General features: G+C 33.0%; 7 protein-coding genes across 22 annotated transcripts in view; 4 read left to right on the plus strand and 3 right to left on the minus strand.

Moving 5' to 3' along the window:
• Positions 1–10,192: 10,192 nt before the first annotated feature.
• LOC108212453 (uncharacterized) lies at positions 10,193–12,640 on the plus strand. The gene has a single exon (XM_017384180.1). It carries the CDS (start codon positions 10,193–10,195, stop codon positions 12,638–12,640), a length of 2,448 nt encoding a protein of 815 aa, XP_017239669.1.
• Positions 12,641–16,277: 3,637 nt separating this feature from the next.
• LOC108211020 (biotin carboxylase 1, chloroplastic-like) lies at positions 16,278–19,897 on the minus strand. 5 transcript variants are annotated; one of them, XM_064088785.1, is made up of 5 exons: positions 19,312–19,895; positions 18,593–18,723; positions 18,236–18,400; positions 17,096–17,167; positions 16,278–16,711 (listed from the first exon to the last, which is right to left on the minus strand). In XM_064088785.1, the coding sequence occupies exons 3-5, from the start codon at positions 18,284–18,286 to the stop codon at positions 16,589–16,591; spliced, it is 246 nt and encodes an 81-aa protein (XP_063944855.1). In that variant the 5' UTR covers positions 18,287–18,400; positions 18,593–18,723; positions 19,312–19,895; the 3' UTR covers positions 16,278–16,588. The 5 variants fall into 5 exon arrangements, 4 of the variants coding, with proteins under 4 accessions (XP_063944855.1, XP_063944853.1, XP_063944854.1 ...); XM_064088783.1 differs by having other exon boundaries at positions 18,534–18,723; positions 19,312–19,890; XM_064088784.1 differs by having other exon boundaries at positions 18,236–18,723; positions 19,312–19,897.
• Positions 19,898–20,743: 846 nt separating this feature from the next.
• On the minus strand, positions 20,744–26,851 carry LOC135151209 (ABC transporter G family member 41-like). 10 transcript variants are annotated; one of them, XR_010289815.1, is made up of 9 exons: positions 26,463–26,851; positions 25,282–25,395; positions 24,446–25,196; positions 24,213–24,249; positions 23,866–23,926; positions 23,521–23,653; positions 21,913–22,021; positions 21,668–21,824; positions 20,744–21,358 (listed from the first exon to the last, which is right to left on the minus strand). XR_010289815.1 is itself a non-coding variant. In XM_064088997.1 (9 exons), exons 3-5 carry the CDS (start codon positions 24,471–24,473, stop codon positions 23,871–23,873), a joined length of 264 nt encoding a protein of 87 aa, XP_063945067.1. In that variant the 5' UTR covers positions 24,474–25,196; positions 25,282–25,395; positions 26,463–26,851; the 3' UTR covers positions 20,744–21,358; positions 21,668–21,824; positions 21,913–22,021; positions 23,521–23,653; positions 23,866–23,870. The 10 variants fall into 10 exon arrangements, 2 of the variants coding, with proteins under 2 accessions (XP_063945067.1, XP_063945068.1); XR_010289812.1 differs by having other exon boundaries at positions 23,866–24,024; XR_010289813.1 differs by having other exon boundaries at positions 24,213–24,286.
• Positions 26,852–31,596: 4,745 nt separating this feature from the next.
• Positions 31,597–36,614, plus strand: LOC108214743 (uncharacterized). The gene is made up of 7 exons (XM_017386908.2): positions 31,597–32,683; positions 32,754–33,062; positions 33,208–33,491; positions 34,052–35,083; positions 35,255–35,423; positions 35,627–35,784; positions 36,136–36,614. The coding sequence occupies exons 1-7, from the start codon at positions 31,999–32,001 to the stop codon at positions 36,376–36,378; spliced, it is 2,880 nt and encodes a 959-aa protein (XP_017242397.1). The 5' UTR covers positions 31,597–31,998; the 3' UTR covers positions 36,379–36,614.
• A 5,166-nt stretch (positions 36,615–41,780) lies between these two features.
• On the minus strand, positions 41,781–43,150 carry LOC135151535 (uncharacterized). Its single transcript, XM_064090048.1, has 2 exons — positions 43,068–43,150; positions 41,781–42,111 (listed from the first exon to the last, which is right to left on the minus strand). Exons 1-2 carry the CDS (start codon positions 43,148–43,150, stop codon positions 41,781–41,783), a joined length of 414 nt encoding a protein of 137 aa, XP_063946118.1.
• Positions 43,151–51,061: 7,911 nt separating this feature from the next.
• Positions 51,062–57,956, plus strand: LOC108214782 (uncharacterized). Its single transcript, XM_017386977.2, has 2 exons — positions 51,062–51,603; positions 57,070–57,956. Exons 1-2 carry the CDS (start codon positions 51,122–51,124, stop codon positions 57,692–57,694), a joined length of 1,107 nt encoding a protein of 368 aa, XP_017242466.1. The 5' UTR covers positions 51,062–51,121; the 3' UTR covers positions 57,695–57,956.
• A 13,186-nt stretch (positions 57,957–71,142) lies between these two features.
• LOC108215441 (ASI1-immunoprecipitated protein 2) overlaps positions 71,143–72,089 on the plus strand; it is a 9,726-nt gene continuing 8,779 nt past the window's right edge. For 2 of the 3 annotated variants that reach the window (XM_064088788.1, XM_017387946.2), the window contains exons 1-3: positions 71,143–71,296; positions 71,369–71,436; positions 71,838–72,089. The exon at positions 71,838–72,089 is cut by the window's right edge and continues 732 nt beyond it. The gene's annotated coding sequence lies outside the window, so the exon portion shown is untranslated. Of the gene's footprint in view, positions 71,297–71,368; positions 71,437–71,689 lie in introns of all 3 variants that reach the window. The other variant, XM_064088789.1, reaches the window with a different exon arrangement.

Consider the following 72,089-nt stretch of genomic DNA (forward strand, 5'->3'; position numbering starts at 1 on the left):
TGAGTGTTTCGTATCGACTATAATTTATATCATTTTAGTTTAATATAGAAATATAATGATCCAAAATATTAATAAAAGTCTAGTCAATAAAATATTATCCCTTCATTTTAAAATATTAGTCCTATTTATAAAAATGAAATTTTCCATAATATGTGTTTTACTCTTTATAAAGAATATTACATAATATGTGTTTTACTCTTCATATATATTTTTGAATTTTATCTTTACACCTACAATTTCGATGTTGATCCAAATAATTATTTTGCTACGAAATGAAACATTATGATGAAAGTAAATTTTACAAGAAATAAACAAAAAATGAATATTTGTAAAATATCTAGAAAAAAAAAATTTGTATTGTTTTTAAGGTTATAAAATCATAATGATAAAAAGAAAATAAAATAACATATTTAATACTGCTTAATATGTGTCAAATATTTAAAGAGAACTAAAATTATGAAACATATTGCGTGTATTTCTTTTTTTGAATAAAGGAAATTCTATTGAAATCAAATATCCGACATGAGTGTCTCTAACACACATAATGGAGGACACGATAAATCAATGAAACTATTTAGTGTATATCGAAGTTTAGCTAACAAATGAGCGGCCCTGTTTGCCTGCTTTCAAAACACAATACTTATTCCGAGAATGTGTGACGTGGAATACCAATTATGAGAATGAGTATCGAACTTTATAAAACTAATAAACAAAGTATTCATACGCAGTACTTATAAAAAATGGTAATTAAAATAATCTATATACTTCTTAAAGCATGAGTGATTTTTTAAGGCTATTCTGATAATTTCACATGCTCTTGGATCAACCCATTAGCCATCTGGATCAACCCGGTCTCTTCCCTATTCAAATTAACACTATGATTTCAAATTTCGGATCTTCATGTAACCCGACCCAGATAATGTTGGATCTCATAGCATCTTCCAACCATATGAGAGTTTGAAAAAGGCATTGAATTCGTTCCTCCAATCATGTCACTCATTACTATGTCTGATTGATTTCAAATTCAAACATGATAATTAATCATAACAAATCCGTGCTTATTTATCTAAATCAATCTCTTCCTCCTCCATTATGCTCTCTGCTATTTTTTATTTGAAATTTGAAATTCTTATTATCCGCAATCATTTAATCATTTTTTCTCTCTCGATTTGTAGAGTGTATGGTAGTAACATTTACTTTATATTGCAGTGATAACGGTGGTCGTGTTTTTTTAGCATGAAGATGGATTCAACGTCGTCAACAGGTTTTGCAATCCTTTCTATGATAGGTCATGTTGCAGTATCGAAATCCTCAATTATAATCGTAAAATTTTGTTTCTGCAGGTGCGAAAAGAAAGGGACGTGGACCGTGGTCAAAGTGTTGAGATAATTTCCAAGAATCAAAAGAAAGCACATGCACCAGGTATTTGATGGTTTTTTCGACGACATCCACGACTTGGTATAGAATTTGGGACTATTTTTTGAACATCGTTTTTAACTCTTCGTGTTGAGATTTGTGTTGTGCAAAAAATAATCTTAGTGTGTTGTCTTTTAATTCTTTTGGATTCAATTTATTTTGATTTTGTTATAGTTTGTCATGTATAATATCTGATTTATGGTTAGTATAATTCATAGGTCACAAAGTCGTTGTTAGAATGTCTAAACAAAACTGTTTGTTCTTTGTGTTGTTTGATTCATGTAATATATTTTTTTATTCCTAACATGTTAATCTCTTTAAACTCTATTTGTGTTTCAGATTAATGTTAAAATAGATGAATGAAGATCTTAGAGTAAAATCGGTTCAAGTATCACATAATGAGTTCATAATTGATTTCCACGCTAGAGTAAAGTTTTCATAAATATTTATTTTCAAGATACAGTACTCTTGGTCTTGATTTCTAAAAAGCCTTGGAAATGATCGTATTGTTGTTAACGTCTTCATGCAGAATCATTTGTGTGATATACGACAATTTGTAATAAGTTTGTGTATGTTATTTAATAGGTGTTCTCATGTGGGGCGCTCAGCGCTCATTTGATTCACCTGATATTGGAATAAGGCAGCCACTGGATGAAAGTTTGGAAAGCTGGAGAGGCTTTTATGAAAGTATACGACCTACACATATGGGATTGTCACTTAGCATTGGTGTATGTTCTCTTTTTTGTATTTTTGTTCCAGTTTTTGAGTTTTTTTATATTGTATAGATGACATAATAATTTGTAATTAATTTTTTTACATTATTTTTGCATAATTTCCTTTCGTATTGATAATGATTATGATGATGCATATATGTCCACCACTGTATTTATTGAGCCTCTTTTTGTTATTGGATTTTCCTTACAGCTGCTGAATAGAGATGATTCGTCCAGGCCACCATCGGATGTTCATCGTGTGAAGATTTGTATTCACTTTTTCTCAACATCTGCTTTATTGATCTAGACTTTTTGTTTACTTCTTATCGTGTGCCATTGTTTTTTGACAAGAGACACCGAGAATGAATATAACGCAATTTCCGTCCAGATACATAGATCTAGCCTGCTACAACTCATATGTAAATAGGGAAAGGTAGTCAAAATATATTTGATTTTCAATGATTTTGGCATTTATTATTACAATACTTTTTTGTATAATATGTAGTGGTTTCCAAATTCACTATATTCAATAATTTTCAAATCTAGACTTTTTGTTATAATTTCAGATTAATGGAGTTTTTTTTCACTCCACAATTTTAGCTCTTAATAACGGAATTTTTATATATTAGATTTTTAATTATTCGGATATATGGATCTAGACTATTATAGCTCATATGCAAATAGGGAAGTCAAGCTTTATTTGATTTTCAATGATTTTGACATTAATTATTAAAAAGATTTTTCATTTAATTTTTGCGGTTTCCATGTTCATTATATTTAATTTTCAAATCAAGACTTTTTGTCATAATTTCAAATTAAAAGAATATTTTTTCATTCCATAATATTAGCTCTTGATAAGGAAGTTTTTATATATTCGACTTTTTAATGTTTGAATACATGGGTCTAGCCTGCTATAACCCATATATAAATAAGGAAAAATAGTCAAAGTTTATTTGATTTAACTGATTTTGGCCGTTATTATTACACTCCTTTTTTGTATAATATATAATGGTTTCCATATTCAATACATTCAATTTTCAAATCAATACTTTTTATTATAATTCCTAATCAATGGAACACTTTTTAATACCACAATTTTAGCTCTTGATAATAAAGTTTTTATATATTAATTTTTTTATATTTTCCGATACATGGGTATAGAATGCTATAACTCGCAAGTAAGGACACATAGTCAAATATAATTTGATATCCACTTATTTTAGCATTTATTACTACAATTTGTTTTTCGTATAATTTGTGCGGAATCTATTTTCACTATATTCAATTTTCAAATTGACTTTTTGTTATAATTTCCGATTAACGGAGTATTTTTTTCACTCCACAATTTTAACTCTTGACAAGAAAGTTTCTATTTATTAGACTTTTTAAATTTTCAGATACATGAATCTGCCCTGCTATAACTTATATGGAAAAATAAGGAAACATAGTTAAAGTTTATTTGATTTTCAATGATTTTGACATCATTTGTTACAATCCATTTTGTATAAAATATAGTGGCTTCCATATACACTATATTCAATTAGCAAATAAAGACTTTTTGTTATAATTTCAAATTAATGGAATCTTTTCTCACTCCATAATCCCAGCTCTTGATACGGAATTTTCCATATACAAGATTTTTCGAACTTTCGATACATGGATCTAGACTGCTATAGCTTATATGCGAATAGGGAAGTCAAACTTCATTTGATTTCCACTGATTATGACTAATAATACTTTTTCGTTTAATTTATGCGGTTTCCATGTTCATTATATTCAATTTTAAAATCAAGACTTTTTGTTATAATTGCATTATTAATAGAGTATCTTTTCACTCCACAATTTTAGGTCTTGAAAAGTAAGTTTATATATATTTGACTTTTTAAATTTTCGGATAAATAGGTCTAGCCTGCTATAACTCATATGTAAATATAGAAAGGTAGTCGATGTTTATTTAATTTTTGCTGATTTTGACATTTATTATTGCAATTCTTTTTTCTAATATGTGTATTGGTTTCCATATTCACCACATTCAATTTTCATATCTAGACTTTATTTATATGATTTCATATCAATGGAACACTTTTTAACTCCACAATTTTAGTTCTTGATGATGAAGTTGAAAGGCATATGTTCAGCCTATTTGTATTTAAAGAGGTTCAACTCAATTCAGATAAGAAAGCTTAGTAAATAGCAAGTCATCGGAATCCGTACGAAGAACGTCAAATGATTTATGGGAATTATATGTCAGATAAATTCCAGGATGCTGCTGCACACCACTGAAAGAAGTTCATTAATATGTTCAAGCCTCAGTACACAAATAATCTTTTGTGGCACGTCCAGGAGTTCAGAAGATATAAAGTTTCTATACTTTATTTTATCAGAAGATTCCATTTAATGAAGAAGTACTTACAAGACGAAGACTCGACGAACAAACCAAATTCTTAATGTTTATTTGACAAAGAATATTTGATTTAACTAGATACAGATGAACCAGACAGTACATCTGTGTATCAGTTATTCAAATTAAATATTTGAAGTCAAGCAGAAGTGGTAGTTCGTTCGTTCGACAGATCAAGAAGAAGTTATTAAAGTTTAAAGAAGACAGGAAGCAATTCTACTGAAGAATGGGTGTTTAAATTATTAATGGACTATTATTTCACTTCTTGAATAATTATATTAATTATGTAATTTATTTATTAAATTAATTCCCTCTTGAATTAATTTAATTTATGAATATATATAATTAGCTTAATTAAGTGGATAATTCTCTATTTAATTTAAACTACAAATTACATTTATTTCACCTATACAAACGCAGCAAGACAATTTTAAATTGTCTTGCCGATTTGTTTATTGGAAAAGATGTGAACGCAGCAAGACAATCGAGGATTGTCTGGCCGAATTATTGCTTAAGGAAAATTGATGCTATGCAAGACAATTCGACTTTGTCTTACCGAAGGAAAAAGGAAGTCTGCAAGACAAAGAAATTGTCTGACCGTGTGTCCACTGCCAAGACAAATTCTTTGTCTTACCGAATGTTAATGGTTGTCTGCAAGACAATTCTGATTGTCTTAACCGTTTCTTCAAGCCACTGCCAAGACAATCTAATTGTCCTACCGATTCTTAAAGCCACTGTCAAGACAATTCTTCTTTGTCTTTCTGCCGTGTATTGTCTTGCCCTTCCTTGTAATTGTCTTACTGCCATGTTTTTAGCTTGGAAGGCAATCTGGAATTGTCTTCCCTTGCCATACAATTGTCTTGCCCAAGCTATATTGTCTTATCTACTTGTATTTGTCTTGTCTTTCAAATGTCTTACAAGTTCATATGGTTGCCTATATATATGGCTTTCCATTCTTCATTTCAAGTGTTCATCACTTTGTAATTCAAAGCATTTGTAAAGCTTTCAAGTTGTTCGTAACTTGCTTGATCGTTATATCCACAGTTTTCTGTGCTTTGATAACCCGGTTGTTTTAATCACTAAATCTAGAATATACCCTGTCGAATTTATTCTACGAACTTTAGTGGACATTAAAACTGAACCATATTAATTATATAACGACTTCAAACATTGTTATATTAATTAATTATAATCTGATTAACAAGTTATATTCCACTCAGATTCACTTCCGCGATTATTTGGTATCGATTGTATTCAACCCCCCCCCCCCTCCCCTACAATCGTATCTGGACCTAACAGAAGTTTTTATAAATTAGATTTTTTAAATTTCCAAATACATGGATCTAGCAAGCTATAATTCATATGCAAATTATAACAAAAACGTAATCAAACTTAATTTAATTTTCACTAATTTTAGCATATAATACTACAATGTTATTTCGTATAATTTGTGCAGTTTCCATTTCACCACATTCAATTTTCAAATTAAGACTTTCTGTTATGTTTTTTGATTAATAGAGTATTTTTTCACTCCACAATTTTAACTTCTAATTAGGAAGTTTTTGTATATCTGATAAAAAAACAAAAAATCATGCCCGTGTGCGTAGCACGGGCCAAAATGCTATGAGTATATATTTATTTAAATAAAAATTTGATAAATGAGCATATCAGAAGTTTAAATAACTTAACAATAAAAAATTTTACATACAGTTAATTATAATTTTTTGTTATTTTATTTAAGATACGAGCAAATTTCAATTATATAGTCATTACTATTTTTATGTCTTTTATAAATATTTTAGTAAAAATTACCTAATATTTTTAATTATTTAACTATACAAATAATGATTTAATAATAGATCTATAAACTTATAAATTTTTATTGCAAACATAAAATATTATTATTATTAAATTAAGTATTTGGTTATATTAATGATACTAATGAAAAATCTATTCCGTTATAAAAACAACACAGAATCTATTCCATTAAATATTTATCACGTATATCTTCTTATTATCAATTTTCAATATAGACAATAATTTTAGGATATAATTTTAGTAATGTAACTGAATTATGACCACATATGTATTCCTTTATTGATGTATTCCTTCAAAGTTAGTTATTCCTTAACTATTTTATCAATTTTTATTAAGGATAGAAGGAAACTGTATCATCATCATATTCACCTTAATTTTATAATTTAAGGAATAGATGGAAGCTTTATAATCTGCATAATCAGGTTAAATTTAAAATTATTTCTGTTTCTAAATACAAAGATTTATATAGTGTACGTTGTTATAATTTCTATTGCGTGATTTTATTTTTTTTCAATCGAATTCGTATATATTATCTTTAACATTTACAACGTATTTATCGCCAATAACATAACACGATTGTTTTGACTCTTACGTACGTTGTATTTCATAACTTATATCTCATATCATACTGTTTGTTAATATAAAATGTATAGCTTAAGTAGATAAAATAAAACAAAAAATCATACCTGTGTGCGTAGCACGGGCCAAAATGCTATGAGCATATTTTTATTTAAATAGCTTAACAATAAAAACTTTACATACAATTAATTATAATTTTTTGTTATTTTATTTAAGATACGAGAGGTCGCCGTTAGGCGACACCCGAGAAATTTTAATTATATAGTCATTACTATTTTCATGTCTTTTATAAATATTTTAGAAAACATTACCTAATATCTTATTATTTTAATTATACAAATAATGATTTAATAATAGATCTATAAACTTATAAATTTTCATTCAAAACATTAAAAATTATCATTATATTAAATATTTGGTTATATTAATGATACTAATGAAAATCTATTCCGTTATTCAAACAATACGGAATCTGTACCATTAAAAATATTTGTCGCGTATATATGCTTATTATTAATTTTCAATATAGGCAATAATTGTAGCATATAATTTTAGTAATGTAACTGATTATGACTACATATGTATTCCTTTATTGATGTATTCGTTTAAGTTTAATTATTCCTTAACCTATTTATCAATTTTTATTAACGACGAAGGAGTCTCTATCGTCATCATATTCACCTTAATTTTATAATTAAGGAATGAATGAAAACTTTATAATCTATATAATCAGGTTAAATTAAGAATTATTTATGTTTCTAATATATTCCACGTCGTTATAATTTTTGTTGCATGATTTTATTTTTTTAATCGACATTCGTATATATTATCTTTAACATCTACAACGTACTGATCGTCAATAACATAACTCGAGTATTTTGACTATTACATATGTTACCTTTCATAGCTTATATCTCATATCATACTATTTGTTAATAAAAAATGTATAGGTTAACTAGATAAAAAAAAACAAAAAAAATCATACCAGTGTGCGTAGCACGGGCCGAAATGTTATGAGCATATTTTTATATCAATAAAAATTTGATAAATAAGCATATTTTCATTTAAATAACTTAACAATAAAATTTCGTGCATACAATTTGTTACTACCTCCGTTCCATATTAAGTGACCTTATTTGACTTTCACGGAGATTACTTATTCAACAGTAATAAGCCACAAACAAATGAGCCCTAAGAAAAGGTAGTGAAAAATAGTAAGTTTAGTTGAAAAGTGGTTAAAGTGGTGTGACCTATCAATATTTTAATAGATAGTAGAGAAAAGTAGTGGGTGTTATGTGTTTGTTTAACAAAAAAGAGTATAAAATAGAAAGGTAGTGGGCGTAATATTGAAAAATAGTGTTCAAAAATAGTAAATATGATAGGTTCATTCTTTTTGGGACGTCCCAAAAAGAAAATGAGGTCACATAAAATGGGATGGAGGGAGTATAATTTTTTGTTATTTTATTTAAGATACGAAGGGTCGCCGTTAGGCGACTCGGCGGCCCCTGGAAATTTTAATTATATAGTCATTACTATTTTCATGTTCTTATAAAAAAATATTTAAACAATTACCTAATATTTTTTTATTATTTTTACTATATAAATATGATTTGATAATAGAACCATAAACTTATAAATATTTATTCTAAATTTGAAATATTATTATTATATTAAATATTTGGTTATATTAATCATACTAATGAAAAATCTATTACGTTATAAAATCAATACAAAATCTATTCCATTAGAGATATCTATCACGTATATCTTCTTATTACCAATTTTCAATATAGGCAATAATTGTAGCATATATATAATTTTAATAATGTAGCTGAATCATAACTACATATGTATTCCCTTAAGGTCAATTATTTCTTAACCTATGTATAAATTTTTATTACGGACGGGAGGAAACTTTATCATCAGCATATTCACCTTAATTTTATAATCAAGAAAGGGATGGAAGTTTCATAATCTGCATAATCAGGTTAAGTTCATAATCAATATACTTATATAAAGGAGAAGCGAGGGGCGTGTAGGTCGCGCCTCTCATATCGCTCCATTCTATTTTTCTAATTTTCTTGAATTTTTGGATGGAAAATATCAAAATTAGAACTACCTTTTCTAGTTTCGGATATATTAGAAGCAAGTTTCAGAATCTGATTTTGTTTCAGATTATTTATGGAATATAGCAGCTTGAAAGTTTTAATCTGATTTTGTTTTAGATTATTTTTTTATGGGAAATAGTAGCACACAAGTCTCTCTGCACCTATAAATACCCCAATGAGTTGTAGGATTTTGGATCATCTAAACATAACCTCCGCTCTTTCAAGCAAAGGTGTGGGAGTCGACAAATCCAAACACGGGAGAAAAATATAGTCTTAACATTATATTGATGGATAATATCAATAAATTAACTATTAGTGATGTATGTTTGTTAGTTATTCTTTTTATAATATTTGTTTTCTTCATCGGACATGTTTGTTGTTGTTAATTTTTATATGATTTACTTGAATACCGGAAAAAATCATTTATGCATAATCTGTTTGCTCCGTTCAAGCAACTTTGAAGTGAAGGTTGTTTATACAGTATTAGAAAATAAAGTTTGTGACAAGCAAGGTTAGTTATAGACCGCTATATATCGTTCTCCCGCAACAAACTCTTACTCTTATCAGCTAATCATCTCTATCGTCATTCAAACATCTAGCATAGTGTAACTCATTATTGTATTAAATGAGAAGGCAAATAAGCCCAAGAAAAATTGTGTGTATTAAATTTTATTAAATTTGACCTCAATTTATAGGGGTTGATTTGAGAAAAGACCGGCTTATAATAAATAATTTTTGTTTCTAATATACATCTTTTCCAAAAATATGATGATAGTTTCAGATTTTGATTTGATCTTGATATTTTGAAAAAGGTAATTCAGAAACTTTCTTCTAATATATCAGAAACTAAAAAAGATAATTTTTATTTTTGATATTTTTTCATCCAAAAAATTTAAAAATAGAACAAAGCTCTCTGAGAGGCGGTGACAATGTATGAACATGATTACTTTTAAAAAAAACACAAAATAAATTAAGATTCGTCGTGCTTTAAATTGTTAATACTTGTATAAATTTATTCTCATTTTTTCACAATGAATTATATTCCAATTTTGCAATTATATATATTAGTATTTGTTCTACATCAAGTTTTTTATATTATAAAATTTATTTTATCCTACAAATATTAACTCCTCCTGGTCAGTGAAATTATTGGTAGTATGAAAAGCAGAAAATGTGCAGGGGTTATTCTTAAATTAGACTTCGAGAAGGCTTTTGATTCGGTTAATTGGGAATTTCTCCTCCATCTTCTTCAAAAATTAAATTTTCATAGCCTATGGATTAGGTGGCTGGAAGGGATTCTTAACTCGGCAAGAATATCTGTTTTGATCAATGGTTCCCCCTCGAGAGAGTTCATTCCTGAGCGTGGCCTTAGACAGGGAGACCCTCTCTCTCCTCTGCTCTTCAATTTGGTTGGCGAAGTGCTCCATTGCATGTTGAGTAAAGCTGAGAGAGTTGGTCTCTTCCAGGGAGTTAATTTAGGTAATAATGGCGACACTGTATCACATCTCCAGTATGCGGATGATACGGTGCTGTTCATTAGAGATGACACGGAGTCTATTAAGGGTATCAAGAGAGTTTTGATTGCCTTTGAGCTATTATCTGGGCTGAAGATTAATTTTGCTAAGAGCAAATTATATGGACATAATAGCAGTAGGGAGGACCTTCAGTCTTGGGCTGAAGAGATTGGCTGCCAAATAGGATTTGATTCCTTCAACTATCTAGGACTAGACCTGGCAAGATCACCATACAATATTCAATTCTGGGATCCGCTGGTTTCAAGAGTTAGAAATAAGTTATCAGAGTGGAAAAGTAAGGCAATATCGCTGGCTGGAAAAGTGGTTTTGTTACAGGCAGTTTTGGATAGTTTGCCAATTTATTGGTTTAACATGTTCTTAATTCCGAGAGCAGTTGAGAATAATCTAGAAAAAATTAGGAGGAGCTTCTTCTGGGGGTCTAAAGAAGTTGATGGAATAGAAAGGAGAGGTATGCATCTTTTAGCTTGGGACAAAGTCTGTAGTCCAAAGAGTGCGGGAGGTGTAGGCATCACAAAAATCAAGGAAAGAAATATCGCGATGTTGGGGAAATGGTGGTGGAGATTTATTAATGAAAGAGACAAATTCTGGAATATCACCCTGCAAAAAAAGTATGGAAGCGTGATAGGACAAGGGCCCAGCAGTGTAAAGATAGATAGGTCCTCAAGCTATACTATAAAGAGTTTGCTAAAGATTCATCAGAGCGGTTGGGCTCGAGATCTTTTAAGTGATGGTTTCATATGGAAGATTAAGAATGGGCGTACAGTTAGATTCTGGGAAGATCTTTGGTATGGCAATAAACCTTTCCAGAAGGAATTCTCCAGGCTATTCTACTTGTCCAATTTGAAAACAGCGTCCGTAAGACTGATTTGGGAAATTTGGAATGCATGGGGAGGTCTTCCGGTTATAATATGGTCTAGGCATCTAAGGGCCTGGGAGGAAGAACAGGTTAATATTCTCAATCAAATTTTAGCCTGTATTAATTTTGAGGATGGGCCCGATGTTCTATTCTGGAAATGGTCAGGAAGATGCTTCTCCTCAAAAGATTTGTATATGGCCTTAACAGGGGGTCATATGGCTAGTCCTGAATACTCTTCTTATTGGAAATTGAAAGTTCCACCAAAAGTACTTTTTTTCTTAGGGAAGTTAGTGCATCATATCCTTCCTACAAAATCTTTCCTAGCCCATAGATTACGTAACATGGGATTTTCAGCAACTTGTAGTTGGTGCTCAGCAGCGGAGGAAACTCTAACTCACTTGTTCTTAGAATGTGAGGTTGCAGTTTGGTGTTGGGGATATGTTTGGGGCTCTTGGAGTATACCAAGTAGGCGTGTAAATCAGAGTGTTTTCTCTCTGCAATCAATCTTAGGAATGATCAGTGAGGGAGGATTCAGTGAAACCTGGCAAATCGTAGTAGCTGCAACTTTGTGGTCCATTTGGTTATTCAGAAATGCTTTAGTCTTTTCTAATAATCGAGCTGAAAAAGAAGGAGTTCTCGGTACTCTTAGGACTAGGATTATCAAATGGCTTGAGGCTAGCTCGATACTAAGTAATGGTATGGACAGATTATTTTGGGTAAATCCTATGGGGGCAGTCAAGTTGTCCTTGGTGCATCAGTGTGATAGTTTCTGGAGAGAGGTAAGAAGCTCATATGACTGGGTGGCCGCAACTGATGGAGCTGTCTCGAGACTTAAGAATATGCAGCCTAAGTCAGGAATAGGTGGTGTCATAAGGTCCAAAGAAGGGCGTCTGGAATTTATTTTTTCAGGCCCTTCCAATGCTGGCAGCGTGTTTGATGTGGAACTGGAAGCATGCATGCATGTAGTGAGCAAGTTAAAGGGTAAAATTCAGGAAGGCTTTAAGATAATCGTTTGCTCAGATTCTACCGAGGTAGTAAATCACATGAATAAACTGAAGAATAGTGTGGAAGAGGCGGATGAAAGACAGTCAGATATCACGCAACTGGTTAAATCAGTAACTTTCAAGGCTATTAGTAGAAAATTCAACGGGGAAGCTGATGGGCTGGCAAAGGAAGGTATTAAGAGACAGGTTATAGTGGAAGGCTGGGTTTGAATTTATTATAAGCCCATTTGTAATGGGCTTCTTCATCGGCCATTCTCTCCCTTCTTAACATCTCCAATTTGATTTAAATTTCAAATTTTGGATTTTCGTTACCTCCTCCTTGAAAAGCCGCAAGTTTTCCTTATATTCCCAAGTAGGTGCTCTTCCCTCTCATTGGTCAGCTCATGCATGTATTGCTTTGCATGCGTGTCTAGGAAATCTAAGGGATGTTGGGGAAGTAAATGGGCAGATATGCAGTGCAGGGTTTGGCTTTAAATCTCTAGCCGCTCTTCCTTTTCCCTCATCCCTCTTTTCTTCTATTTTCTTCTTCTCTCATGGACCCAAGTTGGGAGTTTCCTAAGAAACACTTTGTAAAGATTAACATCCATGCCTCTACAATCAACGAAGCTCTGCAGAATGGCAATACAAACGCTGTGGGTATCAACTACCTTTGCAATTATATATATTAGTATTTGTTCTACATCAAGTTTTTTATATTATAAAATTTATTTTATATTATAAAATTTATTTTAATCCTATTTTGTACAACCAGTGATAACTCAACTAGTGTCTGATAACCACTCAACTTGTAACTCAACCTGGATTAGTCTCTGATAAGTTTTGTCAGTAGATAGTAGATAGTTTAGCTGGAATCAGATCAAGAAAGTAAAGTAGATACAAGAATCAGAATGTCAGAAGAATTCCAATATATCAGCTACAAGCCACTAGAAGAAGTTCATTTCATATGATCAAGCCTCAGTGTCAAATAAATTGTGTAGCAGTTTAAGGAGTTCAGAAGGTACGAAGATTCAAGTATTTATTTCATCAGAGATTCCATATGTGTACTGAAATGAAGAAGAACTAGAAGATAAAGATTCGAAGACCCGACCACAGCTCAAATGTTTAATTGATGGAGAATATTCAATTTAGTTAGGCAAAGATGAACCAGACAGTACATTTGTGTGCCAGCTATTTATATTGAATATTTAACATCAAAGGAAGGTGGTCGTTCAAGCCGTGTGATGATCAAGACGAAGGCTCTAGACATTTGTTTTCTGGAATATAGAGTTTTTAATTAATTCTTTGTTAAATAATTAATCTCTATTAATTTGTTTAGTTGTTAAATTAATTCAATTAGAATTAATTTGATAATTAAGTTTATTAATAAGTTAATTGATTTAGAATTAATTTACAAAAAGAAAGCAAAAGAAAGAAGGCCAAAAGGAAGGACAAGGAGACCGCCGCTCAGTGTCTAGCTATGGGAAAAAGAATTATCACCAACGCAATGGAGTGTGATATATTCTTAATGCTGGAAACCCGGTTGGAATTGATTTATATTTTTCAAAGCAAAAGGGATCCGGTTCCAGACCCACAGGAGACCGAATCTTAGACTTATCTGACTATGAGGAAAAAAAATTATCACCAACGCTATGGAAAGTGATATAATCTTAAAGCTGGAACCCCGGATGGAATTAAAATATTATTTGCAAGGCAAAAGGAGTCCGGTTCCTGGCCCTCTAGAGACCGCAGCTTGGACCGTAAAGATTTATTTATATTAATAAATATTTTAATTAATTAGAAAATTATATTTATAAATGTCTAATAATATTAGATATTTATTTATATAATTTCTGGATTAAATTAAATATTTATTAATTAAAGATTATAAGTTGTGCGGGATTAAAAGCAGTTCTAAGGGCTGGCTGAAGGACGAAAGTTTATAAACTTTCGTAGCGAGCGTACTGCCGAATGATTCAATGGTGGCCAAGACAATTCCAATTGTCTTACTGCCATGTAATTGTCATTCTGACTTGTTTATGGCTTGGTAGACAATCAGATTGTCTTACCTTCCCTCTCTCAGCAGGACAATCTCTAATTGTCCTACCTTCCCTTACCATCAAGACAAACCAATTGTCCTACCTTGTCTCAATTTGTCTTGCCCATGGAGAATTGTCTTGCCCTTCTTTATAATTGTCTTTCTGGCTTGTTTTAGGCTTGTTAGGCAATCCAGAATTGTCTTCCCTTGCCTTGTAATTGTCTTGCCCTTCTTGTTTTGTCTTTGCAAGCTTATTTGTCTTGTCTTTTATTTGTCTTACAAGTACAAACTAGCATCAGTGCCCGTGCAAGGCACGGGCCTAGTATGAAACTCATATTATTTTTGTCATACACAAATATGATCGATAGAAACATGCTCGTCACAAGTGTTGTATGAAATAAAAGAGAATATATACAATGTGGAAATTATATATAGTTATTTTCTTGAAAATATTCTAGAACTTCAGTCATGCACTTTCTTAAAACTCTAAATTTAAAATTTTCTTTACTACCAGGAATCAAATATGCATAGTAATTGAGGATTATTGCGCTGTACAATGTCAAGTTCCTCATCTCGCTTCTCATTTCCTAAAAAATCTAATGCCTTGAAAGCTGCCGCTTGAGCTGCATTATATATATAATGCATTATATATACTATGCCGCTTGAGCTGCATTATATATATATACGGTAAATTCTATGATGTGAAATGTAAAAAAATTTCAAAGTTCATATAAATCACCAGGCCATATTAAAAGTAACATTATTAAAAGTAGGAAATAATTTGTCATGAGAGTATTTGTCCAGCACTACGCTTGAAGATAAGACAACTAAAGTTCTTGAATAAGATAACTAAGATCTAGCTTGAAAGGGTCTTCTACTAAATACGCCTCTAGACGATGGATGCTGTCAGCAACATTCATGCGATTATTTGAAAAATGGCCTTTTTTTCACCACATAAATAAGGCTTTTTTCTTAAAACCAACAAAATAAATACCAAAAGTAAGTGGTTACATGATTATAATCATAATCAATGTTCTGAAAGTCGACGATTAATTCCGATTAATCGTTGTTCGGACAGACTCATCTCAATTAAGCGTGGTTAAAAATCGTTTTCTGAAAAAAATGGTCAAAAATCGGCCAAAAGTCGGTCAATAATAAAAATTTAAAAAATAAATAAATTTTATTAGGAAAATTTAAAATTAATTTAATTAAAATAAAATATAAAAAAGGATGTAGATTTTGTGTAAAACTTAAAAAAAATATATATACAAATATATATATATATATATATATATATATATATATATATATATATATATATATATATATATATATCATTAAGGTGGAGACCTTAATGATATACATTTTTTGTGAAGGTGCCCCTGGCGGGGCCCTTCAAATGAATGAGATTTTGATTAATTAAGAAAGTTCTCACCGTTCTCATTTTAAGAAAGTTCTCATTTGAGCAAGTGCCTATATATATATATATATATATATTTTGATGATATATAAATTTGTTTTTTATTAAATTTGTTGATGACTTTTGTTATATATACGATATAAAAAAATTTGTGATATACAAATTTATCCTATTTTTAATTTATAAAATATATAATATAATAATTATATATAAATTTATAAATTATATTGATTAATTCCGGTTAATGATCCGATTAACCATTTTAATTAATCTTCGATTATCCAATTAATTCCTGGACGGTGCCTTCACCGACTAAATCCGATTTCTGTTTTTTATAACACTAATTATAAGAGTTATACAAGGCAATTCTTGAATGTGACAAGTGAAAGTATTAAATGAACAACACGGTCAAATAATAAAAAGAAATATCTTGACTCTTTAAATTGGCATTTGTAAATATTTCCCCCTTTAATGATTGTGCATGAGCTGAAGGATTCACAAATACATGTGCTCTCTTCAAAGAGAGGATTAATTTAAAAATATATATTTAGTAGGAGAGAGGCACATGGGGAATGAGGAGGCTTCCACTGAGATGCCCAAAACATTGGATGAGAACATGAATGTTATTGATGAAGAAAGAGCATGGATTCCGGCTTGCTGTAACATACATACCTACCTGACTCTAGCAAAATGTCTTTTCCTGATCAACATCTAAAGCAAGTAACTAAGTGCCTAGGTATAAAATATGCAGAGTGTTCTGGACTTCAATGTGCATTGGATTGTGGATGTATTTTTCAAGGTAAACACCATCATTGCCAAATGCAGCTGAAGCCTCACTTTCGACTGCCTGTCAAAACAAGCGATTCAAATCAGCTCGTTAGGACATGACATCTGATCCTTATTAAAAGATATTATCAATGCAGAAGACACTGTAAGGCTGATTGGTGCAATCAAATATATATTTCCTCATTCCCATTCAGAACCAACTTAGATTCTGATAAAAGAAGAGTAGAAAAAGGGCTTCCTGACTAACTCCAACGTATCATATTTCTTTAAATTGCATGACAATACATCACTATGGCCTCTCCACATGCATTTCTTCATGCTAAGTGGGTAGCATAATCATATGTCGAAATGAAATAGAAGATGCCTATGACATAATAGCTCCTGACAGACCATGTTGTCAGATCAAGAAATGACGAAGAATAATGGAGACGAAGTAGCGGCCAACCTGTAATAACTTCCCAAACTTGTCCCGCTCTTTGGCAAGACGCATTCCTCGGCCTCCACCACCTGCTGTTGCCTTCAAGCACAGAGAATCATAAATATATTTCTAGCCCATAATTAGGTAAAGTGCCTCCATCAGAACAATCATTGTCTCTCTTCACTCAGAAAACTTTATATAATTTACACTTTCTAGCGGGAATTTCAGTTCAATATATTATTTAATTAGGATGTTTGATTGAAATAAATGGGGTTGTGAAGGAGATCAGAGTTTGAAAGGGAATGATTATAGAGACAGGAAGAAATAAGTGGGAGGTGATGACAAGAAGTTATGGAACCATATGGTGTGAGAAAATTTAACCTATGTTGATGAATGGCATGAATCCTAGCATAATCTATGAGGGATAGAATATGGAAATATGAATATTGGGTCAATAAGATAGCCAGGAAAATCATTCATTCCAACCAAACAAACACACCACAAAATTTCATTTTTGTCTAAAGCCCATTATGGCGTCGCCCCATAGAACAAATCTAAATATACCTCCAAACAAAGACTGAACATGAAAACAGAATTTGACTGTAATATACTTCAAGCACTATATACTGCTTGATTAGTCAATTCGTCACAAACATTTGATGATTAAAAAAGACGTTCCACGCTTAACGAATTTATTCGTAGGTTGTATTATAGAGTATCTATTGCGTGCAACAAGGATCATTGGTCAAACAAGCAAAAGCAGCAATCACTCATGCATACTAAGCTTCTTGACAGAATTAACATAATAACATCCACCAAGGTCAAGCAATTGGTATCTTTTACCAGATTATTTATCGTCTAAAACCTTGTGGGTTAAAATGCTACATATACTTTCACACTCTCATGCAGGATATTTTATTAAGAATAATATAAAAAGATGCTACATTATATATCAAAACAAGCCAATATAGTATAGACATCGTAGATTTAGTATACAAATACAAGAATCTCTGCCTTAATCATCACAGGGTAGCCAATCTCCCTAGCAAGCCTGATTGCTTCTTTAGTGTTCTATTAAGACAAATTATTAACAGAATTAATGTTAGTCACCAAGAACTCTTCAAGGACACTATTTGTAATATATAGATCAGACTTCAGAGCATATACCTGTAGCAAACCATCGCTCCCTGGTACAATTGTAAAACCAGCATTCTTCATTGTGTCCCTGGCAGTTGATTTGTCACCATGACACACTATGCTGCCAGGCTGCAAAAACCAAGATTCATTTCCTCACGGCCGCCAGCATAAGCATCACCACCTCCACCAGCAGCACTGAAATCATTGCCAGAATATTCAGAATACGTAGCATTAGCAGGGTTAGTGCCAGAATAATCAGAATATGTGTAATCCCCAGGACCCGTGCTTGCATTATAATCATTATAGCTGCTGTACTTTGCATTATTACCATTATAGCTGCTGTTGCTTGCATTATAATCATTGATGCCGCTGCCATAACTATCATACCTGTTGCCTCCTCCATTATTTGATGAACTTCTGAAGTCATGAACACCAAACTTGCTACCTCAACGATGATATGAACGGCCATTACCATAAGATGACGATGTTGCTGCATAATGAGTAAGCCAGGAAGGTACCTGTTGATTGGATTCTTGCATTAACTGAGCGAATGCCTAAGCTAGAGGGAATCTTCTAGAACTCAAACTTATTCCAATCATGATCAGATTGAAAATTGTTTTATCATCATACTAAATGAAACATATATTTATATAAAATATCACCGACGGATACAAACAAGAGCGAATAGGACAATAAGACCATTTCAACACAAAAATGGACAATTTTATGAATTATCTATTACTAAAAATGGATGAGAAATCAATGCGAGGACGAGCAATGAGATTATTAATTCAAATTTGGGTAAGAATTGATAGCTTATACGACTTTATGGAGCATCCAATAGGTTTCCGAGGAAATACTATGCAAATACAAACACAACATACATTAACAATGATAAAGTACTATACATAACACATGGCAAAGAGAAGATTAGAAAGCACAAAAGCTATTAATAAAATTGAAAAAACCCTAAGAAAAAGTAGCAACATACAATTAGCAGAATATGACCCAAAATTATTTTTAAACCACACAGGCAGATAATTCTACTTCTAGATGCATAATATACAACACAGTTGAAAATCACCAAGTAAAAAAAACATGTATACCTGACCGTAAATTGCGAAAGTTAGGTACTGATAAAATGAGACTGGGGTGAGGTAAAGACAAACACTTGCTTCAGCCAACAGAAAGAAGCTGACCACCCATCTTCCACCTTCCATTAAATTAACACAATTTCACAAATCTAACAATGATTTGAAGGTGTATGGCCAGCAAGCAGCTAGTGTTACAAGCAAACAGATACAGTACATGACAGTCGCCATCATATGTCATTAAATATTTCATGATAAACAATATTCTTTCTGAAGGATAAGGAAACTGCGTGGTTTGATAAGGAACCCTGAGAAAATGTCTGGAGGGGTTGATTGAAGGAGATTGATGGAGGAGAGGATGAGACCGTGGTGATAGATCGTAAAACAGAAAGTGCAGGACACGCGGGGAAAGTAGTGGAATGACAGGCTTCTTGACATGGGCATGGACTTCTGAGTTGCGGCTAAGGGGGGATCGGGGAGAAACTGTAAGTGTTTGCCTGTGAAGCTGAAGAGATATTTGGGTGTGTTGTACAAGGATAATATAGTGTCGGGATTAATTAGGCTCGGGAAGTAGGTTTGGAATGACCGAGCCAAAGAATAAATTTGCTCAGGAGAACAACCTGTTCTCGTATAATAGATATAGTAGATGGTTGCCTATATATATGGCACTCCATTCTTCATTTCAAATGTTCATTCTCTTTGATTTCAAAGCATTGTTAAGCTTTCAAGTTGTTCGTAACTTGCTTGTTATATCCACAGTTTTCTGTGTTTTGATCACTCGGTTGTTTTAACCACTAATCTAGAATACCTCCTGTCGAATTTATTCTACAAACATTAGTGGACATTAAAACTGAACCATATTAATTATATAACGACTTAAAACATTGTTATATTAATTAATTAAAATATGATTATCCAGTTATATTTAAATCAGATTTATTCCGCGCGAATTTTGTGACGATTGTATTCAACCCCCCCTTCTACAATCGTATCGGGACCTAACAAATTCCTTTAAGGTTAATTATTTCTTAACCTATTTATCAATTTTTATTAAGGACGGGAGAAACTCTATCATCACAGCATATTAACCTTAATTTTATAATTAAGGAATGGATGGAATCTTTATAATCTGCATAATCAGGTTAAGTTTAAAATTATTTATGTTTCTAGATACAAACTAGCATAGAAGCCCGTGCAAGGCACAGACATTGTGTTAAAAGTTTTTTTTATATTTAACATGTAGAGTTATTGTTGTATTGACACGATGAAGCAATATTTGTTAGCTTATGTGCCGAATGGACGGAACGATTGACACGAACATGAGATGATCAAAAACTCACGATCTAATACATAGATTTTAACTTGTAAATAATGTTTACCTTGAAGTTGCATCATCATAAAACCGTATACCGTTATATATAAAAGCAAATAACCCAGAGTCACCATATACAATAAGAAGTCACCATATACAATAAGAGACGCTTTTCAAGCGGGCAATATTATTTGATTATGAAAAAAAAATGTATGGTTGAGCCACTTCTTCAAAAACTAATAATGAGATCATTCACCAATCTCATTCACCAAAGAAATGAAAATCTCAGGCTCAAACTCTAATGCTACATCTTGTCTATCTTCATCGAATTTATCACATTTCTCATTTTTCCATTCCCCTTATGTGCACTTCCCATCCCAGTAGCACCTCTTGTGGTTCTCTGTTGATCCAATCTTTCGCCATATCCAACAGCTCACAATCAGGCAAGGTATCACCACAATTTGGTTTGATAAAGAGGTCGAAGAAAATATTTTCGTCTGAGTTGAGTTCAGTCTCATTGATGGTGTTCTTTACCTTCGTTTGTCGAAGCAATTCCCTTGACATTTTACTTGAAATTGTTACACTCTTCCTCATTGGTAGGAACCTTACTTTTTGTGGATGGATAACAAAGAAGATCCAATCGGTTTATTCTCACAGTCGGCTAATGCAGTACGATTCAATAAAGCAATGGGCTCAAGTTTAGATAAGCTCTACAGACGCGGGATTTCTTCTTAAGCTTGTGTTTTGTTCCTGGTGATCAAGTGCACATAATTTATTAACCAATGTAAATTGATAAAAACAGATTCACAGTAACAATTTAATGAGGGGATTTATGAAAAGGACCTATTAACATGGTCTAGGATGTTGTCGCTCATATACTGAAAACTCTTTAAAAATTCTGCTAAAATTGGTGCATTATTGGGACTAAAAGTGGATCGCAACATATAGTCATCAAATTTTTGTAAGGTTTACAAAAGCCAATCACAATAGTACTAATGAGACCACAAGTCCTTATACCACATTTCTATGAATGCAATTCGTATATCATTAAGATCTTACCTAGTTTGTTCCTTCCAGTTGGCAATAAAAAGAGGTTGCAGTATAGCCTGCAAACCCTGATGTTAGCGCATATATGACAACCACCACAATGAACAAAGCTCCGCGGTTGTATGGATAGAATAAGTCGACCAATGCTAGCATGAAAACAAGTATTGCACTGAAAAACAGAAGCACAATTATGATAATAAGCATTTAATCTGTTAATGTAATAAAACCATAAAATAAATATTCCTAAATACTCTCACATTGCAAAAAACTGGATGCCTGAGCCAAAAGCTGCAGCAAATATCCCTGTGAATGAACTTCTATGCGGTTTCTTCTTGGTCTTCTAGTGTCTCTTCATCATGAGCATAGCTTTAACAGATAAGATCAAATGAGAAGAGAGCGGGGGAGTTCAAAAAAAGACATACAGCCTAAGCGCCAACCACAATAAGAAGCAAATTTATATAACTGTGTTGCTAGGACTGCAGTCAATGTTGCACCATTGACACTACTCTATAACACAATTGTTAAGGAACCAAACCACCAGAATATGTCTGAGCCAAATGATAAGCATAAGCAACGACATTTGACCTGGAGCAAGGATAACAATAAACAGAAATCATGAACCTATATATCTTGTATATTTATTTCTGATCACTGATAAAGCTATTTTGTGGATATTGAGTGCATTTTTAATTGTGAAGGATTTGTCATTAAAATTTAGATATTTTTGTGAGGCAAGGGACATCTTATTATGCATTTATACCACTTCACAAATACAGCCGAGAGTGTAGATGCAATACTTCAGCTATATATGATAATGGCTAAAAAGAAGATAAACCTGTCAAAGATGGACAACAATATGAGATTGTCCTTGGTACCTTTACAGGGCAGGTAACCAGGTTTTCATATTAATTATAATCTTAATTATTTGATAATCATATACATAGCGTACATCATGAAAAATGTATCGTAGAACTTGTCACAGTGAACAAATTTCAGACCTATCGGTTGATTTGCATCAGGTACATAATTTCATAATTCTAAATCATTAATCAAAATCAGTACGTAGGCTTGAGTAGAGTGAGTACAAATGTCTAGAACCTCTACTTTCAGGAACGTAATTTTCTTTGGTAAAACTTAATCTCTATTGTGAAATATAGAATCAAGCTTGGTACTTCTATAAGTTGGATGACAACTTAGTAACTTACAGCTTTGGTACTATCATCAATATGAGGTGGCAAACGTAGCCAAGACAAGTACGTCAGTGATTCATTTACTGTAATCTGTGGAAAATGGATGTCTGTTTGCTCACAGTCACCAGATATTCTGGCATAAGTATCCTGCACCTTGGGATATCCTCCAATTCTTATATCTCCTTCAATAATACCACTATTTTTAAGTCCAGAAAGAATATCCAGACCTTGGGGCCCAAGTTCTGATGTGCTAGAAAAATACCCGCTTGGCTCGTTTTATTCTCGGATATTCTCGGCTCGGTTTACTTAACGCTACTATTTAAATATTCAAATATTATTCGAGATAATAAAAATAATAGAATAATTAATTATTCTAATATTTTCTAAATATTTCGCAATTTATGAAATAATTACAACATAATATTTATCCTGGCTAACCCGTAACATTTATTCATTCCCGGGTCATAGAGTAAATAAAATCTCACGTCTGCTAATTTCTCTACGTAACTGATATGTTAAATTAATTCACACGTAACCCACTTAATTCATCGGCCAATAGCAGAATATATTCCCGACTCGTACCAACATTAAATATTTTACATGTTAATAAATTCACAATATATTTAAATACTGATTTTAACTGCATAAAATTTAATAATCAATTTATTCACGTACTTGAAAACTCCAATTCTTATATCTCCTTCAATGATACCACTATTTTCACGTCCAAAAAGAACATCCAAAAGTGTTGTCTTTTCAGCTCCGATAATACCCATTAAAGCTGTCAGCACTCCAAGCTGAAACAATCCTGTAATATCATGAAAGAGCTGTATCATTTTTGGTTGATAACCTTTCTCCCTCATTTTCAAGTTAGGATGATCGCACACAGATTAGTTATAATTGGTCACGAAAATAAGGAGTAGTAGCTGGTGAAAAAACATATACACATGTATGCATTAGTAGCACTAAAGAACAATAGATAAAGAAGACATTTAGTTAAATAGTTCTATGAAACTTTACCTTTCTCATTCAGAATTGTAACCTATAACATAGTAGGTAAGCCCTGTCCATTGAAAAGCATCTACAAATGAAAATGGGATCTTTAAAATCACCGCTGGAATGGAATAAGCCCACGCAGGGTAGAAGTTGAAATCTCTTTGCTTGTAGATGATTGCAAGTCTGGATACAATCATGGACAATTCCAGTATTGCATTACTGTTGAACCTAATAAGTGAATAGAACAGAGACATCGGGAAGTAATTGGCATTGACAATATTAATGCTAGTGTTTGCACGTAGGAACACCGTCATTGTTATAGGTGCAGAAACCACCAGCTGAAAACATAATAGCACTGGATGAACACATACCTTTGCAGTTTTGTAATCATCCCAAGAATAGTTGTACCTGTGCAGATTTACATGCATGAGCAAATGAGTTACGCCTACACAAAAAAACATAAGAGAAATTGTTCAGATAAATTACACTATTGCATCTTTTGCGTACAATGATTATTGTTCAGGTGAGTTTATATAAAGGCCTCACATTATTCAAGCACAAAGTTGCACACAAATTTATCTTTTGCTGTCTCTCAGCTACTCACCACAATAATCTGCTTCTGCATCTACCATTGATCTAACTCGTTTATCTCCACCTTGGTCACGGACTACAGACCCAGTTCTTCCTCAAACTCGGCCTTTTTCTTCTCATGGCGGAATTAGGATTTCAAAGCAGTCGTGTGCTAAGATAATAAAACTCTCTTCTTTGCTCAAAATCAAGTGTTGAAGCATGTAAATGTGCATATATACATATGGCTAAGGCAGAGATGGTTGTGTTTTGTCTCTAGCAAAGTATACATTCAGGTTATGGCTAAAAACAAAAGGAAGTTGCTTGATTGCTGAAATATATTTCCTTCTTGTTGGCAGCCCGTGACATGAAATAATTTATTTATTTAGGATTAATATAATAAGATATAAGAATAAAATTTATACGTGCAGATTAAACTTTCTAGGACAGACTCATACTTTATCAGCAATTGGATTCAATCTATAATATAATATAAAACTACAAAACACAAATTTAAAATTTAATAACTTCTCAATTTTACAAATGCATCACTATCATTAACAATGGTTATCAAAATGATAAAACAAATCACACAAGAACTCTATCAGATTAAAAGTCTAACAATAAGACCAATTACAGAAGTGATGTCAACTTGTGCCCCATCACAATAGAACTCGACCTAAAAAGTTGATGCTGATCCATCTCCACTAACACGTACGCAACAAAACACTATCTGAAAAACCATACCTGGCTCCCGACGAGCAGCATTCCGAAGTCACTTGATCAGGCTATAATAAATACAATGTTAAAATAGAAAGGTGATTTATTTTTTGAAGGGAAAGATGTGACTGTTTAATTATGATAAAAAATCACCTCGAATTTTAACGATTGGTGCAGTTTTAGCAGTAACAATCTCCTCACCAGCATTTTGCTCTTTCCAAGCATCCACATTATCATCCTTGGCAGGCGCAATTTCCTCTTTCTGGCCTACAAATTACACAAAATCATATCAATAATTGTATTGCCTCGATGAAACTATCAATTTCCCGCTCATTAATTTTAAAAAACACACAAGGAAGCATGAGTGCGGGTGCGCAGTACGTGGATACGGGAATTCGTCAAATTCCAAAATATGGGGATACGGGTACGGGGGGATACGACAAATATTTAAATATTAAAAATATTATATATATATATATATAATAAATAATTCATAAGATGCATTTAAGTAGAACAAAATAGCGGAATAACTAAATCAACCCTACTAGAGATAGAAATACACACACACACACAAGCAATTATATATATTTACAATCTATAGACACACATGAGCAGATATTACAGAAAACACACTTACCAATCGACATACTTGAGCTGGAGATGCTCTGCTCTCTCTCGTACAGGTACTCAGTTAGTCTAATTAGGTTTTGATTCCTCTTTTCTTTCTTTTGACCAACTAATTTTAAGTTTTTTTTTTTAAAAAAAAAGTTGTTAAAAATTACGATTTGTGCCACTGCCGCACCCCCATCCCGCACCCCCGCGTATCCCCATCGCTGCCTCCACGGATATGCCACGTGGCGTATCCCGTGCGTATCCCGCCGCACCCCGCCGCACCCCCGCACCCCCAAGTATCCCCTACGCAGTTCTTCACCCAGATGAAGTATCCCTGCTTTCTAGTCACCATGACATGTTAATTGAGATCAGCAAAAGCTTGAACATCCTATTTCTGGAACTACATACTGCATTCCGTAGTTCACACGCATTTGTAATAAATTATAAAAATTAAGTATACAATGTCAAGTCCCAACCTCTGCAAAAGCTAAAACAATAAGAACTACAACACACCACTCCTACAATTAATCCTGCTACGCTACTGATAACACAAACAATGTCAGGAACATACACTTAACCACTCCAAACACCCTAAAGGCTAGAACATTACAATTATCGAATTCCGCAAAAACCTATATTTCGAACATCAAGAAAAATCACTAAACTAACCCAAACACAATCAACACAAAATATTTACAAACAATTCCACAAAAATTCCATACCCTTTCCTTTCCAGGCAGCTTTCTTTTGCTCCAATTCCTCAAGCGCAAGAGACAGTCGAGCTTTGAGAGCTTTGAGCTCCTGCTCCTTGAAAGGCCAGTCGTTTGGAATACTTGGGACTTTCTCTACTTTGGGCCTCTTGTTAAGCCCTTGTTTCTTAGCATCTTTAGTGTCACACTTTTGCGATGAACCGTCCACTGAGGGTGTGCCGCACAAACACAATTGATATACACACAAAGATTGAAGAACGCTAATCCCATTCTCCTGAACCCGATCTTGGAGAGGCAACCCGGTACAAAATACAAATTATTGTCTTTAGTCGCGAATTACCTTCTAACAAAGTGTATTTTTAACTGGCCGGTCATATCGTTTTTGTGTTCTAAACGACTGTTCCTATGCTCGACACGATACGAATACTGCCTGGCGCTAAAAAGATGTTATAATAGCATAGGGTATTATAGAAATTTGTATAAAACTGAGGTCATATGTGTAATTTTACGGGGAATTTCCTTGCTCTTTTTGCCCCTGGTTCTACTTCAATATATAGAAGTAGATATTTATATAGTCTGCGTCGTTATAATTTCTGTTGCGTGATTATTTTTTTTAAATCGGATTCGTGTATATTATCTTTAACGTTTTTAACGTACTGATCGCCAATAACATAACTCAAGTATTTTGATTCTTACGTATGTTGCCTTTCGTAACTTATATCTCATAGCATACTGTTTCTTAATAAAAAAGAAGTAAAGTTTAACTTGATAAAAAACAAAAAATCATACATGTGTCCGTAGCACGGGCCGAAATGATATGAGCATATTTTTAATTTAAAACATTTTTGACAAATGAGCATATTGTCATTTAAATAACTTTAAGAACAAATTTTTTTGCATACAGTTTATTATAATTTTTTTGTTATTTTATTTAAGATATGAGGGGTCGTCGTTAGGCGACGCCGAGAAATTTAATTATATAGTCATTACTATTTTCATATTTTTTATAAATATTTTAGAAACAATTACCTAATATTATTTTATTATTTTAACTATACATATAATGATTTGATAATAGATCCATAAACTTATTAATTTTTATTCCAAACATGAATTATTATTATTATATGAAATATTTGGTTATATTAATGAAAAATCTATTCCGTGATAAAATCAATACAAAATCTATTAAATTATAGATATTTATCACGTATATTTTCTTATTATCAATTTTCAGTATAGGCAATAATTGTAGTATATAATTTTAGTAATGTAACTGAATTATGACTAGATATGTATTCCTTCATTGATGTATTCTTTTAAAGTTAATTATTTCTTAACCTATTTATCAATTTTTATTAAAGACGGAGGAAACTCTATCATTAACATATTCACCTTAATTTTATAATTAAGGAATGGATGGAAGCTTTATAATCTGCATAATTAGGTTAACTTTATAATTATTCATGTTTCTCAATACAAAGATTTATATAGTTCGCGTCGTTATAATTTCTGTTGCGTGATTTTATTTTTTTTCAATCGACATTCATATATATTATCTTTAACATCTACAACGTACTGATCACTAATAACATAACTCGAATATTTTGACTCTTACATACGTGCCTTTCATAACTTATATCTAATATCATATTGTTTAATAATAAAAAATTTTATAACTTAAAAACTCATAATAAGTAGTTTGACCGCGCCGATTACCCGTCAAATTTGGGGTTAATCAAAACAGAAAGTATAAGTTAAGTTGACACAAAATCAAAGAATCAATACCTGTGTGCGAAGCACGGGCAAAAAAAGCTAGTTCACATAACATGCAATAGACATTCCGAAAATGCGTATCTTAATGGAACCATTTTAAGATAACGTATAAAACGATAATTTTTATCAAGAAAGTGTATTTTATTTCTTCACCTACTTTTACTCCTATTTTTAGGGGCTGTTTAGTTCACTTTAGGGAAATGGAATGAAATATAGAGAAATAAACAAGAATAAAGGAAAAGAGCAATGTTGATCCTGACTTGTTTTACTTGTTTGGTTATGATCTGAAAATGAAATCAAAAAATTTAGTTGTGTGGTTTTGATTTGGAAATAAAATCAAAAAATTATATGATCATCTTTTTATTGATTCTTCCTGATTTCAAAAGAGTCAAATATATTTATGTTTAATAACAATGTTGTTATTTATATTTTATAAATTAATATACTTTATTATTTTAAAATATCATTAACTTTTTAAATTAATCAACATATAAACCATATCAATTTTTTAATTTTTTAAAATTAAATTAAAAAGTAGTTTTGATATATAAAATTTTCTTACATATTAATTTTATAAAACGTATTACAACAGTGTTGTTAAAAGTAGAAATCGGACTTAGTCGGTGAAACCACCATCCAGAGATTAATTTAATAATCGAGGATCAATCAGAATGATTTCTCGGACCATTAATCGGAATCAATTTAATATTATTTTTAAATTATATATAATTATTTTATAATATAGTATAGATATATAATATTATAAAGTCAAAAGAGCATAAATTTTATGCTCCCTAGTCCCTCTATCCCCTTCAATTGTTTACATTGTGGGACAGGGGCTCAGCACACAATTTAAGCTCTCATAAGATATAGTTAGATAAATATTTCAAACCTTTTTTTCTTCTAATTTTTATAAAAAAAGGAATTTTTTTTTAAAAGTTGTGAACCTGTACGTTCGATGCATCTTAAAATACGTGTCAAACACTTGAAAAAAAATGTAAAGAACTAAGAGGTCAGAGGGAGTATCACAAAATATCACCTATAATATGTATAACAATATCATTAGCAAAATTATATAAATAATTTTAAGTTATCAGACAAAATATTATTTATTTATTTATTTATACTTAAATTAAAATTTTTAAAAATAATTATTTTTTATGATTGACCGATTATTTACCAATTTTTGACTGATTGCTCTTGTTTAGGTAAAAAAATTAGGGTTTGAAAATCCGCCTCCTATCCGTTTGTCTTGCCTTTTTTCAAGCTAGCTGGGGCCTTCCACTGGTTTCTTCTCTGGTGCAAATCCCTAACCCCTTTGTTTTCTTTCATTTCGCTGATTTTCTTCAATAAAACTCAACTTTTTGGGTGTTTGTGTGTCTGTCCTTTTCGAGCGTGTTTGGTTAATTTGTCTCTCCTTTTAGAGTGTTTTGTTATGTTTTTGTTTAGTTATGTTTTGATTCATTCGATGTCGGATTTATAGAGAATGATTTTATTGATGTTTTTGGGATATGGAAAGCCCGCGTCAAATATGGTGGTAATTATGGCAAGAGCTCACATTTCACAACCAAAAATTGTTCATCCATTTGTGATTTACACTTTCGACATGTCTATAGCTAGTATCGGGCATCTAGATAGCTGGGGTGTTGCTCCTCCAATCTCAGTTTATGAGATTAGAGTTTCTGAACACTGTTCAAACAATGACGTTTATGTGATAAAGTCAATGGTGATGATGTTGTTCAAGTGATGTTGGTGCAATCTGGATCGCTTAGAAGAGTTTTGATTTCATTTTTTGAGAATTTTAAATTCTATGTCAAACGATCAGGAAACAAATCAACTGATTATTTTTAGTATGTTATATGTTTTCCAACTGAGAAGTACTAAGTGCACATATTTGTGTACATAAATTTGTACATAATGACAAGGTAATTGATGTGGAATATTTTAGTTGGGGTGGTTACTGTGAATACAGAGGTCATTCCAATTAAAACTCACCACATATCATTATGTACAAAATTTTGTGCACAGAATATTTTCCTTTCCAATCTGATTTATGTTCTGATTAATGAAATTGTTTTTATTTTGTGTAAAAAAAATATATCAATTTTTGACTAATAAATTTTGGCTAATTTTTTGGAAAACCAATTTTCACAATCAAGACAGAACATGTCCAAACAGTCCAAAAAATGATTATTGGGTATTAATCTACCAAATGAGTTCAATTGTTTTATTTTATTAGTTAGATCCCGTGTTGTAAAAAGTGGGAATCTGACTTAACCAGTAAAATCATGGAATAAGAATTAATCAAGAAGGGATTAATCAAATTGATAAGGTATTAATTGGACGAGATACAGAATAAGAGCAAGTCTAATAGGTTACCTAAACTTGCTCCTAAACTCACATTTAGGTATACTAAAAAAAAGCACTCCAACACTCTCGTAGTGGTTACTTAAATCACTAGCACAACCTCAAATCTACTAGCCATTATCTATTTATAATTAACCCCTAGTCATTACCTATTTAATATTTATGAATAAAATAATCATCTCTCTTCTTTTTTTGTTGTCTTTTCCCTCCCTTTCCTCATTCTCTCTCCCAAATTTATTATTAAAATAATCTTAGGAGAACAAATATAAGAATTGCTATTGGAGTTATACTAAAAGTAGATTACTTAAATCACTAAGGGCTCATTTGTTTAGTTCTGAATGGAGCTTAATGATGCTAAGCTGAGCGATTCCTCTCATTCAGGTTATTTGCTGTTTCTTCGAAATTGTCTGATCCAATCTTATAGTAACTGCTTAGCGATTCATTTACAAATTCCTGCATGACCCATTCGTAAGCTTTCACTTGTATTCTCGCAGATGCCTAGTCGCTTGATATGCTTTTTTAAAAATTTGTGATGAATTTATTTCACAAGTACGTGCATATAATTATTATATTTTCTGTCAATAATTTGGTTTTTTGAATTCATATAATTTTTCAAATAAATTTTATTAAAAGACTTATTTGAGAAATTATTTATTTATATTTTGTTTATTATTAAATATCATATAGAGATCGTGCACATAAAAATTGTCAAATAATTTTATATAGTAAGTCGCATAAAATAAAAACAATGTCATCCAGATATCATGAAAAATATCAAATGATAATTTTAATTCAGATTCAGATTTTTGATTGATTCAGATTATTATTACTAATTCAGATAAAAATTATTCTGATTTGTCAAATCATCCATAAAATTTATTAGAATTGATTATTTTATATTGTTAATAAGTAATGAGATAAGTAAGGAACCGATGATCCATTTTTTTGAAACGAGGTTAACCAAACCCTATTAACTTTAAATTTAAGCCCATGAAAAAGAAGAGAGGAGACTAATAGAATCGGAGAGAGAATGGCGACGTGGAGGACGCAAGTACACAGAATGGTGTGAGAGAATCAGAGATAGGCAGGCAATGAGTGGAGTGGGAATCTTTCCGTGTTTTCAAATAAGGTGAGATCCTCCTGCAATCAAGAATCTCGCTGCCTCCCTCTTTTCATCACACCCACATGTATATGAATATCTTCCATTTACTTACATTTTGAAGAAAAGACATGTGTCCAGGAGTGACACACATCTCGTCTCAACAAGCGGACGACACACGACCAGCCACTCAAACTTAACTCAAACCCCACTTTCATTTTCAAGCGATTCACATACGTGGGGTCTTTAATTCCCTTATTTGTACAAGTAGGCTTGCTGTGCTGTGTGTTTCTCCTCCTCGGCTCAATGGCGACTTACTGGTCATCCCCTCCGACTATCCAGCCGCAGCAGCAGAAGCAGCTTGTTCATACACACACACTTCTATTACATCCTGCGTATTCTCGGTTCAAGTACCCCCCACCTCGTACCAGAAATGCTAGTTTGTTTATCAGGTGTAGTGATACCAGCAGTGCCCCCGCAGAAACGAGTAGCAAGAGTAACGTAATTAGTACTAGGAGGTCAGTGGAGGCGCCCAAGATTAAAAGCCCCAAGCTTGGAAAAAACAAGATTCAATTGAAGGTTAAAGACCAGAAGAATAAGGTTGTTGATGTGAGGACTATGTATCAGAATGGGGATCCTTTGGGGCGCAGGGATCTGGGGAAGCCTGTGGTGAAATGGGTTTCTCAGGGGATGAAGGCTATGGCGTCTGATTTCGCTACGGCGGAGATTCAGGGGGAGTTCTCTGAGGTTCAGCAGAAAATGGGGCCTGGGCTAACCTTTGTGATTCAGTCTCAGCCTTATCTGAATGCTATTCCCATGCCTGTTGGTGTGGAAGCTGTTTGCTTTAAGGCCTGCACTCACTACCCTACCCTCTTTGATCATTTCCAGAGGGAGCTCCGGGATGTTCTCCAGGATCTCCAATCCAAGTCTTTAGTCGCCTCGTGGACTCAGACGCAGAGTTGGAAGCTCCTCAAGAAGCTGGCCACTTCAGGTATGGATGAATTGGAGCTCTATTGTGTTTGTGTGTTTACTTTCTTTGGCTGACATTTGAGTGTATGCAGCTCAGCATAAAGCGATAGCAAGGAAGGTTTCCCAGCCGAAAGCTGTTCAGGGGGCACTAGGAATGGACATTCATAAGGTTAAGGCTATTCAGAGCAGAATTGATGACTTCACCACGAGGATGTCTGAGTTACTCCGCATAGAAAGGGACTCTGAACTGGAGTTTACCCAGCAGGAATTGGATGCGGTTCCCATGCCAGACGAGACGTCTGATATGTCTAAACCAATTGAGTTCCTGGTTACTCATGGGCAGGTTGAGCAGGAGCTCTGTGACACCATCTGTAATTTGATTGCTGTCAACACTTTCATAGGTGGCTCACATACCTAATTTTATTTATCTCTGAGCAGTATCTTTTATTGTATGTATGTCCGTGTAATTCTTCAAGGCCATGACATTCAAATGTTCCAAAACGTGTCTCTGAAAGAAACAATTGTTCTTTTTTTTTTGTCCCACAGGTTTGGGTGGCATGCATGTGGTGGTGTTTAGGGTGGAGGGACATCACAGATTACCCCCAACAACCCTCTCTCCAGGTGATTTGGTTTGTGTGAGGACTTGTGATAGCAGAGGTGCAGGTGCAACTTCTTGCGTACAGGGGTTTGTTAACAACCTAGGGGATGATGGATGTAGCATCAGTGTGGCATTGGAATCTAGACATGGTGATCCCACTTTTTCTAAGCTCTTTGGTAAGAGCATACGCATCGACCGCATTTATGGATTGGCTGATACACTCACATATGAGGTATCTTTCTCTGTTTGTGAATGCATAAACTTTTTGTATTTTAAATGCACTTGGTTATCACGTTACATTCAAGCTAAAGAATATTGATTATAACTGCAGCATGCATGTCAATGTGGAATATTGTATCAAACTGTTTGTCCTATGCTCTTATAGTTCCAACTTAATCGAGTCACAGTTTTTAAAGACGTGTTTTGCTTAAGCAGTTGAACTCGAATAATCAGTACTTATGGTTGTTTAGTTGCTCAGCATAAATCCCTTACTGAATTAAAGCAGTCACACGCTTTGGAAGAAGATATTCCTCAATGTACCTTTATTTGTTTTTTGGGAAAGCCAGATCTTTAATTTCTGCCTTATTTGCTCTATTTATGTCAGCAAGAGTCATCAAATTTATCTGGTTAAGTTATCCGTCTTTACCAGAAAATCAAGCAGCACAAATTCGACTGTTATTTCAATTTAAATTATCAAAGAAAGGCTGAGCATACTTTACTTGATCTTGAATCTGCAGCAGTTCTATTCTCGACTTACTGTATCTGTTATATAATTATTCATTTACTTTGTAGCGGAATTGTGAAGCCCTCATGATGCTTCAGAAGAAAGGTTTACAGAAGAAAAATTCTTCGATAGGTACCGTGGCCACATTGTTTGGCGACGAAGATGATGTTGCATGGCTGGAGGAGAATGATGTGGTAGACTGGGCTGAAGCAGAAGTAAATGGAATGTTAGATTTTGATAAATATGACAAATCACAGCGAAGGGCAATAGCATTAGGATTAAACAAGAAGCGGCCCATGTTGATTATTCAAGGGCCACCTGGAACTGGAAAGACAGGTTTACTTAAGAAAATAATACTGCTATCTGTTGAACGTGGTGAAAGGGTTCTTGTTACTGCCCCAACTAATGCAGCAGTGGATAACATGGTTGAGAAACTTTCTGATGTTGAGATTGACATAGTGAGGGTCGGAAATCCAGCACGAATATCATCCACAGTAGCTTCAAAATCTTTGGCTGAGATTGTCGACTTTAGGCTTGAAGATTTCAGAGAAGAGTTTGAAAGGAAGAAATCTGATCTGCGAAAAGACTTGAGACAATGTTTGCGGGATGATTCTTTAGCAGCTGGAATACGCCAACTTCTAAAACAACTTGGAAAGGCATTAAAGAAGAAGGAGAAGGAGACAGTAAGGGATATATTAACAAGTGCTCAAGTTGTGCTAACAACTAACACTGGAGCAGCCGATCCACTTATCAGACGACTGGATACTTTTGACCTTGTTGTTATAGATGAAGCAGGTCAAGCCATCGAACCATCCTGCTGGATCCCAATGTTGCAGGGAAGGCGCACTATCCTTGCAGGTGATGAATGCCAGCTTGCTCCGGTGATTTTATCAAGAAAAGCCTCTGAAGGTGGTCTAGGAATATCTCTCCTAGAGAGAGCTGCAAAGTTGCATGACGGGGTTCTTGCCACAAAGTTAACTACTCAATATCGCATGAATGATGCAATAGCAAGTTGGGCCTCAAAGGAGATGTACGAAGGAACATTAACATCATCTCAAACAGTCTCTTCTCATCTTCTAGTAGATTCTCCATTTGTCATGGTACGTTCAGTATTGCCATTTCTTATTTACCCAAGCTCTGTATATATTTGAAATAGGATCTTTATGCTTTAGTATTACAAATGAAGCGTATAATTTTTACTCTGCTGACTGTCCATTTGTCATCACTGCATGTACAAAAGCACTACTTAGTACTTTCTGTTTGTTTTGCAGCCCACATGGATAACACAATGTCCATTGCTTTTGCTTGATACAAGAATGCCATATGGAAGTTTGTCAGTAGGTTGTGAGGAGCATTTGGACCCAGCTGGCACGGGATCTTTCTACAATGAAGGGGAGGCTGATATAATTGTGCAACATGTCTTTTCCTTGCTTTATGCTGGTATGTATCCCTATAATTACACCAAAGCCTTGCTGATAATTTCATATGTGGGTGATGACAGTTTGGATTTTGAAAGTATTTGTCATTACCTTTCGACTAGATAGAGTTGTATTAAAAGTGTGCACAAAAGGTTTTTCAGTTTAAAGCAATCAATACAAGAACTTTCGAACACCTGTAACCAGATTTTGGTTTATTTGATGCAGGTGTTAGCCCATCTGCCATAGCTGTGCAATCTCCTTATGTTGCTCAAGTACAGTTATTGAGGGACAGGCTTGATGAGATTCCAGTGGCTAGAGGGATAGAGGTATCCACCATTGATAGCTTTCAAGGGCGGGAAGCTGATGCAGTAATTATATCAATGGTATGCTTTTGAGAGAGTTGATTTAGCTATGGTCATCAATTGAGAATAGAACAGTTGCTGCATTACTAATATAACTGCTTGTCGAAGGATTTGAATTAGGTGTTATTCTTTTATTGATTGCTTAAAGAAAATAGTATTTCACATAGAAGTTCTTCATTTACGAAAATTCACTTCAGTCCTTGGTCCATATCATGTACATTGTTGTTTCATGTTCAAGATAGGAAGTCCATTTTAAGATAATCACATATCTGATTATTCTTTGTTTTCAGTGTTTTTCATTGTATAAATGCACAGGAAGATATCAAATTAATTTGTTGCTAAAAATTAATGTGACACGCATATTTTTTGTAGGTTCGATCAAACACAATGGGAGCTGTTGGATTTCTAGGGGATAGTCGGAGAATGAACGTTGCCATAACTAGAGCTCGCAAACATGTAGCTGTGGTATGTGACAGCTCAACAATATGTCACAACACCTTCCTGGCTAGGTTGCTTCGCCATATAAGATATTTTGGAAGGGTGAAGCATGCTGAGCCTGGTAGTTTTGGCGGATCTGGGTTAGGCATGAACCCTATGTTGCCTTCTATCAGTTAAAACCACTGGAGCTTACAAGTACTCCAAGCTCAAGTTTATGGATGCCGTGATGTTGTACATTGATTCCCCGGAGATAGGCCTGGGGTTTGATATATTGTTTGGCTGGCAGTTGCTGGAATGTACAGAAAATTATTAAATTTGTAAAGTCTTAAAATGTACATATATACAATACAATACATCCAGGTTCATTTGTCTATATATTCATTTGAAATAGCAATTATGATGATTTCATATGATGAGGTCAGGCGTATGCTTCATGAACTGAAGTGAATAGTGGTTTTGACAAGTTGGCCGTTATGTGTTCCATCCATGGATATTTTTATGCTTGTGGCTTGTGGTTTTGGATGTGTTATGGTGACTCAGGGGGACGGAGGGAGTAGGAAGTTTGCTTTCGGGCTCTGCAACTGCGCTGATATCTAATCTTGAAATTGAATCACTGACATTGTTGACAGTACTTAAAGAAGCCTGAGTATCATCTTTCTTACTACAGCAGAAAACATAATTGTAAACATCTAAATTGTAAACATCTAAATTGATTTACTTTTTGTTAAGTAGTACTCTATATTAATTTAGAAGGAAAATGTACCGCCAAGTACAAGCAACCTGGTCTGGGAATAGTTCATTGGTAACCAAAGTTAACAGAATACTTCACAGTCGAAATGAGATTGAAGGTACAATTAGACACGATAAAGCCCAAAATTAAGGTTGCTCCACAATTTATTTTCCGGTGCTCCTAGTGTAGTAGACACAGACTCCACATGAACTAAATCTCACACCCCCTGCCCCTGCCTCTATTTTGCTGGGGTTCTGCAATTTATATATTCTAAAAGGATCCTCTTCTCTTTTGAATGAACAAGTTGGATAAATATGCAGGGGTTGGGATAATTTTATTGTTCTAACATATTCAACGTTTTTTAACCTTGAACCAGTACTTGTCCAGCATTTTTTAACTAATGAACCATATTATTTTAATTCCACAACAACAAATGATTCAGAGGAAGAGAAAAGATGTGACAGGTAGCAATATGGTTGCAAAACCAAGAAACCATTCCAAACCAAATCAAAATCACAATATATATATATATATATATATATATATATATATATATATATATATATATATATATGAGTTAAGTTCCATGTAGTCCACATATTTACTGTAGTGCCGTAGACCACGTATGTTCTGCAACTATAGAATGCCATAAAAACATTGCAAAATGTATGAAACTTGTTATTTTGTGAAATACATTCTATAAATATCACTATTTCATGAAAAATATTGAAAATCATTTATGTTCGACAAGTAGAACACATATGTTCTGTAATATGTAAATATGTTCTGCAAACTTAACATGTTTTGCAGAATAATGTGTTTTTCACTATTTAACTTGTAGAATGTTTATGATTGTCAAAATTTTTAACAAAATAATGATGTTTATAGAACATGATTTGCAAAATTACACATTTTGCAATGTTTTTATGCCATTCTATAGTTGCAGAACATACGTGGTCTACGGTACTACAGTAAATATGTGGACTACATGGAACTTTGTTCTATATATATATATATATTTAGATTCTAAATATATTTTTAGAAATGTTAATGATAATGAAGATTCTACTATTCTAAGTGACATGTTACTGAAGATTCTACAAATTGATGCATTAACTTACATTTTTATTGATAGATTGAGTTGTGAGAAATGCCAAAAATAGAATATATGTTAAAAATATAAGATTTGGATTCCAGATTCTGTAATAATCTATAAATGGTGTTATTTGATTGGCAGATAAAAAGATGCAAGATGTCATATTTAAAAGATTTCGAAATAATAACACTTTTGTTGTGTTCCAAAATGCCTTTGGTCAATAGATTTTTTAAGATATTCTGATTGAAATAATAAAAGGCAGTATATAACATGACAATGTATTTTAGATCTCTTTCCCTTTTACATAAATATTATATATAAACAAATAATTTTATCTCATCATTTTTATTATTTGAAATTTTAATTCTTAAAATTTATCTATTTAGAATTAGTAGATGATAAATGTTATCATATTAAGTTTTAGTTATACTTATAAATCTTAAACGATAATAAATTATATTTTATATTAATTTTTATGCATATAAATATCTGTCAAAGTTTATAACCATAACCAATCAATCCAAACTATTTAATTTTGATATAGTTTTGTCTCGTTAAATAATTAAAATAATCTGCTTTGACGTAAAATATATTTAAACTGCAATATTTGATTTGAGATCTATTAAAATTTTTATATTTCTTTTCGTCGGTGGTTACTCAATACTACACTCAATTGCTGGATGTATTAAAATTGTACTCCTTCCGTCCCATTTAATTCTATACGCTCATTATTTGGCACACATTTTAATATTTTTATAAAATATAGTTCTATAACTTATTTTTAAGATTTTCTTTTTTAAATAAAAATTTAATAGTTAAATTTTTATTCAGATTTTTTTTAAGAAAATAAGTTATAAAATTATACTTTAAAAAAACATTAAAGTGCGTGTCGTTTCCCTTGCGTATACAACCCGGGGGACGGAGGGAGTATTAGTCTAGTTGAGAAATGATGTTTTAATAAGACGTGTAAATGTTTAATGGACTTGTATTAAGATGAAAGAATGTTTAATAATTGTGAAATATTTAGTGACTTAATTGCAAGCTATTTATAATTTAGTGATTCGATTGACATGTTATTACCGTCCTCCTCCCGAGTTATAAACGGGAAGGAAAGTCAGTGTAGAGGTAATAAAGTTATATAATTTACACTCTTATTTGTATTCTCGAGTATTTTAAAAGGACGAAAGCAAGTGAAAATGGATGTAATTATAACATAATTTCGCTCCAAATTTTTTATTTCAAAAAATGTGATGGAAGCGCATTCACTTACTTTTTTTCTTCTAAAAAAACTCGGAGGCATGGCCTAAATAAAAGAAGTGATCTGATATGATTCTTCCCATTTATTAATACAAAAAGGACCGTGGCAGTTCGTACTCCAGAGTTTGTATTAGCTTTCAGTTTGTAACCCTGACCTACCTCTCCGTTAAAAACAGTCGTTAACTTTAATTGTTTGAGAGGTAACAATATGTATATTAGTTTCTAACAACTACTTTACCCCCGTGACCTCTCAAAGTTTATGTATTATTTTTTGAAATTATTTCTGAACACACACAACGATGTAAAAAAATTTAAATAAAATTTCAAATTCTAAATCTAAATACATATTTTTTTTACATCGTTGTGTGTGTGTTTAGAAATAATTTCAAAATATAATACATAAACTTTGAGGGGTTACATGGGGTTAAAATAGCTGTTGGAAACTGTTAGGTCCAGAAACGATTGTCGAGGGGGGGGTGGTTTGAATACAATCGTCACAAAATAATCGCGGTGGAATAATCTGATTCGTGTTTAACTTGATAATCAGATTTTAATTAATTAACATAACAATGTGTAAGTCGTTATATGATTAATAAGGTTCAGTTTTAATGTCCACTAGTTCGCAGAATAAATTCAATAGGAAGTATTCTAGCTTAGTGGTTAAAACAACCGAGTGATCAAAGCACAGAAAACGATATAACAATAGCAAGTTTAGCACAACTTGAAAGCTTTACAGCGCAATGAACATCAATAAATGAAGAAGGTGAGGCCATATTTATAGGCAATGCCAATGAACTAGCATGACAAAGTGGCTACAACAACTCTAGGAGGTGCCATGACAATTCTAGACAAAGCTATGACAACTCCAAATAAATGTATGATAATTACAAGGAAAGGAATGACAATCTACACCATTGTCATGCCACGGAAGAGAAGGTATGACATACGCAACAATTGTCATACCATATAAATTCGGTATGACAATTCGTAGCCTTATTTGCCAAGCTAAGCTCGGCATGACAAACCATATGATTGTCATACCTTCTGATTTCGGTATGACAATCACAATTGTCATGCCTTAAATTACTTGGTATGACAACCAAATTTAGAAATCAATATGAAATCACATTTAGAAAAATGGATTTAGTTTGGTTTCTAATTTCATATTTCTCACTGAAAATTTGTGATTTTTTTAACAACATCAAGGCTTTTAAATGTGCTTGTACCTTATATATATATATAAGGTATATATATATATATATATATATATATATATATATATATAGGGGATAGTTCAACGAGGAACTCCCTTATCCGAGTAACTGAGTAACTCTGCATCTGAGCCATACACGCTACCCTGATGTAACTGCAAACCTTACCCTCATGTAACTGCAAAACTTACACACCTTACGTCAATTCTAAAACACATAGTCACATATATTTTTTTTCTATTATTTATTTTATATTACATATTATTAATATTTTTATTTTGATATCATATTTTTTATGATCCATATTTTAAATATTTTATATAAAAATAATGTTTACAAAGTAGAGAATAAGATGTTCTGTATCTGAAAAACTAAGAATAAATTTCATATAAAAAAATATGAAACATAAAAACTGTTAAAAATCAGAGAACTCATAATAAAAACTTAAATATATAACACATAAAATACAGAACATGTGAGAAAAATTTTAAATTTTAAACATTAGACACGGAATTTAATATAAAAAAGCACACAACACAATTAAAATATATACAAAAAATCAATAATTTAAAGAACGGAACAATGATATTTACTGAACACAAAACATTACTACACACCTTTTTTTTTAAACAACAAATATAATATGTTATTTAAAATAGAAAAACTTAATATTATATTTTAATATGATACAAGTTACAAATACAGAACAACACAAATATACAAACAATACAGTACGGTACACATAAAAACTTTATAAATACATACTAAAATATAAAATAATATTTTATTTTCTACTATAAAATACAGGACACATAAAAGAATTAAAAATAAGAAAAAATGGATAATTGGAAGTATGTTTATAGAATAATTGAAAATACAGAACAAGAAGAAATATAATATTAAATAATACAGAACACTATAATTTTTAGAAAAAATATGTCCTGAAACATAGAATATGGGGAAATAGAAAAAACAGAAAAAAAATATTAATAACAACATTGATCATAACTGGTGTAAACATTGATCATAACCGCGTGAGCTTCTTATTCATTCATTCAGTTATATATCTAAAGGGTTCCCAAGTTACCAAACCAAGTTACCAAACCGCGTGAGTTTCTTATTCATTCATTCAGTTATATATCTAAAGGGTTCCCAAGTTACCAAATATAGTGGTTACTCGCTGAGAAGGCCCCTATATATATATATATATATATATATATATATAGAGTCATACTCCACTAGAAACCTCCTTATCCTAAAAACTAAAAACCCAACTGGATTATCACTAAACTCTAAGGAGAATATCACTAAATTCTCCTGCAACCCCACTTTCTCCTCCAACCCAACCTGCCTCCACCTTCACTTCCTGTAACTTCATGCCGCCACCCCATCCATGTCCACTGCCCCTCCATGTCCGCCGCCTCTCCATGTCCGCCTCCACCGTATCTATAACCAACAAATTCAACCCACCTCCACCTTCTCCTTCTTCATCTTCTCTTCCTCCACCACCTCCAGTTCCGTCACCTCCACCTCCGTCGTCCTCACCTTCATATCCACCGCCACCTCCACCATCTCCACCACTGCCACCACCACCAGAATCAAATACAAAAACATATCTGCAGATTTCCCCAATTTCTGGGAGTTTTCACTAAGTTTTACAACACACATCACTAAATTCTAAAGAGAATATCACTAATTTCTGAAGCGTATATCACTAAATTGTACACATAAATCATCAGTTTTTGTAAATATATCAACGAGTATATCAACACTTTAACACTAAAATATATGATAGAATCTAGTCGTTCACGAGATTAAGGGAGAGAGATCATCGAAAAAATGATCAGGGAGAGGGAAGGGGAAGGACGAAGGTGGTGATGGCGGAGAGAAGACAGAGTTGGTGATGGTGGAGAGAGAGAGAGAGAGAGAGAAAAGGGATAGTGATGACGGGGAGAGGGAGAGACAAAGCTGGTACTGCAGATGATGGCGGTGAGGTGAGTCAATGTTTTTTGCGTGGATAAGATTTGATCGGGGCAGATTTGGGTGGCCTGGGAGGGGTGTGTTTTATTGGTTTTAGATTTGTTTTGGTTGAGTGTATTTAGTAATTACAAGAGTGTAAATAGTGGTTTTTAGTTTTTATTTTAAGAGTGGTTTCTATTTGATCATGAGCCTATATATATATATATATAACATGACAATGTATTTTAGATCTCTTTCCCTTTTACATAAATACTAGTGAAGAAAACACGCTCCGCGCGAGTGAGAAAACTGTAAAATATAAAATCTTTAAAGATTCTCTTATTCTTTTATTTTGTATAAAAATATTTTTAGTTATAAAAAATGTAATGGTGAATCAAACATTTTGTTTTATTACAATTTAATTGATTTTTTGTGAGCAAATGATAATAACACGTCATATAATTTTAAAAATTAGGAAGAAAAATATACGTAAGAGAGGACTCCTCTTAAATCAAAACAAACAAACACCTATTTCTATACTTTAGATTTGTCATCATAAACTAAAGTTCACACAAAGTGAATCCACGTAACTTTTGCTCTGCCTCCTCATTGCCGCAAGTAGACCATTCTTTGACCCTCCATTATGACTATCTGCTGCTTTAGATGTATTTGCTCTTCTAGTTTAATCTCAACCATTTGCTTCCTCTATAAACTCCAGTTGACCTATGAAGAAAGGACAGAGGGTTTTGGAAAGAATGAACATATAATTATAATTGAGATTAGTAATGTGCCAATATAATCAACAGCTCAATTACTGAGTGTACGCTTGAATGCCTTGAAATTGTCTAAGGATTGAAGCAACATTAAGCTGATGTAATGCTCGTCATCCATTTGGCATAATGGTGAGAGCCATCCCAGAAAATCTCAAACTCTCCGATCTTTCCAAAATTATGCATCTTATACCTTTTCTGCACCAAATAAACCAATGTCCACATTGTGATTTTATACGACTCAAAACACTATAAAATGATAATTATTTTTTTAAAACACCGTATCTTTATCCACTAACTTAAAATCCCAAATTTCAGGCCAAAGATTCACTAAAAACCCATCTTCTAGAGCAATATGCAGCCATAGTATAAATTTGTTTTTTTGAAGTAGGATAGCTCATAAATGTTAGCTCCAATATCATGTTATGGAGGTGATTCTGTTGAAATTAACTTAGGGAGATTTGTATCCCTGAAATGCACATGTTATCTTTGCAAACATGTTTGCTATAGCCTATAAGTGTGCCACGAATATGGATGTGTATCTACTATAACTGCATGTGGTACCCTAAGTCCAGCTTCCCAAACTCTAGCGTTTTTCATGTCTAAATTTCAAGGTAATTAAGCAATTTGAAAATTGAAAGCATGGGCAGAGATAAAAGCAATAATTTCCAAATGAATTGCAAGCGATCATGTGTTTAATTACAAGCATATACACAAGCATAAAGTTGAATGTACCTGTGAAGAGCGAGGCTGTAGCAAAGCCGCATATTCCAGTACCAACTATCACAAATCCTCTTCACACTTCACTTCACCTTCTGCACCCATCAGTATCTTCTGCTACTTGCTCAAACCAACAGCTGTTTAACCAATCAATCTTTATAACCTGGAAAAAGGTAGAGGTACACACATGGTTGTCATGTCGGTCGACTAGTCGCGAGTAGTCGACTAAGCGGTGAATGGATGTCGACTCAACATGTCGACTAGGTGAATGTCGATATTTCGGTCGCTTGGTCGACTAAGCGGTCGACTAGTCAACGACTAGTCGACTAGTCGAGTTTGGGCCATCTACTAGTCGACTATTTTTTCTGCAATTTGCATTCTGCATAATTAATTCTGCATAAATTTTGTTATTTATTTACTGTACTGCCACATCACATCACATCAGTATCACATAATTGATATTTATCGATTGTTAGCTTGATACATATATTACTTGATCGTGTGTACTTTGCTTTGTTAACTATTTTCGCTTTTCCATCTTCTCTTTAAGTGTCCAATTCTTAATTCCTTAGAATCTGAAATAAAATTTTATGGAAGGTACATAATACAAATATATGTATGTGTTTATATGTATATAAGATATTTTTAAATAATAATAAATATATATTTTTTAGTGTCTAGTCTACGACTAGTCCACGACTAGTCGACTAGTCGACTAGCGGGAGGTCTATCGACTCGCCTCGACTCATCGACGTGACAACCATGGGTACACATGATCTTTATAACCTAGAAAAAGGTAGAGGTACAGATGATAATAGATGTAAAAAATAAAGGCCTGCAGAGTGGCAAACGAAAATCTATTCTAGTGAAACCACCGAGTTATCATCATTAACAACCTCATCAAACACCAAAGATTCGCCGCCTTCCTGTGCTCAAGATTCGCTTTGCTGAAGTCCCTTTCGTTCCCTTCCTGCATATATAACACTCTAAATAGTTATGTATTAATAATTTTAGCTCTTTTTCCATTTTATTAATAAATATATGAAAAAATTTGATGATAAAAAATCAAAAAATGAATAAAATATTTCACTATGTTTCAATATAATTTAGATTTTAAATAATTAAAAATTAAAATATAAAAAATATTATTTAGAATTATAGTAGAATCAAGTATATTTTTTTATTGAAAATCTTTCTTGAAAAAAGGCAGTATGTCAGGCTGGCACAATATAGAATGATTCGGGCCAGTACATCTACCTTATTATCTTGAGATTCATAGGATTTTAGTGGCCCTTCAAAGGTAAGAAAGGAACTTCATCTACTATGTTCAGTATCTTACTTCATTTTTTTTTTCAAGTAAGAAAGTAATTGTTTAAAACTTACAATAATATAATACCTCAACACTGGAAACATCACGTACGGAACATAGAGCTTTTAAAGCAGAGAAGCTGTTTCGTGATTTATTTGATTCCTCCTGAAGATCTTTCAGGCTAGGAGAATTTGCTGCAACATACTGAGAAAAATCCATGTGGTCTCGAAGATGTTCTGCACAATATAATGAGCAAAATGTCAAGATTTATGATTTGTATGCACGATTCTCTTTCGTCCATTATTAGTAAAAAGTTTACCTAACTTTATAAACAAAATTACAGAGTTCGAGTTAGCCTGGAAAGCCTTTCAAAACTTTTGTCACTTTGATACAACAGAAAAGATATTTTGCTTTGGAGCTTTAGAAAGCTGAAATAGATCATCATCAATAACACAACGCCTGAAATTGAAGATGCGATGGAATCGGCAAATGGAATTACATTCTAGCTACCAAATAAGTGGTGATCAGAGCCATGCTTGAGATTTTATGTGCCCTGTACAAAATTTTAGAATGGTGCCCTATTATTAAAATAAAATAAAATAATAAAGTAAATAAAATACAAAAATTAAGTAAATATTTTCTTTTATAATATAATTTAAATACATTGAAAATCAAGAGATAAATTACAAGTACATAATTAATAAGATGTAATCATTATAAACAAAAAAACGACGACATAAACCTAATTTATATATATAAACCTATTTAAATTTTATATAAATATATAATTTAATTAATGTAATTTTACAAGTTAATATTTTTCGTTTAATATGTAAACATTGCATGTAGTTATAAAATAAAATAAATTAATTACTTGAAGAATTGAATTACTGAAAAAATGATAAAATGTTGAAGATGTCTACAAAACACTAGTGTTCACGGTTGTATTATATTTTAATGAAATAAGTAAGACTAGTAGTCTATATTAAATTATTATAATTAATTTTAATTTTTAAGATCAATATAACATGTTCTAAGTTTACTTATAATTATAATTTATAATTAGTTAGCATGTATTATTTTTTAAATTTTATTCTATCTGCACTTTTCTTTTTCGAAATGAAATTCTAATTTCTTTTTTTTCAACAGTATATATGTGTATAAGGCACTAAAAAAGGCCCCTCAAATTTTTGGGCCATGTTCCGTTGAACACTTGGAACACCCCCCTCAGGCACGGCTCTGGTGGTGATTTATGCCTGGTATCAATCTCCCTATGGTGTGCTAAGAGCCTTAGTTAAAATTTATTAGCTAATTTCTCTTTTCATTAACAAAATTGCTTTTCAAATTAAACAGACCCTTTTCAAATTCTTCCTTCTTTTAACCTAAAAAAATCAACATAAACAATAAAGGTGCAATCTTTAAGCTAAAACACAATCAAGAAAGCACTGAACAATATGAAGACCCAATTTTTATAGCAAAATTAGCGAGAAAAAGAGTGGTGACAAGTGGGATTCAAGCTAGGGCCAAGGACACGAAGATTAGTGAGGTGATTTGAGACAAATGGTGATGAAATTTGGGGGAAAAGAAGAGATATTATAATAAATACTGGGCTTCCTCTATTCATTAAGAAACTCACACAGTCGCCAAAATCAGACAAGTAAAATGGAGAGAGGAGGGAAGAGAGGAGAGGAGAGAAGAGAGGAGGGAAGAGAGAAGGGAAGGGAAGAGAAGAGACAAGTAAAATGGTAGTCTACCAAGAAACTTACACAACCATCATCAAAATCAGACAAGTAAAATTGAGGGAGGAGAGGAGGGAGAGAGAGAGAGAAAGAGAGCAACACACTCCATCGCCCTGCAAACCCTGGCGCGAGACCTCGAAGGAGAAGCCACTCGAGACCTGGAAATAAAGAAGGAAACCAGATTACACCGGATTGTAAAAAAAAACCAGAGAGCGAGAGAGATGGCATATAGAATTGCAGAGACCGAGTACCTCGAAGAGAAGCCACTGAGACCTGAAAAGGAGAAGGACGTGCGAAATAGAAAACCAAAGTTTCATAACTGATGCAGTAATTAATAAGCTATAAAAATAGAGAATAAATATAAAACTAACAAAAATTAGACAATGGTTAGAAAAACAGGAATATTAGAAGAAAGATTGTGGGAGCTGCCACGTAATCTATCGAGGAACCTCCTTTATATAAAGATATAAAGATATAAAGATTTATATATAAACAAATAATTTTATCTCATCATTTTTATTATTTGAAATTTTAATTCTTAAAATTTTTCTATTTAGAATTAGTAGATGATAAATGTTATCATATTAAGTTTTAGTTATACTTATAAATCTTAAATGAATAAAAATATTTTTTGTATTAATTTTTATGCATATAAATATCCATCAAAGTTTATAACCATAACCAACCAAACCAAACTATTTAATTTTGATATAGTTTGGTCTGGTTAAATAATTAAAATAATCTGCTTTGATATAAAATTTATTTAAACCGCAATATTTGATTTGAGATCTATTAAAATTTTTATATTTCTTTTCGTTGGTGGTTACTCAATACTACACTCAATTGCTGGATGTATTAAAATTGTACTCCTTCCGTCCCATTTAATTCTATACGCTCACTATTTGGCACACATTTTAATATTTTTATAAAATATAGTTCTATAACTTATTTTTAAGATTTTTTTTTAAATAAAAATTTAATAGTTAAATTTTTATTCAAAATTATTTTAAGAAAATAAATTATAAAACTATACTTTAAAGAAGTATTAAAGTGCGTGTCGTAACCCGGGGGACGGAGGGAGTATGAGTCTAGTTGAGAAATGATGTTTTAAAAAGACGTGTAAATATTTAATGGACTTGTATTAAGATGAAAGAATGTTTAATAATTGTGAAATATTTAGTGACTTAATTGCAAGCTATTTATAATTTAGTGATCCGATTGACATGTTATTACCGTCCTGCTCCCGAGTTATAAACGGGAAGGAAAGTCAGTGTAGAGAAAATAAAGTTATATAATTTACACTCTTATTTGTATTCTCGAGTATTTTAAAAGGACGAAAGCAAGTGAAAATGGATGCAATTATAACATAATTTCACTTCAAATTTTTTATTTCAAAAAAGGTGATGAAAGCGCATTCACTTACTTTTTTTCTTCTAAAAAAACTCGGGGTCATGGCCTAAATAAAAGAAGTGATCTGATATGATTCTTCCCATTTATTAATACAAAAAGGATCGTGGCAGTTCGTACTCCAGAGTTTGTATTAGCTTTCAGTTTGTAACCCTGACCTACCTCTCCGTTAAAAACAGCCGTTAACTTTAATTGTTTGAGAGATAACAATATGTATATTAGTTTCTAACAACTACTTTACCCCATGACCCCTCAAAGTTTATGTATTATATTTTGAAATTATTTCTGAACACACACAACGATGTAAAAAAATTTAAAATAAAATTTCAAATTCTAAATCTAAATACATATTTTTTTTACATCATTGTGTGTGTGTTTAGAAATAATTTCAAAATATAATACATAAACTTTGAGGGGTCACATGGTGGTAAAATATCTGTTGGAAACTGTTAGGTCCAAAAACGATTGTCGGGGGGGGGGGGTGGTTTTGAATACAATCGTCACAAAATAATCGCGGCGGAATAATTTGATTCGTGTTTAACTTGATAATCAGATTTTAATTAATTAACATAACAATTTGTAAGTCGCTATATGATTAATAAGGTTCAGTTTTAATGTCCACTAGTTCGTAGAATAAATTCGACAGGAAGTATTCTAGCTTAGTGGTTAAAACAACCGAGTGATCAAAGCACAGAAAACTGTGGATATAACAATAGCAAGTTTAGCATAGCTTGAAAGCTTTACAGTGCAATGAACATCAACAAATGAAGAAGGTGAGGCCATATTTATAGAAAATGCCAATGAACTAGCATGACAAAGTGGCTATAACAACTCTAGGAGGTGCCATGACAATTCTAGACAAAGCTATGACAACTCCAAGTAAAGGTATGATAATTACAAGGAAAGGAATGACAATCTACACCATTGTCATGCCACAGAAGGGAAGGTATGACATACGCAACAATTGTCATACCATATAAATTCGGTATGACAATTCGTAGTCTTGTCTGCCAAGCTAAGCTCGGCATGACAAACCATATGATTGTCATACCTCTGATTTCGGTATGACAATCACAATTATCATGCCTTAATCACTTGGTATGACAACCAAATTGGTTGTCATGCCTACTGACTAACGCATCCAACAGGACACAGGATGACAATCTAAAACATTGTCATGCCGAGTCCAAAAACCATAAAACACTTGATTTTTCTTAGATAATTATTTAATAATCATCCATTTAATTATATTAATTTTATAAATTCATAGATTAAATTAATTCGAAGGTGATTTAATAAATAAATTATGCAACCAATATAATTATTATGAGATGTGAAGTAATTAATTAAATAATTATATAATCCTTTTCTTCAGCAGCAGGGTCCTTTGACTTCTTTAAACGATATAGATCTTTGTCTTGATTGGACGACCACCTATAGTTGATGCAGAATATTTAATCTGAGTAGCCGACACACAAATTTACTGTCTAGTTCATCTGAATCTAGCTGAATCAAATATTCTTTATCAATTAAATAATTGAGATGTGGCTTGTTCGACGAGTCTTTGTCTTCGGAGTTCTTCTTCATAAGTATAAACAATATGGAATCTTCTGAATAAATAAAGTATTAAAACTTTATACCTTCTGGAGATGCTACAAAAGATTATTTATACACTGAAGTTTGAACATATTAGGGGGCGTTTGGTTGAGGGTAATAAACAAAGGGAAAGGGAATCAATCTGATCGATTCTCTTTGTTGTTGTTTGTTTTACAAAAACAATCATTCCCTTTCCCCATTTTTGGTTTTGGGTTTACCCCAAAACCCTCTAATCCCATTACCCACCTCCCCTTAGGTATTTGAATTCCCTTTCTTTTTCTTCTCTTTTTTTTTTTTTTCAATTTTTCAATTTATATATTTCAAGACATATTTAGTTTTAAACATTTTTGGTGGTAAAAATATTTTTATTAAGGAAATATCTTTATGTAATTTTTTTGAAACATATTTTAAATGATCTGAATTTTGATTTTTTTTTCAAAAAAATATTTTTTTATTTTGTTGTATCTTTTATAAAAAAGTATTGACAATATAAATACTTGCAATTCATATGAAATAATAAATTTTCACAAAATAACTTTTTACTAATAGATATAAAAAAAATACGGATAATTGTTCATTCCGTTTCCTGATCTGAACCAAATAAGGAAAACAATTCAGCCTCATTCCCTTTCTTTCTCCATGTTTTTCTTTCTTCATTCCATTCCGTTTCCTTCTGATGAACCAGACGCCCCCTTAATGAACTTCTTTTAGTGGTGTGCAGCGGCATCCTGAAATTCTTCAGACATATGATTTTAATAAATCATTTGACGTTCTTCGTACGGATTCCTTCAAGAGTACTTGATATTTACTTGTCCTTTTATACGAGTTGAGTTGTCACCTCTTTAAGTACAAATAGGCTGAACATATGCCTTTTAGAAACTAATATACACAATGTTACCTCTAAAGTTAACGGCTGTTTTCAACGAAATGGTGGGCCAAGATTACAAACTAAGAGCTAACACAAACTTTGAGATACAAATTGCCATGTTTTAAAGTGTGGGGACTCATACGCTAATGACCAAAAATCCAGAGGTACAAAGTGCAATAATTTCATATATTAATAATAATAATGTAATATAAGAGATGAAGAGGAGAGTTTGAAAAGTTCTAGATCAATCGTTTTCCGATGGAAGAGGCGAAAGCAGCGGGTGCGGGTCAGCAGCAGCAACAAATTCAACAGCAGCAGCATCAGCATCTCATGTTACAGCAGCAGCAACAGCAGCAGCAGCAAATGGTGTTGTTGCAGCAACAAATTCAACAGCAGCAGAAGAAGCAACAAGCCATTTCTCGTTTCCCTTCCAACATCGACGCTCATTTGCGATCTGCTTCATCGTTCCGTACTCCTCCTCCCCCTGGTGCCAATTCTGCTCAATCGCTTATTCCAATTGGGAACCCTAACCCTAACCCTAGTTCCAATCTCAATCCCAACCCGAATGCTGCTGCTAATCATCCTAATCAGAACGCTGGTTCCTCCCAGCAGCAGCAGCAGCTGAATCGAACGGCTCCTCCCCCTTCTGCGGAGCTGCAAATGGCGTATCAGGATCTCTGGCGGGTCTGTCATCCTGATCACAAACGCCCCTTTTCTTCTCTTGAAGACGCGTGTCACAGGTTCCCCCTTGCCACTTCTCTACTTAATTACTGCATTTGCACTTTCTGTGTTTTTTCTCTTTCCTTCTGCTTTTGCATCGTGTCTCCACAGGAATTTCTCTAGAAGAATAATAATATATATCACACTGTGATCATTACTTTTCGAAGTTTTTAAAAAACAAAGTTAAATGTAGATCATTTTGCACTTCAAAATTTACAATGAACAATTTAATGTAAAATTTGGGGCTGCTACGTGCCCAACATTATTCCCAACAATGTGTAAAATGGGAGTTCAGGTTCAACATCTTTTTGTTTATGTTGGTAAGGTTGGTTAAGGTACGTGTTAAGGCTTTTAGTTAACTACTGAACATCTACTTTGTTGATATGTGTTTTCTTAGGACTTCTTTTATGTGCTAGTATTGTTATGGGTTATTCTTATTTCAATGTTACACTATCAACTTCAGTGGCATACAAGTTCATCACCATGGTGATTTCGCCGCACATCCTAATTGCTATTTTATTGGTTTTGTATTGGTTGAAAGGCTGACGTTATTAACAACTTGGGAGTGCTTTGTTGTCAGTTCAGGACTTGGAGGATTGGGAAATATAATAATGAGTGTTATCAATATTTTGAGAAAAATGGGCATGATTTTGTAAACGAAATTGGGGTGTTATATGATGATAATTCTTCAAGTTGGGGTGTTTTCTATTTTTTTTTATGATTTATGTAATTAATTATTATTTTTATATATTATTTTAATGTGACAGCACACTACGTCAACTTCAATGAACATACAAGTTCATCAAGAAGATGAGTTTGCCACACATCCTTAAATGCTAATACATTGGTTGACCAATGTGATTAAAATCTTGGGAGTTATTTGTCGTCATTTTGGGACTTGGAAGATTGGGAAAATAATTATGAGTGTTAACTATATTTTGAGAATAATGGAATAATCTTGCAAATGAAATAGGGTGGTATTTGATAATAAACTTTCAAGCGACATGTCATAGATGCTCTATCTTGATTTGTTTTGTTGATTTGCCTTTTTCTTTCAGTTATGTATCATGTGTAATGATTAAGATATTTCATCTTAATTGAATGTGACACTATGGTAACTTAAATGGCATTGAAGCTTATCACCATGGTGAGTTTGCTGCACATCGGAATTGCTATTATATTTGTAAAAAGAATGATGTCATTGAAAGCTTGGATACTTGTTGTCATTTCGGGACTTATGCATCATGCGGTACGAAGCGCATTGCTCTGCTGAAGCGGTGCGCCTTGAGTGAAGCGTTCTTGTGGGGCTTATATGCGGGGCGCTTCCAAACCGCAGCTAAAGCGCGATTCCTTTGAGATTTTGCCTTTATCTTTGACGGGGTCATATAAAACCCTATTTCTCAGCCGACAGTCATATTCGCGCCATCTTCTCCTCCCTTCTATATGATTGGCGTCTGAAACAGAGATAGTCTCTTCTTCTATGCATATACATAGACACATGCACACGCTGTTATATTAAAATATATATGCACGCATTGATATACACGTGACACACATTGCTAAAAATATGCACACTGTTAGATGCTGTACTCTATATACAAAAATAAGCCCTCATTTACTATATATACTGGTTATACACACTGTTTATTCTTATACTTATCTTCTAATTGTTTCTTTATCACTAATTAGCATATACTAAACTATATATGACAGCACTCAGCTAGATATAGTACTAAGCTATTAGCTATATATACTGAATTACTGATTATGAGTGTGAGTGTCTGATTATATATTCAAATTTGAATGTGTTATATGAAGATGACGAATAGTGAATTAGCTATGCATATTTTGTTGTTACTTTGACTTCACATTATTATAGACCATAAATTTATGTGCCGAAACTAGTAGTTTTATCATATATGATATGATAATATAGTTTTGCTTATATGTGTTCTATAAACTTATAAATTTCATATCCTTTTTCTTATACATGTTCTATAACTTATAAAGTTTTACATTATATACCATGCATATATTTATGTTACTTGTCTTCGATTTGCCTGTTTAATAACACTGTTCAAGATCACAAGATTGTGAATGACGAGAGTTGACGGTGTACATGATTCATCAAAGGATCAGTACTCAACGATGTGGTTTTGGGGCTAGTACTACTTAAGATCAATCCACCTAACACAAGATTACTGGCACCAGATTGAATTTATATTTGTTACTCTGCGTTGAATAAAGGGTGAAAAGCATGGTTGTCATGTTGTTGACTAGTCGAGCAGTCGAGGTGGGGTAATCGACTGGAGAAAAACTGGATTCTCGGCCAACTGTGCGCGACTGGTCGTCGAGCAGTTGAGATGTGCTAGTCGACTGAAGTTGTTGACTTGAAAAAAACTGGAATTTTGGTCGACTTGTCGACTAGTCGGGTCGACTAGTCGTTTCAGGTCATCGGCTGGTACAAACCTAACCCAAATCCATCAAGAAAACCTAACTTTGTATGCCTGGCATTGTTCAAAGAGACGAAGATCTGTTGTAATTTGTGAAACCCCGTATCTATTCATCACCAACACCGTTGTATTCAATTTGACTGTTCTTCAAGGCTTCTTCTTTGGACGATATACATATACACATTATTGTTTATGTGTTGTGTGTATTACTGTGTGTTTTGAGTTGTGATGTTTCACCATTCACATCTAAATTATATAGATAATAGATCTAATCCTGCAGCTAGTGTTTATACATATATAGATGTATGTATGTATTGTATATGCTGTATCTGTTGGTATTCCTGAGTTAATATATGTGTATATAATTGTTTATTAAATGCATGTTATTAATTAAGTGCCAGTTCATCTTTACGTGGGATTGTTGTTTTTCAAGACTTGATTTAGTTACCTCAAAATAATATGGATATATATAATTACATATTGTATTTAATAATAATAATAATAATAATTATTATTATTATTTATTTATTAATTAATTTCTTTATTTATCGATTTATCGACTAGTCCAGGACTACTCGACTAGTCGGACCTCTATCAGCTAGACTCGACTTACCGTCGTGACAACAATGATGAAAAGCAGACCAACTATTGGCTTGAATGGTTTGGGTTCTGAACATTGTTTTTGCAGGCCGACTAACTATTAATTGCAAATGCAGTTGTGAGAAATGTGAGGAACCAAATGTTTTCGGTATTAGTTGTATTAAGTAGTTACTGAAACTCATTGGCTTGGATAGTTGTTTATTAATGATTGATTGTGGAAGACAACTGTTAAATGCAGTTTTTAGAAATGAGGAACAAGTAGATGTTTCCAAAAAGCACAAATATATATATATATATATATATATATATATATATATATTTTCATTGAATTGATGAAAAGTGACTTGGGTCTTGTTGATGGTACTACTATTATAATTTATATAAATGATCACATAAGATATGAATTTTCTTTTTGAAGTACTTAAAAGCATACATCTACACTCATCCATAGAAAGAGACTACAACCTTTTGCCCCTTGTAACCAAAAAATTGAAATAATATACCAAATAAATTAAACAACATACAAAATAACCTACAATATTACCTTTCTTATAGAATAAGTCAAAAACAGCATCTAGGTTACTTTTAAGTCCATGATGTACGCAATCGAACCTTTATACCATAATTGGAAATCACATACATATGTTCGTGGAATAATTTGACACGACAAACATGTGGCTTTATGATTACAAACGAAGATGATGACAATTGCGGGAGTAATTATGTGTGCGCGCGCGCGCGCATATGCATGTATGCATAAGCTTTTGATCAAAAGAATCAAATTTAACCTAGAAACTTCTCTTCAACCCTAATCTTTTAAGTTGAATAAAACCCAACCACCACACAAATCTTAATTAGGTTACCCGGACTGGGTTGCGACGGCCTGACACGGGTGCAGATAGTGTTGGAGCCTTAGATTTTTGATAATTAGGCTTCATGGATGTGAGTCCAAAATCGGACATGGGTGTAGGGATTTGACATATAAGCTTGGGAATTTATATTTTCTTAATCCATTTTACATCTGAAAAAGTACGTATGACTAGTGTCTTCTACTAATTAAGCTTATATGCATCATTATATGTGTCATAAAGTCAAATGATAACATAGAAAGGTCATATATGGACTTAATATTTTAAGCAAGTTGTTGCAAGGTCTTTTATATCATTTTGATCTTACGTTGTTACAAGATGAAGTGTCCAGTTTCAATACGAAGGATCAGACTCAGATTGCATACCTACACCCATGTCATGTTCGGTCGACAAGGGTAGAAGGCCAAAATTGAAGAGTCCGGGTAACAGAGAATCTTATCCTATTAGTCACCTTCTCTTCTCGCGATGTGACCACCCCACCTTATCCCATCTTAGTTCGTTTATCTATCCTCGTTATACATACCGCTTGCTTTTCACTCCCATGATATCTCATACATGCTTTTAGATTAGGTATAAAAGGTGTAACCTGTAACCTTTTCCTGTGATTGCAAGTTGCAACATTGTGAATCTTCTAGATTTAATCTGGACTTGTCGACACCATAGTTGTGCAGATACAATTAAGATGACTTGGAACATGTTGATTGCACCGTGTCCATTTTATTAGTACCTTTATAATCACTATATATTAAAAGTAAGTCTGGATGCATTTAGTTACACAAGTTATGCCATGAACAAGAAAGGGGATAAGTGGCAAAAACATTCAAAAAGACCTTAAGGGTCACTGGTACAGTACTTGTAGTTAAGACTCAAAGTATTCAAAAGAAGAGAGAGTAGATACCGGTGGCAGAGGCTTGAATATTAATTGACGGAGGCAGGGATATTATTGAGGGTACTCAAATAGAAAATTTATTAGGAAAACTTGAGATGTAGACCAATTTCGCCAAATGAGATATAAAAAATAAATTAGTGTCCTCCATAAAAAGCAATTTATAAAAGAAGCAATGCCTTTATTCTTTAAGCGCCGCGGCAATTGGTATTTTAGATCTAGTTTACGGAATCCTAGATTACTGTTTCCAGGGTTTAGGGTATTCCAAGGCACCCTCTGGTGTTTTAGTGCCTCCTATACTGGTAGATATATTAAAAGGGATCTCTTTCTGTTGATAGCATTTAAAGCGCTTTTTTGCATGCTAAAGTTGCTTATTTGTTTGATTGCTACTAAATATTCTAGTTGCAGAAGAATTATATAACTAAATAATCTAATTGTAGAAAAAAATATTTAAATGATTTGTTGTGATGTCACAGGATTAGAAGGAATATAAATTATGCGAACTATTTATTTTCATTGTATACAATATGTTTTCCGACTTTGGTGCTTTGTCGTTGACATGTCTTGGCCATTCAAGATCAACTTGACAGGATACTGTAGTCAGTAATGTCTATATTTTGCCTTTAATTATTATGGAAAATACAACACTAGCCTCTTCAAACACAAATTTTCTTGCAGGCTGCTACCATACCATGTCGTAGCGGACTATGAAGCAGAGGAAGATGACAGAATCCTTGATTCTGATACTACAGGTCAGATGCTGTCTCGCTCCCAGCAGTGGGACCACAATATTGCTGCCAAAGTTTCAGAATTTGTTGGGACTTTTGAGAAACAGGTGTATGCCTTCAATATAATTACTCGTAAACGTGCTCTTGGGGAATTTCGATCAGAGGAAAGATTGATGCTCGAGCAAATCCTCTTACAGGAAGAAAGACGAGCCCTGGTTGAGGCGAGAGCTGAACTGGATTCGAGGCAGAAGGCAGGTCGGGAGGCTCATGAGGCTAGTTTAAGAATGGCAGCCATGGCTCATGCGGAGCAAGCTCGTGCAGAGTCACAAGCTCATGCGGAAATGATGGCTCGAGGTCCAATAAGACCAAATGCACTTGGGTCCCAAGGGAGTAATATTCAAATTGGTCATAGCATGGCTGACCAAGAGCAAGAAGATAACCCAGAAGAGACGATCAATGGCTGGGCAAACAATGCTCAAAGAGATGAAAAAGAACCTTCGGAAGACTTTCTAAATGATGAAGAGACAGAAAACGGGGATGGTGGTATGGGAGAGTTTGATTTGAACACCAGGTGAGCTATCTGGACTGGACAGAGACAATCATGTAACAGCTGTCTTATTTCATAAGACTTAGTTCTAGAGTAAGGGCCAGGAAACAGGCTGATCTATATACATTGCAAAGACGATTGGTAGATCTTTTGGCCTGTGTAGTGGCTGAGCCTAGAAAACTTGCTTCCTGAATCTTAATATGTACTTATTGTCGTCTGAGATGCTGAACATGTTTTAACTTTGGAGTTCATGTTAAGGAGGTTAAATAAAACTGTTGAACTTCTATTAAGTATGTCGTTTATATGGTCCTATGCGTGGTTTTTGTGAGAAATTCAGCCTGCAGAAACACACATGAATTTGGTCGTGTTTATGAACCCCTATTGTTTTTCTTACAGTATGTTGCTTAGTCTGCCTTGTCTTTGGTGTCCATTGGTTTCAAAAACACAATTCCCAGTCCTCTTCCTGCAAAATTGTCAATTTAGATAGTATGAAGGTTAGTTTATCGTCTAGTTGCTTTTACAACTGAGCAACAGGTCATATAGCTGATGGATGTCAAGAAGGGAAACTTCATGCCCAAAAATTGACATTGCATAGCTGCAGTAAATCCCAATGACATGAAGGATAAGTGTAACGAACTAAAAGCTCAACCTGATGGGGCTCAAGTTAGATGAGACTCCTAAATATTTATTTGACGCTTGTTAGGTTATTCTGAAGGTTTGAATGATATAAGATTGTGTTTGGGAACATGTATTTCATTTCAAATGAAATGATTTGAGATGTCATTTCAAATTTTGAGTTTATACTAGTATATGTTGCCCTGGATTTTAAATGAAATTGCAATCCAACTTTTTTTGTGTGTCCAAACATGTCATCTGATCAAATCTGATATTTTGAATGAAATCCAAGTTCCCATAAAATCATTCCGATAGTCCCGTAGATAACATATATTTGATGAAATGATGACAAAGATTGTATATGTAAATTAGATGATGAAATGATTTTTCTTTTTGCACAGAATGATGATAGATAAATGAGAATTGATAATTTAGTTGGAGACCGTTTGTAAAGAAAAGAGCTACTAACCGAATTATCAAAAAACCTTTAAACTTTTGTTTTTGAGTGACAATTAGGGCTGTAAATTGATACGGACTATCCGGTGTCTCGGCTCATATCCGGCTCAAAAATATGATACATGTCTCATATCCGTTTTGAAAACGATCCAAATCTGGCGGAAAAACTAAGCCCGTATAATATATGATCCCGGATACGAGCACACCTATACCCGCTCAGATTCGGTCTCATATATTTTTTCATAATATGATCCTACCCGAATAACCGAATATGATCCACGGTTCATATTCGATTCAAGCTCATATACATATTATATTTTAACATTATCATATTTGCAAGTAAATAGTCATCATTTTATAAAATTTTAATATCTTATTTAAGTTTATATCTTCATAAAATATGATTTATTTAATGTGATCATGCTTATTATCTTCATATATATTTAATAAATAATATATACCAACATATAACTATAAGTTTTAATTTAATATTATTATACTTTATAATATTATGTTTACCTAGACTAAATGATAATTATTGAACGACTGAAATAATAATGATATTTAATGTTAGTGGATCATATCCGGCTCATATTTGATGGATCATAAACTACCCGGTTAATAAATAGAAAATACGATACTGGATCATATGGTTCAGATCCGAATCTCAAATACTCGGGATCGGTTTATATCTGAATAAAACGATCCCGGACCCAAATCTGGACAAGCTAAAAATTAAATGATCCGGTACTTGAGCAGAGGGGTACCCGGGATCACCCGGATCATTTTACAGCCCTAGTGACAATCTCAATAAATTTTATAAAAAATATAAAACACACCATGGCTAAATTTACCAATCTGACTTGTTAAGTATCTTTCCGCATCTTTTTAATACATGTGTCACATATCGCCTATTCATTAATAAATGAAAATTGTGTATTAATAATTTATAATATTTCATTAATCCATGCTACAGAGATGATCCAAGGGTTTTCATCGTATGTACCAAAGACTAAATTATTTTGACTGTTTTTATAATTTATTTAAACTTAAATTATATTAATTATTCTGCTTAAGTCTCTAACTTCTTGACTATATATATATATATATATATATATATATATATATATATATATATATATATATATATATATATATATATATATATATATATATATATATATATATATATATATATATATTCTAGTTAAGAATAATTGGTGGATTGTGATTGTATAGTACCTTTGTTAATTTTGATTTAAATAATAACATGTAAACAAGTGAAGATGTGCTTGTCTGGTATCTTATTTTTTTTATTGTTTTTTATTTTATTATATTAATTTTAATTGTTATAATTTGTCAAGTAAGCTACTTAATCATCATGATTACTTGTTAAAACTCACAGATACGAAAGTTTATATCAAGATTGTAAGTTGTATTTATTTTAGATCTTGTAGGTAAATTTTGACAAAAATATTTCTTTTTAGTTATTTTTACTAATTTTGACTAGTTTTAGTCATGTTGTCACATAACATAATGTTAATCATGATTACTCCATGTCAGCGATAAATAACTCTGATTAAAGTTTTTCATAGATTTAATAAAGTTTATTGGGGTTAGTGAAAATAAAAGTTTAAAGCTTTTTTTGGCAAAAAAAATGACAAGTTCATTGGATTTTTTGGTTAATAGCTCTAAAGAAAAAGAAAAAAAAACGAGGTCAACATTTACAGCGCCCGTTTGTTTCGTGGAAGCAGAAACTGCTTCTCCTTGAGCGTCTGTTTTTTTGATCCGTTTGTGTAAATAAGTAGAAGCACTTTTAAGAAGTTGAGAATGCTAACTTTTCTCTCAAAGCTTCTGCTTGTTTTCCAAACACTTTATAATTAACTTATTAATTCTCATATCTATTCCACTTATTTACTTTAAGCAAGATGTCACTTTTTTTAAACTTGTCCAAATGATCCCACAATATTGCATTCAATTTTTGTAATCAACTATTTTTTCTATAATTCCAATCGAAGAAAGTGTTGTAGTTTGATTCGACTATATCGACTGAAGCACTTAAAATGGACAAATTCATTCTAAATTATCAAGTTTTTTTGGGGTTTGAACCCATATCTCCGATCCAAGATTTTGATATCCAAATAGCAGCGAATTGAAGAGATACGAAATATTTTGTTTTTTTTATAAGCAGGGATTTCATTAATATAAATTAGCCCAGGATCTTTATAAGAACTCTAGATAACTGGAAAAGGACTTAATCAAGATTCACTTGATTCAAAACAAAATTAGGACATACCACAAGGGTATGAACTGGATGAGACCCTACCAACAAAAGACCACTTAAACAACTTAAACACACTTAAACATAATTAGATAATAATTACTAAAAACAAAACAAACTTAAGAACCCTAACAGGGCCATGCACCACCAGCAGCAGATCGACTTCCCCTTCAGTTGCGGTTTCCAAAGCCTGGCTGTCCAACTCCATCCAACAAAATGTTCACCTCCTCAGTGTCGTCATCAGAAACATCCACCACTTCCACATCATTGCCCGCCTCAACCTCTTCATCTTCCTAGAGCCAGTCTTCATATTCATCTTTGGACATGGTCTCGAACTTACCCTGGCAGGTACCTAGACCCATGTCCAAACTCCACAACTCCTTTACCTGAACAAACAGACGACAGATCACCACCAACCTAGTCCTCTGCTGAGACCCAACATGAGCTAAATACCTGGCCAGCGCATTCTGTGACTCCTTAACTGCCCTCACCACCAGGGTTAGGTTTGGGTCACTTTTGCGCTGGTTGAGCTGCTGGATGACATTCTCATGATTGGGGTCTGAGTACCACTTCCATTCCTCCCACTCCTTGACAGCTTCCTTGTTGTCTGACTCCAGTTCCTCCAGTTCCACCATGTGTTCGTCCTCCAGAAAAGCCCCTTTCAATCCGATCAGCATCACCCAGAGTTCATTGCCACGCTTGGTCAGGTCTCTGATTGTTCCTGAGTACATCTTGATGATGGTGCCCTTTCGATCCCTCACGACGATCCCAATACCGGAGTCATTTCCGTTTGGCATGGGGTGATCAAGAGTGAAAGCATGGACATTCACTTTGGCGAAACCCTTGAGGGGGCCAACCCATGACTTAACCATTATGAACTACTATTTCAAAGAAAACCCTAACTGAGAATTATGAGAGATTGTTTGAGAGACTGATAGTGTAGCTATCTGAGAGGCCGTCTTTATAGCCAAACGCGTGCTTGTTGAGTATCTCAGAGACTTACATAATTACACTGCGCTGCCCAATGAAAATGCATGCATGCTGCAGTTTTATTTTGCTAAGACACGCATTTAGATTTCCAACAGCAGCAAATATTCTCCCAATAATAGTCACTGGACGCTTCTTATTACCGGGCTAGGCTTATTAATAGCTATACTTAGCACTAAATTCAGATTATTAATATTTGGGCTGGCCTAAAAAGGGACATAACATTTCTCCAAAAGAATGATTAAACCAAGCCCACGATGTCCCTTATCAGCAACATGCATATATCATGGATGGAGTCTCTCTACCCTCCTTAGCTAATTTATTCGCTCCCACCAGCTTCTCTCTTGAAAGAAATTTTATTTTATATAGGCTGTTGAGAATCAAGCTTTTCCACTCCTTACAAGACTCAAAAAGTTCTTCTTCAATAATGCCAGATCTTTCTTTTAGGAAGGACTCCTGTAGATACTTAGAATCACTGTAGAAAGTGAAGTAGCCTTTGAGACTTTGATTTGCTGAGGTGTGGGAATATAAGAATGTAAGAGCTTGCTTCTCAGCTTCTAGAGGGGAGCTTGCATTGGTAGGACCCAAGAAAATAAAGATAATATTTCCCTCCAAGTCCAGTAGACACCCACCTATTCCACTTTCAGTTGGTGAATTGCTAGTACTCTTCCAAGACCCATCCACAAAGCCATAATAGTTACAGTTATCCCACACTTTGATCGTTTCTTGTGGTTTAGAGTTTTGAAGCATTATGGAGCCAATAGGATTGACTTTCCATAAACGCTCCAAATTTGCTGAAATTTTATTAGAAGCAAGTAGCCATTTAAATGATCTGATTTGAAGCAGGAGCTTCCATTGGCATATGTCCAATTGTAAATTCTTGAAAACTATGTCATTTCTAGCTAGTCAGATTGACCAAAGGCAAGCACAAACTACAACTGCCCATGCTTCCTCCAACTTAGGTGATTTGATCAGATTGAAAATATCCCAAACAGTTCTAGCTTCGAACAACTTCCCCTGGTTTAAGCTCCACCAGTCTGCAACCATTCTCCATGCATAAGCTTCCAAAAGAAGATGTTTCCCTTAGGAGGGACTTTAAATCTCCACATGATTTCCCAGTTGGCATTGTAATTCTGGTCCTCCCCATTTAGAGCCTTATATTCTTTCTTTGAAGTGTGTGGGGAGCTGCTGTGTCCCCAAAGTACTTTATCCTCTCCTTCTTCAAGGGTGATGCCATTTGTAGTCTGTAGGATCTCTTCTTCCTCCTCCTTTTCCCATGCTCTCAGAGCTCTAGACCACCCTAGAATATGTTTCCTTTCCACATACTCCTTAACTTGCTTAACAGACCATAGTTGATGGACTGAGAGATTATATAGTCTTGGAAATTTGATGGCAAGAGACCCACCATTCAACCAGTGATCTTCCCAAAAGAGAACTGATTTACCATTCTTAATTATCCATACAAATGGGTCTGGAAAAGATGAGGCCCCCATAGTTCTTTCTGCAGGGAGTTAATGGAAGCAATAGTTCCTGAGAGGTCCCTTCTATTTCCACATGGTTCCAGTCCTTCAAATGATTTCAGAAGATATTTCTTTTGTATGACTGTCCAACAGAAAGAGTTTCTATCTTTGAACCACTTCCAACTCCATTTTAATAAAAGAGCATGATTCCTATATTTCAAGTTGTTTAAACCCAAGCCACCCTGATTTCTAGGTTTGCATACCATTTCCCAATTAATTAAGTGCATATTCCTCTTGTCTTCTTTATCTCTCCAGAAGAAGGATCTTCTAATCTTGTCCAATTTCTGAAGCACTCCCACTGGAATCTTATACATTCAAAACCAATAGATGGGTAAGCTGTTGATTACAGAATATAATAAGACTCTCCTTCCAGTTTGGTTTAAAGAGCTACTTTTCCATCTAGCCAACTTGGATCTGCATTTCTCAATTAATGGTTGTCAGAATACTTTCCTTGATGGGATAACTCCTAAACAAGCCCCAAGATAATATATTTAGGGGTAGGGGTAGGGGTAGGGGTAGGGGGGAGGTGCCCTGCTTGCATCCAAGGATATTTAACCACTCAGATATATCTCTTTGCCCCCAACTGTATAGGAGACTCTTGTCAAAATTAATCTTTAGCCCAGAAACCAGTTGGAAACACTGTAGATACAATTTAACATTCCTTATATTTTCTACATCAGGCTTCCGAAAGAGGATGGTGTCATCAGCATGCTAAAGGTGAGTTATTAATAACCCCAAATTTTCTTCTCTTATCCCCTGAACTAATTCCTCCTTCACTGCATTGCACATTAAAATGTTAAAAATCTACCCTGTAATGTTAAAGAGGAGAGTTGACAAAGGATCTCCTTGCCTCAAACCTTTCTCTTGGTTAAATTCTTTAGTGGGGGATCCATTAACTAATACAGAGACCTTCATTAAATTGAAAACGGATATTCAAATTAAGAATAATTGGTGGATTGTGATTATATAGTACGTTTGTTAATTTTGATTTAAAAAATAACATGTAAATAAGTGAAGATGTGCTTGTCTGGTATCTCATTTTTTACTGTTTTTTCTTTTATTACATTAATTTAAATTGTTATAATTTGTCAAGTAAGCTACTTAATCGTCATGATTACTTGTTAAAACTCACAGATACGAAAGTTTGTATCAATATTATAAGTTGTACTTATTTTAGATCTTGTAGTTAATTCTTGGCAAAAATAATTTTTTTATAGTTATTTATACTAATTTTTGACTAATTTTAGTCATGTTGTCACATAAGATATGTGTTAATCATGGTTACTCCATGTCAGCGATAAATAACTATGATTAAATTTTTTCATAGACTAATAAAGTTTATTGGGGTCGTTAGTGAAAATAAAAGTTTAAAGCTTTTTTGGCAAAAAAATGGCAAGTTCGTTGGGTTTTTTGGTCAATAGCTCTAAAGAAAAAGAAAAAAAACGAGGTCAACATTTACAGCGCCCGTTTGTTTCATGGAAGCAAAAACTGCTTTGCTTGAGCTTCTGTTTTTCTTGATCCGGTTGTGTAAATAAATAGAATCACTTTTAAAAAGTGGAGAAATCCTAACTTTTCTCTCGAAACTTCTACTTCTTTTTCAGACACTTTATAATTAACTTATTTACTTCTCAATTCTATTACACTTCTCTCTACTTTAAGCAAGATGTCACTTTTTTTAAACTTGTTCAAACAGTCCCACAATATTGCATTCAATTTTTGTAATCAACTTATCAGATATTTTTATGCCTATTTTTTCTTTATAATTATAATCGAAGAAAATGTTGCAGTTTGATACGACAATATCGACTGAAGCACTTAAAATGGACAAATATATTCTAAATTTTCAAGTTTTTTCGGGGTTAGAACCCATATCTCAGATTCAAGATTTTGATATCCAAATAGCAGCGAATTGAAGAGATACGAAATATTTTGTAATTATGATTTATTGATATACAATTAAGTCATTAATACGCATTATTAATGCATACTAATATTATTTAATCTCATGTTAGAAACTTTTTTAATTTTGTAGTATAAAGTGGTTACATTTAATTATTTACACTGAAATATTAAATTATATATTTGATTATTTGAATAATTTCTCGATCACATAATATTGTTTATGAAACGGATCAATTTTTTAGTATAATATGAGTTAATGTATGTACAAAGGTACAAAATGAGCTATATTTTTATATTAAAAGTTAATTACATTGAACATAAATTTTCATTTCAAACAACTTACTAATAATATAATGAATAAATTACTTATTTACATAATGTAATATGTTTACTCTGCTAAGTACATGGGAATTAGTTGAAATATGATGTGTTTATTTATCCGGAATAAAATAACATAAATTCCGGTGGCCCCAGTCTCATTGCTCATTCTAAATTTATAAAATCTTATGTAAGAAAATTTAAGAGACAGTTATGTTCAAGATTTCCTTCTATTCAAAAATTGAATCGGATATATTGTGATTGAAACTAGAAAGAAAGATAGTAAATCTGTCTAATTGTCCAAGATTTTCTTGAATTTGGATAAATTATGATTGAAATTAAAAAAGAAAGACTATAAATATGTCTAATTAATACAAAATTTACTCGGTTAGTCGAGAATTGAGTTTTCTCTCCAACCTTACACATAAGACTCATAAGAAGGCATTTGATTAATTATATTATATAGTAAAAAATCTGTATTGGTTAATCATGATTAATTTGTACGTAGTAAAAAAAAACCCTAGTTTTCTTTTTATCTTTTCTCTCTATTCGCCTCCCTCTTTTCATCTCCGACGGGGCTTCCATCGGTTTCCGGTGGAAAGCCCCAAATCTTTTCGTTTGATTGCTAGTTTTTTATTGTTCTTGCTTTTTCATTGAGTTTCTTAATAAATCTCCATATTTGGGGAAAGTTTTCTTAGATCTATATCACCGAAACTTTCGATTTTCGTTCTTATTCGCTTCCAGAGGCCTTTTTGGATTTGTGAGTGGATCGATTATCTCCTAAGCGTCGTGGTGCCGATCTAATTGTTTTAGTTTATTTTTTATTATAGTTTGATTTCTCTCCCTGGTGAGAGTATGTGATCTTTCTCTCCTTTTGTGAGAGTAGTTTGGATTCATCGATAAAGCCTTTCGGGAATTGCATTTGTGGTTGATAGCTCAAACGGAGTTTTTGGAAAAGATGGTGAACACAGAGCAAGGATCCATACATGTACCATCGTCAATTTCAACATCGCTTAGGTATGAAGACAGGCATGTTAATTTTTTCTATATTTGTTCGACTCGATCATTCTTGTAGATGCCGTATGGCTATTATTTATTGAATTATCTCCTATTCTTCAAAAAAATTTGTACGTGGTTAATATCTTGGATGAAATTTAAATATATTATATACTAAAAATTTGTATTGGATAACTCATGATTGATTTGTACGTGGTTAATATCTTGGATGAAAATTAAAAAAAAAAAAAAAGAAAGTTGAAGAATGATATTACTCGTCTAAAATTTAGAAGTGGTCTCCGATTATTCCTAAAATAATTTATATTGCACTACATTAAATTTAAATTTACTTAAAATAAATTTGAAATTCTATTATTATCTAATTATATTTATATTAATTTCTAATTAGATAATGAAAACTAGTTGATTAAATTGAATGGTGAATATTATTGGTCTAAAATTTAGGGATGACTTCCCATTGATCCTAAAATAGTTTTTATTTTCTGATTGGTTAACTGCTTAAAAACTGAGTTGGCATATAAAAAAAAATATAGTCAACTTATTCAAAAAATTGCACCCAACCATACCCACTCCTTGTCTATAATTATGAGAAATCTGTGAGAATATTACACACCACTTATGGTTGATTAAATTGAATAGTGATATTATTGGTCTAAAATAAAATTTAGGGATGACTTCCCATTGATCTTAAAATAATTTATATTTTTTTGATTGGTTAACTGCTTAGAAACTGAGTTGGCATATAAAAAAAAATATAGTCAACCTCTTCAAAAAATTGCACCCCAAACATACCCACTCCTTGTCTATAATTATAAGAAATCTGTGAGAAGATTACACACCACTTACTACCATATTAAATTGATATATTCTATTTATAACAATCTAAAATTTTAATAACATACTATTTTTATATTATAACCAACTCATATAGCCAATGCCATCGAAACAAAGTGTCTTACTAGTCTAGCAAATTTAACATAATGTACTACAGGTCCAACTTAAAACATCTCTAATCATGAGAAACCCTTAGCTAAAAGCTTAGTTGGCATACCAAATATAAAAATTATAGCCAACATCTTTAAAAATCGGCACTCCAACCATAGCCACCATTCGTCTGTAATTATAGCCAACCTCGTATGGATGACTATATTTGTCGATCCACTACAGGTCTGCAAGAAATCTTTAAGAATATTACACATCACTTATTACCATATTAAAGTGATGGATTCTATTTATAACAATCTAAAATATTAATAACATATTATTCTTAAATTATAGCCAACCAATTAGTCAGTACCGTCGAAGCAAAATTCTCTCAGACTCAGCAATTTTTACATAATGTCCTACAGGTTCAATTTAGCCAACCATTATAAGACATCTCCAATGGCGTTGACTATAATCGACAGGTTCAATTTAGCCAACCATTATAAGACATCTCCAATGGCGTTGACTATAATCGTTGGCTAAATTGAACCTGTAAGACATTATGTAAAATTTGCTGAACATGTAAGACATTGTGCTTCAATGGTATTGGCTATATTGGTTGGGTATAATTTAAAAATAGTATGTTATTAATATTTAGATTGTTATAAATAGAATATATCAGTTTAACATGGTAATAAATAATATGTAATCAGCTGGAAGGAGGAAAATAAATTGCAGGAGATGACGTGGAATTCGCTACAGATCTATAGCGGATCAACAGATATAGCCATCCATAGGAGGATGGCTATAATTATACATAAAGGCTTGTTGTGGTTGGAGTTACATTTTTTGTGAACATTGGCTATAAAATTTAATTTTGGAAAGCCACCTAGAATTTTAGCTAAGGGCTTGGGAGAGTTGGAGATGCTCTAACTAATCCAGTTGGATATGCTCTTAGTTTGGTTAGGAAAATGTTATTTCGAGAGCAACTTTTTTATTTTCAGAGCAAATTCAATTCTCTCTCCCTTTGCATCCACATAGATCATACAACTTCAATGTCTGCAAATTGCTCCGGAAATTAAAAGATTGATCTCGATATAATATTTCCTTTTAGTTAATATCTTGATTAAAGGAAAGTTTGACTGATAAGTATTGTTGGTCTAAAATTTAAGTGCAACTTGTGTTGATTCTAGGGAATTTATCAAATATACTACTTTTTAGAATCTTATTTGCAAAAATACCATATTCCTAAATTAATTGCATATTTACTAAACTAAGTTTCTAAATTGCAAAAATACTACCCCCTCCCCCTGCAACTAAATGCAACTTCATATGCAACTGAATGCCTGATTTCAAGTTCCACTTTTCAAATGTCATTTTCGACCAGATTTTCAGAATATATATATATATAGATATATACATATATGTATATATATATGTATATAGATATATATATATATATATATATATATATATATATATATATATATATATGGATTCCAATGATGAGGTCGAAAATGACATTTGGAGATTGGAACTTGAAATCAGGCATTTAGTTGCATTTGGTTGCATTCAGTTGATTCTATTTTGATCTAATGGCCCCGCCAGGGGCACCCATACATCAGTTGTAATTTACAGTTTTCAGTTGCATTTAGTTGCTTATGAGATTGCATATTCAGTTGAATATTGCCCCTGCGGGGCCTGCAACCCAAATCCACCACAATATCACCCCACCCTAAAAAAATTCAGTTGCTTATGAGGTTGCATTCAGTTGATTCTATTTTGATTTAATGGCCCCGCCAGGGGCACCCATACATCAATTGTAACTTACAGTTTTCAGTTGCTTGTGAGATTGCATTCAACCATATGCAACTGAATGCAACCTCATATGCAACTGCAACTCCTGATTTCAAGTTCCAGTTCTCAAATGTCATTTTCGACCTCATCCTTGGAATCCATATATATATATATATATATATATATATATATATATATATATATATATATATGGGTTTGTTCAAATACAAACCAACTTTATCATAAAAACCTAAAAACTAATTTCAAAACTAAACAAATATCCCCCCAAACTCTTAAAAACTAACAATATCACCCCCCTAACTTTGCCATCAACTTCCCCAAACTAACACTTTCCACCCCGCCACATCACCACGCCACGTCAGCACAGGGGGTCCCCCACTGCTTACGTGGCACTGCCACGTCAGCTGCCACGTCAGCACAGGGTCACCCCACTGCTGACGTGGCAGTGCCACGTCATCTGCCACGTCATCACCTGCTGACACTTTCCACCCCGCCACGTCATCTGCCACGTCAGCACTGGGATCCCCCCGCTGCTGACGTGGCAGCTGACGTGGCAGATGATGTCAGCAGTGCCCCCCCCCCCCGAAAATTAAAAAAAATGAAAAAAAATGGATTGGAGTGCTCATAGCAAAAATGGAAGTGGAAATAGTGGTTTTTAGGTTTGTATGGGAGTGAGGTTTGTAGTGGAATAAGCCCCTATATATATATATATATATATATATATATATATATATATATATATAGGCAAGTGATCAAATAGAAACCAATGTTATTCTAGAAACTAGAAACTACTCTTTCAATCACTGTTTATAACTACAGAAATCACTAGTTTCTATGCTGTTAATCACTATTTTATACAGTAAAATTATCAATTTTTATTTTTAATAATTGAGAAAGTTTACATGTGATTGATATTGATGGTCGATTATTGATGATCAATTATAGTTGTAGAAGGTCCATAATAGTAGAAAATGACAGGATGAGGTGTGCAGTGATGGTAGATAGTCATTAGTAGTGACAAGTTTTGATGACAAACGGTAATAGGCTAATCATGGTTGTAGGTGACGGCGGCAGTAGTGGAAGGGGTTGATAATGATGCTAGGAGTTTCATCAATGTAGTATGATTGAAGAAAATGATGATATACTATGTATGTGTATTTATATATCTGTATTTTTCAGATTTTGCATATATAAAATAGTGATTTCTCATATACAAAATGAGTGATTCTTGTAGTTAAGAACAGTGATGAAAAACTGGCCAGGGACTAGTTTCCAGTTTCTAGGCTAATTTAGTTTCTAGTGGAGTAGGCCCCTATATATATATATATGGATTCCAAGGATGAGGTCGAAAATGACATTTGAGAACTGGAACTTGAAATCAGGCATTCAGTTGCATGTGGTTGCATTCAGTTGCAGAACGGACGGGTAGTATTTTTGCAATTTAGAAATTTAGTGTAGTAAAAGTGCAAATAGCTATTCTTGAGAAAAGTAAATTTGCAAAAATTTACTTTTTCCTATATATTTATGAAAAAACCCCTTGATTCTAATATAATACTTTTTTTAATTAGTTAATCCGCTGATTTTGGTATTATAATAAGATATATAATTTATAAAAGTAAAAATGAAAAAAGATAATTACCGAAGTAGTATAGATCAGGAGAAAATGCTGAGAAGACGGTGAAAGCATTGTAGTCTTAACCGAAGACTCCTTATTTTTGTTTCAAAACCATCATCATCATCTCTCATCATCTCCGATCGTATTGGTTTACTCTCATAATACTCTAATTTTCAGGTAATTAAATATACACACTTATGCTATAATCATCTCTTTTGTGTTATAATATGCGATGTCTGTGATTATTAGTTGAAGCGTGGATGAAGAAGAAACGAAGCCTGGAGGAAGTTTATAATGCCACTCCGGAAATTAAACAGGCAGATCCTTGTTCACAGCTTTAATTTATTTTTTTCAAGTGTTTTAAGTATATGATGATTTTTAGTAATCTACACATTGTTTGATATTGTGCGCCAAATATGTAATGTTGTTTGTTTTGATTCCGATCACCTGTGGTAATTACCTAATGCTAGGGCCAGGAAATATTTAGTTTGTTTAGGGGAAGTTTTGACCGATAATGTTGTGATTCTTTTTCGTTGTACTTTGCTTGTTGCATGCGCTGTGCTGATTAAGGATGTTGCAATTTGATACAAGCCGCTATTTTTACGACTCACGGTGGCTTTGGAATTTAGTACTTTTGGATGATAGAGGCCCGGGTGGTTGTGCTGTGCTTCCACTTACATGTCGATGTGACGTATTATTTCTCTGTTGTTTCTTCTAGGTATCATCTCAAGTTTATAAAGGTGTTGGTAGGTCTGGCTGGAGTCAAAAGTCTGAAGCAAGAGTTGGATCGGGGACCTGTAATATGTGCTCGGCTCCTTGCTCATCGTGCTCTCACAGTGACCAACCAATTATTAGGGTAAAGCAAATCATGGAAAATTCTCCGGAGAAACCTGTAGAGAAAATGTCTCCAGTTCTGTAGAAGTAGCTCCAACTTTTAAGAGCAGGAAATGTGAAACTGGACTGCATAGTG

This window comes from Daucus carota, chromosome 3 (assembly GCF_001625215.2).
Source record: "Daucus carota subsp. sativus chromosome 3, DH1 v3.0, whole genome shotgun sequence".
NCBI lineage: Eukaryota > Viridiplantae > Streptophyta > Magnoliopsida > Apiales > Apiaceae > Daucus > Daucus carota.

Excerpts from the sequence above, each read along its gene's own strand:
- LOC135151535 (XM_064090048.1), bottom strand. The coding sequence starts at position 43,150 with ATGGTTGAGATTAAACTAGAAGAGCAAATACATCTAAAGCAGCAGATA. Across the intron at positions 42,112-43,067 it reads CAAAGAATGGTCTACTTGCG|ATATGTTTTTGTATTTGATT; the intron begins GCAATGAGGAGG and ends GGAAATCTGCAG.
- LOC108214782 (XM_017386977.2), top strand. The coding sequence starts at position 51,122 with ATGGAAGAGGCGAAAGCAGCGGGTGCGGGTCAGCAGCAGCAACAAATT. Across the intron at positions 51,604-57,069 it reads CTTGAAGACGCGTGTCACAG|GCTGCTACCATACCATGTCG; the intron begins GTTCCCCCTTGC and ends ATTTTCTTGCAG.
- LOC108211020 (XM_064088784.1), bottom strand. The coding sequence starts at position 18,286 with ATGAAGAATGCTGGTTTTACAATTGTACCAGGGAGCGATGGTTTGCTA. Across the intron at positions 17,168-18,235 it reads GGAGCGATGGTTTGCTACAG|GCAACAGCAGGTGGTGGAGG; the intron begins GTATATGCTCTG and ends CTGTGCTTGAAG. Across the intron at positions 16,712-17,095 it reads AGTTTGGGAAGTTATTACAG|GCAGTCGAAAGTGAGGCTTC; the intron begins GTTGGCCGCTAC and ends TTGTTTTGACAG.
- LOC108214743 (XM_017386908.2), top strand. The coding sequence starts at position 31,999 with ATGGCGACTTACTGGTCATCCCCTCCGACTATCCAGCCGCAGCAGCAG. Across the intron at positions 33,063-33,207 it reads TGCTGTCAACACTTTCATAG|GTTTGGGTGGCATGCATGTG; the intron begins GTGGCTCACATA and ends TTTGTCCCACAG. Across the intron at positions 35,084-35,254 it reads TAGATTCTCCATTTGTCATG|CCCACATGGATAACACAATG; the intron begins GTACGTTCAGTA and ends TTTGTTTTGCAG.
- LOC108212453 (XM_017384180.1), top strand. The coding sequence starts at position 10,193 with ATGAAAAGCAGAAAATGTGCAGGGGTTATTCTTAAATTAGACTTCGAG.
- LOC135151209 (XM_064088997.1), bottom strand. The coding sequence starts at position 24,473 with ATGGTAGATGCAGAAGCAGATTATTGTG. Across the intron at positions 24,250-24,445 it reads TGCAGAAGCAGATTATTGTG|GTACAACTATTCTTGGGATG; the intron begins GTGAGTAGCTGA and ends AAATCTGCACAG. Across the intron at positions 24,070-24,212 it reads ATGATTACAAAACTGCAAAG|GTTCAACAGTAATGCAATAC; the intron begins GTATGTGTTCAT and ends TTCACTTATTAG.